This window comes from Trachypithecus francoisi, unplaced genomic scaffold (genome assembly GCF_009764315.1).
Source record: "Trachypithecus francoisi isolate TF-2019V2 unplaced genomic scaffold, Tfra_2.0 Lachesis_group4, whole genome shotgun sequence".
Classification (NCBI taxonomy): Eukaryota; Metazoa; Chordata; class Mammalia; order Primates; family Cercopithecidae; genus Trachypithecus; species Trachypithecus francoisi.
The window spans coordinates 91,263,919-91,336,007 of record NW_022681469.1 but is presented as its reverse complement, the minus strand read 5'-3'; positions in this window follow the sequence as shown (position 1 = coordinate 91,336,007).

Below are 72,089 nucleotides of genomic sequence, written 5' to 3'. Positions count from 1 at the left end.
ACTAGACCCAGATCCATCAAAGGAATGATTATGGCAGGTACAGACTTACAAAATATATCTGTGAAATTAATTAGGCTTGGAAGTCAAAATTACTCCTTGATCTATGGTTTGTTAAATGAATGTTGTGTTGGCAAGCATGAAAACATTAATCTCCATGTACATCTTCATCACAGCTCCTGAATGACTGGACACAGTGTCAATCAACAGTAACATTTTAAAAGAAATCTTTTTCTTTTTCTGAGTAGTAGGTCTCAACAGTGGGTTTTAAATGTTCAGTAAATCATATTATAACCAGATGTGTTTTCATCTAGGCTTTGTTGTTTATTTACAGATCACAGGCACAGTAGATTTAGCATAATTCTTAAGGATTCTAGGATTTGAGGAATGACAAATGAACATTGACTTTGACTTAATTCACCAGTTGCATTAGCTCCTAACAAGAGAGTCAGCCTGTTATCTGAAGCTTTGAAGCCAGGCATTTACTTCTCTTCTCTAACTATGAAAATCATAGATGGTATCTTCTTCAAGTAGAAGGCTATTTTACCTACATTGAAAATCTGTTTAGTCTACCTTCATCAATTATTTTAACTAGATCTTCTTGGATAACTTGCTATAGCTTCTCCATTAGCACTTGCTGCTTCACCTTGTACTTTGGTTTTGGTAACAACTTCTTTCCTTAAACCTCAAGAACCAACCTCAGCTAGCTTCAAGCTTTTCTTCTACAGCTTCCCGTACCTCTCTCAGCCTTTATTAAATCAAAGAGAGGTTGGGTCTTTCTCTGGATTAGGTTTTGGCATAAGGGGATGTTGTGGCTCGTTTGATCTTCTATTCAGGCCACTAAAACTTTCTCCATATCAGCTGCTTCTCCAAAACAGCAGTAAGTCTGCTTTTCTTTCTTATAGATTAACACTCTTAATTTTCTTCAAGAACTTTTCCTTTGCATTTACAACTTGGCTATATGGTGGAAGAGGCTTAGTTTTTGGCCTGTCTCAGGTTTTGACATGCCTTCCTCACTAAGTTTAATTATTTCTACCTTTTCACTGAAAGTAATGAGAGATGTACAGTTCTTCCTTTCACTTAAACACTTAGAAGCCATTGTAGTTTTAATATTTGGCTTAATTTCAGTGTTGTCATGTTTCAGGGAATAGGAAGGCCTGAGGAAAGAGTTAGAGAGATGGTGAAATGACTGGGTAGTGGAACAGTCAGAACACACACCAAAATTATCTATTATAGTTTGCTGTCTTAGGTGGGTACAGTTCATGGTTCCTCAAAATAGTTCTACTGGTAACATCAAAGACCCTGATCAGAGATCACCATAACATATACATAATGAAAAGTTTGAAATACTGCGAGAATTTCCAAGATGTAAAACAGAGTCACAAAGTGAGCACATGCTTTTGGAACAATGGTGTATGCAAACTGTCCAGGCCTCAATCAAAAAAGTGTACCAGGCTCTTAACACTTTTTCTAAGACCTAACAGAAGTGACAAATCAGTATGCCATGTCTAAATTATCTGCTCAGAATTTCACACAGACCAAGTGGAAACCTTTCAACATTGTACTTCAGAAAATTGAAACCAGCTTGATAAATTTGTTTATTTTCCTCCAAGAGTGCCCTGGTTTTCGTAACACAGACAGTTTGTAAGTATCCTAATGAATGGTAACTACCCATCTGATTCTCAATCTTCATACTCACTCTGCCAAGAAATTTGTTTTGTGACTCTTCAACATTTGCTTTTCTACCACCTGAAGCAAGCCATGGGACCTGATTTAAAGTTCGTTCATGCCATTTTTTTTCCAAATTAACTTCTTTTCATAACTGAAAATGACCTCAAAGAATGATTAATACCCTGTGGGGGTCCATGACATAAATCCGATCCAGTGTGCCTGATGCAAGCTCTCTCAGAAGGAATGTTACAGCTATATTGCTGTGGAAACCTGGTGACACTGTGCAGACCACCAGAAATAAAATCTTCAAAAGGCATAACTACTTAACTTGGACTCAAATTTATGTTTACTTGACTTGTTACCAACAAAATGCAGCGAACTGTTTTCCCTAGAAATTGCATAATGTGTTGCAAAACTACCAAGAAGAATAACAGAACAATGAATGATAGGTCATTTTTATTTCTTGGGTCTCTTTATGTTTTTCCCTATCTTAGGGAAAGGTAGTATATTAAGGGTAATGAACGATGGAGGAAAGTAGGTATCAAAAATCTCTTAAGCGTGTGTCTACACAAGGTCCTGGACCAAAATTGGAACAAAATGTTTTGTTCAAAACATTTGTAAGGGCAATCTTTAATATAGTTGAAAGAATTCTTTTATAGGAACCTTGTATATATAAATCAACTAATATTAAATCAATTCAGTACTTCTGTCTGACAGACTAAATAATGAATTAGGAAACATTCATGGTTATGGTGACACAGGGAGCTTATCATAGTGGTTAAGAAAGTGAGTTCTGGAGTTTAGTCATAGAGATCAAAACCCTGCGTGACCATGGGAAAGTTAATCTCCTATGCCTCAGTTTCTTCAATTGTAAAATGAAGATAATAATAGTAGCTACCTAATAGGGTTATAATAAAAATTAAATGACTTATTTTTTTAAAAAGGCTTGGAATTTGCTAGCAAATGCTCGATAAGAATTATTTTAGATTCATATAAATGATTGTATCAACATAAAATATTAACTGAATGTAAATATAGTCATGTGGTGCTGAATTTACATAGCTAATGTCACAGTTGACTGTTCAAAAACACAATCTTACTAATGTGACATGGTATATGCATATACAGGATTAAACTTACAGCCAATGAAGCTGCAAGAAATATAATAGGGTTTACATTAGGCTCTTTGAGAAAAGATTTTAGTTATAATCTAATATGATTTTCCAGGAAAGGAAACCAAGATCTACAGAAATTAACTGGCTTTCCCAAAGGAACAGAAATTAGTGGAAAAACTGAGCCTTGAATGAAGATCTGCTGATTTTGTGTACATATAGAAAACTTGCAGACAATTTACATTTTAGGGACAGTGTGTTTTAGACATTGCATTATAAAAAGATAATTGTATGTTAACATAGAACAAATTCTATATGGTCTTTGGATTCTTATCAAACACTCACCATTAAATAATTTAGCTATGACTGACATATGAATTATTTAGTAATCACAATGTTACAATATGTATGATTTGTATGATTATTTAAAACAAAAAGACTTTGGCATATCCATTCTGTAAATACTGCTAGTATTAAGGTATGGTATAAAACACAGACAGCATTTTAAAAACCATGAAGAAGGGAACCAAATATTTTCATTTTTCATAATGCTATTGACATGTTTTTTCATGTAATTCTCATAATTTTATTAGTAGTTATTATTGAACTTATTTTATAAATAACCTGAGGACCAAGGTTATTTGGGTAGCTTTATACAGGCTCACACTATTAGTGAGTGGTCCAAATGAATTCAAAGCCAGATCTCTAGCACCAAATCCAACACACCTCCAGTATACTGGATGAATTTATTCTGCACATATTTACTCACTCTCTCCTTTGCCTTCTGAGAATATAAAGGTCTCTTGGAGATTACTTGTTTGCATGGCCCACATTTTTTTTTAATGTTAAATGAAGTTTGATGATTTTCTGTTTTGCTCAAATTTCTTTACACAAGTCAAGGTGTTCAAAATCCTACTTATTTGAAGGGTAATCTAAGGCTATCAGTATGAGCATTACCTAGGAGGTTAAAAACGCAGATTCCTAGCTCTTCACTCAGATCTACTGAACTGGAATCTGCATTGTAACAACCTCCCAGGTATTTTATGTGCACATCAAACACTGAGAAGCACCAGTCCAAATTACTATACACTTGTTTAAATGCTGTTCAACCATTAGTGGTGTTAATAATGGCAGTTGCAGTGCTCATGTTTCACAAATTAAACAGTTTGTGGGAAAAAAAAAATTTTAAATCAAAAGTTAAAACAATATTTATGTCCTTTATATATTTTTTCTCTTCAGTTTACCATAAGCTCTGCACAGCAATTAAAAAGTGTGAACTAAGGAAGTCAGAGGATTTCATATGCCTTGAAAACAATTAAAGGGATTACTGGATCATTGGACCTTTTACAAGGACTCTCAAAATATCTTCTGGAGAATTAGGAAGATAGGAATAATGGAGCATTGAATCACCATCCATCACCTTAATTGCTAACATTTATAAAATCTCTAAAGTTGAGAGGAAATTTCATATACATGATTATCAATGTTTCCGGCAGTGGGGGAAAATCATATAACTGAATAATCCAGAAATTAAGGTATATGACTTTAAGTGCAATGTAATTAGAAAAGTTTCTCTTAAAATTTGCTACTTGCACAAAGGACTTTACATGTCATATAGTTTGTTTGTAGGTCTCAAGTGTCAAAAACAAAATGTTTTAAAAAATAAATTACATTCCAAAAAGATCACTCTGATAGCTAAGTTGAGATAGAGTCTAATAGTGTAAAGACAGAAATAGGGGACCTGCTGGGAAAATATGGCAATAATCAAAATTGTAGGTCAGATCGAATTGGCAGTAGAAGATGTGAGACAAGAATAGATTCTGAAACTCTTTTGAATATAAAGAGAACCTGCTGATGGATCAGAGGCGGAACGTGAAAGAAAAAGGGGAACAGAAGTTGGTCTCAAATCTTTTAGCCTGAGAAACTGGTAAGGAGTTGCCAGCAAATAAGATGTGGACGCTCTACTTGGAACATGTTTTTTCAGGAAATATTATTAATATGAAGAAAAAATACTAGGAATAGGTGATGGGGAGATAAAAAATTTGCAATATGAAGGAAAGGTGTAACAAAAGCATGGTACTACAGTAAGGGAGTGAGCTTGCTTGAGAACATTGTGATTGTATACTAATTTGAGGTTTTGGTCATGAAGCTATAGTAATACCAACTTTTCAGGATATGTGATCATTTTCATCATTACCCAGCTGTACACATTCAGTAAGGCAGAAGACAGAATTTGGTTTATCCTGGATTTCATTGTTGACAGTGTGACAAAGGAAGAAAAAGAGAGTGAGTTAAGGAAATTCACCAAGGAAAGTCTATAATGTTGAGCTACGGAATTTAAGTAATGTAAAGGGGAGATAAGAATTAGCCTGGCATGGTGGCAGGTGCCTGTAGTCCTAGCTACTTGGGAGGCTGAGGCAGGAGAATCACTTGAACCTGGGAGACCGAGGTTGCAGTGAGCCGAGATTGCACCACTGCACTCCAGCCCAAGCGACAGAGCAAGACTCTGTCTCAAAAAGAAGTAGTGGGTTGTGGGGGTGGGGAGAGGGGAAGTAAGGAGACACTAAAATACCAACAACATATAACATTTGTAGGATTCAATGATCTTACTGCCTGTAAGCCTATTTCTAAAGACTAACATTGACAAATGTGCCCACAAAGAAAAATATTTATGACATTGCTGGTAATAGCAGTGCCTGAATTGTTCAGTCTAGATATTATTATAGAGTGTAAGAGCATATATATTTTCAAAGTTCAAGCTCATTTTCATTTATTCTTTGTGACTAGTGGACTTAATAAAAACTTCTGACAGGAACAGATTTTCATCAACTATAAATAGAACATAATTCTTGAATTTGTGAGTGGTTCTTTGCTGCTATTAATTAGTCCTTTCTTTTTCACATGTAGACTTAATTTAGTGATTAATTGAAATGTGTTAGGACATTTGTGTTGTCTTAGCAGCTCTGTAGGATTTATGTACTGCTTCTGGACAGTGATATAAAATGTGGATTTAATCAGAATGCTTTATACCCTATCTCCAAGAAATTCTGTAGAAAATTAAGCTTTCCTAGTTCTAGTGCTTGTTTGATAGAAAGAATTAAACTTTTTAAAACCATATGGCTCCATCATTTTTTTATACAAGGCCTTTCTCTATGTGGGTTACCTAAATGACATAGCTGAATCTAATGAGCCAAATTTATCAGAGACCTATAGGTCTCATAACCTCAAGATCAGATAGAAAGCATGATCAGTGAGTGATATTAAGGATACACTTCCTATAATTGTTAAGACTTTATCATAACCAGATTATGAATATCTAGATACCAGTTCAATTCTCTCATGGGAATTTTAGTGCTTATTCATTAATTTGAGGAACAGATTGCCATCTTACATCTGGTAATGCTATGGGCTAAATTAGTTGTGTCAAATTTCTCACCTTCTTATCTGGTTCTAAGCCTGTAATGACAGGAGTTTTCCTCTGTTCAAAAAAGACATATCATCTAGTCTAAGTATCATAAAACACATAGTATCATTAAACATCTCCGCCTAATCTGAAGCTATTTTACTGGTTCTTTATCTGGGAAGCAGTTAACTAACACCACCCACAGGGAACAAGTATATTTAATGCAGAAGGGATGACGTTTGGGTTTGTCTGATATTTTCACATGAGTAACTTCAGGTGATAGGCCTCCAAAAACGGCTGTCTAAGGAAGTTAAGCCATTCTCCACCACAAAAAGTTAGAATAAAATGTCACAAAATAGAAACAAATAGATAAATACGTATTTCTGGGTACTGCAAAATGATCAAAGGCATACAACAAAATAAGATACGTGTTTACTCTTTAAAAACTGCTATTGCCAGTGTCATGTCTCATGCCTGTAATCTCAGCACTTTGGGAGGCTGAGGCGGGTGGGTCACTTGAGGTCAGGAGTTCAAGAGCAGCCTGGCCAACATGGTGAAACCCTGTCTCTACTAAAAATACAAAAAATTTAGCTGGGTGTGGTGGCAGGCATGTATAATCCCAGCTACTCAGGAGGCTGAGGCATAAGAATCACTTGAACCCAGGAGGTCAAAGTTGCAGTGAGCCGATATCACACTACTGCACTCCAGCCTGGAGGATAGAGTGAGACTATCAAAAAAAAAAAAAAAAAAAAAAAAAAAAAAAAAAACCAGACAAACAAAACTGCTACTACATTGGAGGTAACCAGTGGAACATCTGTGGGCCTCTTACTCAGGGATGCTCAAAATACCACCGATCTCCACCCACTACTACCACCCAAGCTCAGACAGTAAAAACTGTAGCTTTATAAGTGGTGAGTTATGGTTTACACAGTTCAAGATTGATGGCACAAAGGTTTACTGGCCACGCTGGTAGACTCATTCAAGAAGAGAATATAGGAGGCAAAAATTGGCAACTATAATGGCCAGGTATTATGTGGGGTGGGAGGCAGAACATTAGAAATTTAAGGGAGAAATCTTGAAACTGAGAGAGTTATAGAAGGCATCAAATAACAAACTCTCCACATGTTTGGTGGACTGCCAAACTATGCCTTAAGTGGGAGACGTGTGACTGACCAATGAAAAGCAGAAGAGATTCTTGAGACATGAGTAAAATCCAAGTCACTTGTGACTTTGAATATATTTCTCTACCTATGCAGCCCAGTGAGCAAGAGTGGAAGCCTTACAAGTTTGAGGTGATTCAGCATAGTTTCTGCCCAAATCACTGGTTAAATGTGAAAATATTCAATCCTCTAGGAATCAAGCTAAAAACGTGTTGAGTGGAGATATATGCAGCTATACACAAGAGGAAACACGGATTTCCCAGGATGAATCTAATCAATTAACAGAAACAAAAAACTTTAACACGTAATTACAGTAAGGTTATAGAATAAAAGGTTAATATACAAAATCAATTGCTTTCTTATATATTAACAATGAACAATTATAATTTATAATTAAAACATAGTATCATTTATATTAGTGCCAAGAAAAGAGAGTGAGAAAGAAATAATTATGTACACATCATACAAATTATATACGGGATATATGGGAGAAAAACTAGAAAATGGAATACAGAATCAAAATCTAAATAAATAAGGACAGTCTATGTTCATGGAAAGAAAGATTCATGAAAATGTCATTTCTTCCCCAAATAAATTAAAAACCATCACAATCCCAGTCAAAATTCCTGCAAGTTATTTTGTAGATATTAATAAACTTAATCTAGGGTTTATATGGAAAGGCAAAAGATCCAAAACAGCTAACACAATACCAAAGAAAAACAAGGTCAAAAGACTGACACTAACAACTTCAAGGTTCACCATAAAGCTATGATATTCACAACAGTGTGGTATGGTGAAAGAATGGACAAATAGATCAATCTAATAGAGAGCCCAGAAACAGACCCGCCAAAATATAGTCAACTGATCTTTGACAAAGGAGTAATGGCAATTCCAAAAGACAATGGATAGTCTTTTCAACAAATGGTGCTGAAACAATTGGACATCCATAGACAAAACAGAACTAAACAAAATGAAAAATAACCAGATAGGCATCTTATGTCTTTTGCAAAAATTAACTCAAATGGATCTTAAACCTAAGTACAAAATGCAAACTTATTATATTTGTGGAAGATAAAATGGGGTAAAATTCATGCAACCAGATTTGGTGATGAGTTTGTAGATACCACACGAAAAGCACTAGTCATGGAAGAAGAAATTGATAATTTAGATGTTATTAAAATTAAAAACTCCTGCTCATTAAGATAATAAGGAAATAAGTCACAGACTGGGAGAAATCATTTATAAAATATATCGGATAAGGAATTTGTATACAAATATATACAAAGGACTCAAAAACTCAACAAAAAACACACAACACAATTAAGAATGGGCAAAAGATCTGAATACAACTCAGTAAAGAAAATTATACAGATGACATATAAGCATAGGAAAAGATACCTCATATGAAGTATCTTTAAGAAATTATAAACAAAACAATAATGACACACCTATTAGAGTTGCTAAAACTACAAACAACCAAACAAACAAACATGATACCAAATGCCAGTGAGAATGCTGAGCAATAAGAACACTCAATCATGGCTGGCAACAATGCAAGCAGCTCAACTATTTTGGAAGACAGTTTGGTAGTTTCTTTTAAAGTTAAAAGTAGTTTTACCATATGATCCAGCCACCATATTCCTAGGTATTTACTCAGTTTTGAAAATTTATGTCCACACAAAAACCTGCACATAAATGTTTAGAGCAGTCTTATTCATAAAGGCCAAAAACGTAAAGCAACCAAGATGTTCTACAATAGAGGATGAAAAGACAAACTGTAGTGCATTTATGGAATGAAATATTGAGCAATAAAAAGAAACCTGCTAGTGTTCAATAGCACTATTGGGTGACTATAATTAATAATTTATTGTTTATTTTCATATAGCGAGAAGAGTGGATTTTGAATATTTTCATTAAAAAGGATAAATGCTTGAGTTGCTGGATATGGTAATTACACTGGTTTAATCATTGTACATTGTATACATGTAACAAAATGTTATACTCTACCCCATAAATATGTAAAATTATGTTTCCATTAAAAATAAAAGCAACACAAAACACATGTGTTATAAACCATGAAAAGACATGAAAACAATTTAGATGCATATTGCAAAGTGAAAGAAGCCTGTCTGAAAAGGCTCCATGCTATATGATTTCAATTATATGAAATTTTTGAAAAGGCAAAACTAAAGAAATCATTTTCACTTACAGTATTTAATGGATCACTTTTAAAATTTTGTGATTTTTAATGACTCAGTTTTACAGATCTTTTCAGATCAGTGGCAGTCAGCAGAGAGGGAGGAGAAGGATAAGTAGATGAAGTACATGGTACTTTTTAGGATGGTGAAACTATCCTATATAAAACTGTAATGGTTAATATATATCATTATACATTTGCCTAGCCTTGTAGAATTTCACAGCACAAAGCATGACCTTAATATAAACTATGAATTTTAGCTAATAATAGTATATCAGCATTGGTTCATTAATTATAACAAATGTACCATCCTACCGCAAGATGTCAGTAACATGGGAAACTGTGACAGTCATGGTAGAGAATGGGGTTTGAAAGTATGCAACTCTTTGTAATATCTGCTTAATTATTTTGTAAATCTAAGACTACACTAAAAATGGTCTATTTATTATTTTAAAAATCAACAACCCGAAGAAAAACAGAACAAAATCTAGTCACTGTCACATATTACTTACCATGCTAATTGCAAACAAAAAATGGCAGACATGCAAATATGCAAAAATATGTGATGCATACTTAAGAAAAAAAATCAGAAGAAATTGACTTTGAGTGGGCATGGATATTAGATATAGCAGACAAAGACTTTAAAGTAGGACTGATAAGTATGTTCAAATAATTAAAGAAAGAATATCTAAAATATTAAAGGGAAATATCTTAACAATGAGACAACAAACAGAGGATCTCTACTGAGGAATATAAAGTATAAAAAAGAACCTAGTAGAAAATTTAGAGCTGGAAAGCATAATAAATTAAATTTAAAAATTACTCTATGAACTCAATAGATTTGAAATAACAGAAGAATCATAACTTTGAAAATAAACCAATAGAAATTATTTTATCCAATAAAATAGAAAAGGTTAAAAAATAAACATTATTTCAGAGATCTCTGGGATAGTATCAATCACCCTAACATATGTGTAACTGGAATTCCAGGAAAAGCGGTTGAGAAAGAGAGAGGCAGAAAAATTATTTTGAAAGAAATGGCCAGAACTTTACCAAATTTGGTCAAAAACATTAACTAATAGATCCAAGGATGTCAACAAACCCCAAGTAGGATAATACAAAGAGAAGTGTACCTAGAAATATTATAATAAAATTCCTAAAAGACAAAAGTTAAAAGAAAACAAAACAAAAATTTTAAAAGTATCAAGACAGCTACAATTCATCATGTACAGAAGGACAAAAATGAGGTTAAAGGCAGACGTGTCAGAACAATGGAATCCAGGAGATAGTAACATATTAAAAGTCCTGAAGTAAAAGAAAATGTCAACTAAATATTTTATGTCAAAATTATTCATCACAAAATAAAGACATTTCCAGGTTTAGAAAAACAAAATAAAAACAGAATCTGTTGCCATAGACCTTCCTTACAAGAAATAATTTTAAAATTCCATCAGATGGAAAGGAAGGGACATCAAATGGTAACTAGAAACCACAGGACAAAATGATGAATACATAGATAAAAGATTTTGGGTAGGTGTACCTAGGTATTTTTTTTTTCTCCTTAATTTAAACATATTATAATTAAAATCCAAAAAAACCCACTCAATTGTTGTTTCTATAATGCGTACAAACAAGATATATATGTCAATAATGATAGAAAGAGAAAAAAAATGGAGCTATACAGAGACAAGTTGCTATATTTTATTGGAAATGAAATCAGTGCTAACTTGAAGATTGTATTAAGTTACAGATGCATATTTTAACTCCTAGAGTAATCAAACACTGAAAGTTATACAGCTAAGTGTCAAAAGAGTTAAAATGGCAAACTAAATATTTGTTTACCAAAAAATAAGCTACTAGAGGATGAATAGAGAAACCAAAATAGTTAAATAGAATAAAGCAAAATGTCCAACCTAAATCCAACCTTACATATTATTATATTAAACATGAACTGAATAAATATTTCAAGCAAAGGCAGAGAATATCAGACTGTATAGAAAAAAAAAATTCAACTAGATGTTTTCAACGAGAGATATACTTTAAATACAAAGTCACAAATTGATAGTACAACATGTAAAAAGATGTTCCATGCAAAAAAATTATAGTTTAGCTGGAGTGGCTATATTACTATTAGAGAAAAGAAGCTTCAATTTTAAGTAATAATAATAAATATTACCACTAATAAAAATTACTAATTATGCTACCACTTGGATAGTGGAATAGATGCTTTTCTAAAGAAGGTATACAAATAGCAAATAAGTACATGAAAAAATGCTAACTTTTGCTAGTTATTAGAAAAATGCAAACCAATTGCATAATAAGATGCTGCTACACATACAATAGAATAGTTGAATTAAAAAAAAAAAACACTGACAATACCAAGTATTGATAAGCATATGAAGCAACCAGAATTCTCAGACATTGTTGGTGGGAATTTAAAATTTGACAGCCACATTGGAAAACAGATTGGCATGTTTTTACAAACAGACATAATTTAGCAGTTTCATTCATAGGTATTTACCCAAGAAAAATGAAAACCTATCATCACACTAACACTTGCATAGAAATATTTATAGGAGCACTGTTTATAACAATGAAATAAACCAAATGTCCTCTAGCAGAATTTCTTCTTCCTTGGGGAGCCTCATTGATTTGTCTTAAGGCCTTCAACTGAGTATGAGTCTCATCCAGTTTATGGTGGGTAATTGGCTTTACTCAAAGTCTATTGATTTAATAGTCAATCACATCTAAAAAGTGTATCCACAGCAACATCTAGACTGGTATTTGATCAAATACCTGGACACCATAACCTAGTTGACACATAAAATTAACCATCACAGTATACTACACACATAGCACCACATCTATCAGTCAATCCTTCCTCCTTTCAAAAACCACCTCATTAAGCTCTTGAGATCCTTGAACCCACCACTTTTTATTCCCTTTCCATATTTTCCTTGTTGAGTTTTCTAAGATGAGTCCTCGTTTTCTTCCATGTCTAACAAACTCCTTTCCAATTCTGGGTCGTTTTTACTTCATATTTTCTCTGTTTCCAGTGTATGGCTGGTAATGAGTAAAAATTGTTTCCTTGTATCAGATAAAACTTCATGCTATCAGTTCTCTGGGAAATTCTTTGGGAAGCTTCTTATTCATTTCTCATACATTCCCTGTTTTCTACAGCAATGTGACAGAAATCTTCATAAACCAAATCTCTGGTATCATCACTTTCTTTATCCCTCTTTGAGGTGTATGATTTGCCATCATCTCTTGATCAAAATCGTTAAGATACACTAATTAATATTTGGACTCCTCCTGACTCTAGCATTCAACTTCTTACATGGCCATTACTCAACTTCAAATTCTAGCCACATATTTCACGGTAACATAAATCTGATTCTTCATAAACACTGGATCATCAACAGTTCCTCAAATAATGATCTTGCCTTATGCTTCAGAACTAGTGGAATGCCCTTCACTCAAATGTTTATTGAACACTTTCTAAACCCATGAATGAGTAAATGCATAAACTCCTGAATTCATGCTTCTTTCTCAATCTTTTAAATTCGAATCTATCCCTTAAGGATTACCTCAAGTGCCATTTTATGTTGTATATCTGGCCTGATCAGACTGCCTGAATCTCAATAAAACCTTTGTCTGCCTGTCTATAGCACTGAATTACTGAATTTTTTTGTATCACTCATCTGGTACACAATATATCCTACCATTTAGAAATATGCTCATGCTAATCTCCATTAGAAAGTAAGCTATTTGTCTTGTTTATGCAAGAATTGCCTCACAGTTGTACTAACTGAAATTCCTTTAGTGTAGTGTTTCACATAGTATCATTGCGAAACAACAGGTCTCAGCACAATAAATAAATGGGTGGAGGGATAAAATATTAACTGAAAAATAAATGTTACCAGTAGATTCCTGATAATATACCATGGATTTATCTTTAGTTAGTTAGTGCTTTTTATTTTATTAAATACCGTAAAATATTCTCTAAAAATAAAGAGCTACATTTTAGTACAAGCTGTTAATATTCTATCAGAGAAATTTAGAATTAAACACAAAGAAAAATACATTTATTTTAAATAGTGAAAGAAAAAGCATAAATTTTATTGAAAGAGAGATAAAAAGTTAAGATCTAGTTGACTTACCCTTACTTTAAAAAAATATGTAAAGGGACAAGGGGGGAAAACAGAAGTAGTCTTTTAAAACAATGCTGCTGACTCAACCCTCCAAATAAAAACATCAATGATACTGGTATGACAAAATAGAGTCTAGCCTAACAGAATTCTAAAGGTATAAATGAAGTTGACCTTTAAAAGAAAACAAGTAAAATAAGAAGAAAGTCAAAGAATCTTAACAAGCACCAAGTATCTTCTTTTAAATCGTGACAAATATGTTCCCAAGAGATGATTCATCAACATGAGACTACCAACAGAAGTTCCCAGCCAGTACCTAATGTTCTGGATAAACCCACAGGATTACACTGAGAAGAAGTGAGTAGAAGGAATTTACTGCCTATGGTTTCTTCTCCCCCAACCTGGCCCAAAATAGTAGTTTCACATAATTTTAGAGGAACCTTAATATTCTCTTTAAGTTAAATTTTAAATTCATAAAGCTTCCTGTCATATTTCTTTAGAATTTCATACAATTCTTCTATTAATCTATTCACAAGTGAAATATCACAATGTCACTTTTAATTTTACATTTCCCATCAGGTAATAAACAAGTTGAGGACATTGAACAGTCTCCTTTTTTTTTTTTTGCCTAGTTATGAAATTAAAGTACAGGGTATTTGGGAACTCTGTTCTTGGAAACAGCTAGCCTTTTGTGCCAGGGGGCATATTCCCAATTATTTCATAGAATAATTTGACACCACTTTTAGCCAGGGATAATTTCTTATAGTTGTGATTTGATCAGATGATAATTCACTGAATTAGCCTAATTAGACTTATCTCACTTTGGTCTCTGGCCTTGAACAGAGGTGATTAGAGTAATACACATTCGCTTATGATTTTTTTAACCCACCAAGTTAAAAATCGTTTTAAAATAATCTGTTAGCCAGATTATTTTTCTTATTTGGTAACCAGACAGAAACATTTAAAAACAATCTGTTAACCAGAAAAAAACTTCTTTTTGGGTTACAAATACAGTTTACATTGATGAGCAATGGAGATTAAAATGTGACTGGAGATTGTTGAAATGTTGACTGCAATTTAATTTTGATAATTAAATCTCAAGCCATGGATGACTTTTTTATATTCAGGAAATATTAAAAAAAAAAAAGAGCTTGGATGATCTTGTTGTGCCAAAAAGTAAGCAAGCAGTGGAAGCAGAATAAAACAAAACAAAATGATGCAGGTGAGGTATGTCAAATACACATAGGAGACAACTAAAAGAGATCCTAATGGCCAAAGCTGACACAATTTGAAGAGCAGAATAGACAACGTTATATTAGGTCACAAAATAAATATCCATGAGCCTATAGTGGTAGAATAAAAATAATCAAATAAATAAATGGAAGAGAATAAACAAATTTTGTCTGCAGAAAAATTCTAAATAATTGTAATATCTCTAATAAAGCAGATAAACCCCCACTCAAAGATGTGGAACGTAACTTCCTACACCTCCAGTCTTTATGTATAGGCTGTATACAGAGTGAGTTTTTTCCACAGTTCAATATGAAAAGAGAGGAAAGAAGAATTAACTTTACAATGGACAATTTTAACATGGTCTGCCTCGTCTAGCAACTGCATGTCAAGCTTATTTCTGTGGTCTTCCTCCCGCAAATCCACAGCCCCAGTGGAATCATTAAAAAAAAAAAAAAAAAAAAAAATCAACAAATTGAGGGACATTCTTACCAGTCTCCTGGTAAAATGTCTTACCAGTACTCCTCAAAACTGTCAAGTCATCAACAATAAGGAAAGTCCGAGAAAAAATCAGAGCCAAGAGGAGCCGACGGAGACATGAAAACTAAATATAATGTAGTATCCAGAATGGTATCTTGGAAGAGAAGAAGGACATTAACTAAAATCTAAGAAAATCTGAAAGAGGAACAACTTTTAGTTAATAATTTGCCTTATTATTGATTATTTGTGACAAACGTATGAAACAATGTAAGATGTTAAAAACAGGAGAAATTGAGCGTAGGGTACAAGGAACCTCTATACTATCCTTGAAACTTTTCTATAAATCTGTAAGCATTCTGAAATAAAAAAGTGTGTTTCTTTTTAAAAGCAAAATGTCATGTTTAATTTTAAATACATCCTGAATGGGATACTTATATGCTGCAGCACAGTCATCAAATATAATACATTTTGAAAGAAGATTCCACATACTTTTCAGATGCAACAGCCTTAACCATAGGGTGGATAAAGAATAATGATGGGACAGATATCTCCAGAAGGTTGTTAACACTGCAAAACATTTCCTCAAGAAATCTGCAGTTTGATCATTCACAGCTCAGTAGCAACTTCACATCTTATAATAATACAGGCTGCCTATTAATTTAGTAATAAAAGCAAATCTCCTGCAAATCTTAATCTTGGACCATCTTTTCATTATCACCGTGCCTTCTCAGTAAATGGGCTATTTAGTTATTTGCCCACTCCCTTGTGTCTTCAACAAAGTTGAATACAAATCCAGTCACCAATTCTATTAGCATGACAGGATCAGAATCAGCGTTTCAACATTTATTTGTACGATCAAAGCCTTAAATTGGAAGAACTGCAGGTTCCATATGAAACTAATATCCCCTTGAAGGAGCTGCTGGAAAGATCTGATCCAATTATAACAGAAGTCAAATCCCCAGGTTTTCACAGTAGCTAGATTGTCATTCAAATAGAGGAGCCAAATACAACCCTCTTGCCTTGGCAACACCATCACTTGGATGCCTGTCATTCGCTTTGAGACAGCATGGACTATTGAACTTCTTGAAGATTTCGGGACTGCACTTACAAAATAGTTTTAGTAGCACTTATGAGTATTGGGACTACAAAAATGATTCTGTATTTAAAACTGGAAAGCAATTTTATTTAACCGTGAACAATGCATATTCCAGATGTTTTTTATAATGTAGAATAAGTCATACAAACATAAAGGCAGTCTATATATTTACCAGTCTTATTCATTATTATTTTGAATGCAATAGGAAATGAAAAATCATTACTCATCACAGACCAGCCAGTCATTTGCATTGATGGGAGGAATGAGAGAATGCTTTTCTGGAGAGCAGATTGTGTGTCATCAGCTGGAGTGAGCAGGGGAAATGTGTGTATACACGCACACCCCTCCCCCCATATATACACACACATTTTATATAAATTCTGTAAAGTTTTCTCAGTTGATGAGACTATGCACAAAACAAAGTGAAAAGTAATTGTTGGTTTCAAACCATTTAGAAACATTGTGGGAAGATTCGGATATTGCATTTAGACATAGGTGCACCGTTTTCCAGTTTCAGTTCTTTCATCGTCCTAATTTTTATTTGTAGAAATAGACTTTTCCCTCTGGGTTCTCATCTGTGACCAAAACTAATTGTTACTTTTCTATCTTTGTATGTAAATTATGTGCCCCACTTTCTCTACTTTTTTTATTGTTATTATATTTTAAGTTCTGGGGTACATGTGCAGAACGTGTAGGTTTGTTACATAGGTATGCAGGTACCACGGTGGTTTGCTGCACCCATCAACCCGTCATCTACATTATGTATTTCTTCTAATGCTATCCCTCCCCGAGTCCCCCATCTCCTGACAGGCCCCAGTGTGTGATGCCCCCCCGCCACCCCATGTGTCCATGTGTTCTCATTGTTCAACTCCCACTTATGAGTGAGAACATGTGGTGTTTGGTTTTCTGTTCTTGTGTTAGTTTGCTGAGAATGTGTTAGTTCTTCTGTTAGTTTGCTGGTCTTGAACTCTTGACCTCAGGTGATCTGCCCACCTCAGGCTCCCAAAGTGCTGGGATTACAGGTGTGAGCCACTGCACCCTGCAGTATGTTTAGTTTTTAATAACGGCCATTCTAATTGGTGTGAGATGGCATCTCATTGTGATTTTGATTTGCATTTCTCTGATGATTAATGATGATGAACTTTTTTTATTTTTAACATTTTTTGGCCACCTGTATGTCTTCTTTAAAGAAGTGTCTGTTCATGTCTTTTGCCCATTTTTTAATGTGTTTCTTTGGGGTTTTTGCTAGTTAAGTTCCTTATAGATTTTGGATATTAGGTCTTTGATGCATAGCTTGTGAATATTTTCTCCCATTTTATACATTTTCTGTTTATTGATAATTTCTTTTGCTGTTTAGAAGCTCTTTAGTTTAATTACATCCCACTTGTCAATTTTGGCTTTAAGGACTTAGTCAGGAATGGCATTTCCTAGGTTTTCTTCCAGGACTTCTATAGTTTGAGGTCTTACATTTAAATCTTTAATCCACCGTGAGTTAATTTTGCATATGGTAAGAGGTAGGGGTCAAGTTTTATTCTTCTGCACATAGATAGCCAGTTATCACAGCACTATTTGTTGAATAGGGAATCCTTTCCTTATTGCTTGTTTTTGCTCAGCTTTGTTGTAGATCAGTTGTTTTTAGTTATGTGGCTCTGTTTCTGTGTTCTTTATCCTGTTCCATTGCTTTGTGTGTCTGTTTTTACACCAGGACTATATGGTTTTGGTTAATGTAGCCTCATAGGATAGTTTGAAGTTGGGTAGTGTGTTGCCTTCAGCTTTGCTCTTTTTGCTTAGTATTGTTTTAACTATTTGGGCTCTTTTTTGGTTCCATATGAATTTTAGAATGGTTGTTTCTAGTAATGTAAAAAATCACACTAGTAGTTTGGTAGGAATCGAGTTGAATATATAAATTGCTTTGGGCAGTATGGCCATTTTAATAATGCTGATTCTTCCAATCCATGAGCATGGAATAGTCTTCCATTTATTTGTGTCATCTCTGTTTTCCTTCAGCAGTGTTCTGTAGTTCTCCTTGTAGGGATCTTTCATTCTCTTGGTTAGCTGTATTCCTAGGTATTTTGTGTGTGTATAAGGGAGGTAATTGTAAATGGGATTTCATTCTTGAGTTGACCCTCAACCTGAACACTATTGGTATATACAAGTGCTACTGATTTTTGTACACTGAATTTGTATCCTGAAACTTTACTGAAGTAATTTATCTGTTCTAGAAGCCTTCTGGAGTCTTTAGGGATTTCTAGGTATAGAATCATATCATCATTGAAGAGAGCTAGTTTGACTTACTTTCCTATTTGAATGTCTTTTGTCATTAATTTTTAAATTTAGGTTCTGAAATACGGTTATTTTAAGTAAAAGTCTCTGATTTATATAGTTTTAAGTCCCTAAATTATTAATCCTTGGATTTACAAATGATTATAGAACAGAATGTTTTCCAGATATACAACATTCATTCCTCAGTTAATTTCTCATTACTTCAAGGAGCATGAATTGCCTATTCTATTTAAGGCACTGTAAGATACAAAAGATTAATAAAATTCAGACTCATTCCTTAAGTAGCTGAGAATCTGCTGGAAGAGTCAGAAAAAAAAAAATCAAATAAACAAAAACCAGTGTGATAAACAGCAATGTGCTAGTAACATTAAATGCTCTACTCTCTATGAGAAGGCAGAATCCCTGGTTTGTGGTGTTTGCCAATTTCCATGGTATAAATATTCTCACTGTGGTCAATTTCAAGACATGAGTGTGATATCACTGAATGTGGAGTTGAGAAGAGATGCATATAATTGGCTCTTACCAGCTGGTTCCAGCACACCACTGAATTAGAAAAGAGAAATGTCTTAACACCACAGGTACACAGCAAAGGTGGTCAAAAGACAGACATTTGACTATATGTGTTAGGTCAGGAAAAGATGGCAGAATAGGTACTACTGGAGTTGATATTTAAAGGACAAGTAGGCATCAGTCAAGTGGGCAAAGCAGAGGAGAGTATTTCAGGCACAGGAAATAGCATGTGCAAAGCAAGGAGGCATGGCTTCTTTTAGAACAGAAACCAGCAAAGATTTTCTTTAAGGGCCAGAGAGTAGAATAGTAGGCTTTGAGAGCCAAGAGGAAAATTCTGGATATTATGTAGGGACTCATACAACTATAAAATATTACCATTTGAAAACCGTAACAAACAGTTTGAGGGCTATAAAAAACAGGCAGCTGACTAGATTTGGCCCACGGATTGTAGCTTGCCTGACCTCTGTTCTAGAAGAAGATACAGACTACAGGCAAATCACACTAAAGTCTCCCTTCTGCAGAGTGGGTGTGTTTTTCTCATTCTCTTAAGATATAACAGAGCCAACAAGTCCACTCACAGACTTCTGGAAATAGCATTTTATTTGGCTTGACCTCACACTTCCTGATCCAGCAGAACTAAGGAGTGTTAGTGAGCAACATCAAGTGAATAAAATTCCCCTCATTCATGTTATGTACCAAAATACACATTGCTGCACATTGGATGCGATGATATCCCCACCAAGTCAGGGAGGAAAATGGAGTTCAGAAATTATCCCAATGCCAATGCTTACAGACATACTTAAGCCATCATTCTTACATAAAGTGCAATAATAGGAATACTCAGATTCTTCAACAGGATTAACTTAGCATAAAAACAGGTAAGTGGTACAATATTGGAACAGAGACATTCATTGACATTCATCTTTCTGTGACAGTCTCAGAAGATAATATTTTCCTGGTATTAGCTTTTAAAAAAATACACAAAAGCTTTATATGTATTACATTCTTAAAGGATCTCTGATTGCCTCTCTTTATAACAAAAGCATCTTGTGGTGCCAGGACGTAAGGATGTACTCAGAAAAGGATAGGCTTATGTCAAAATGTCACAGGAGCCAAGCTAAAAATATTCCCCAGTGGCCAAAACTGGAAATAACTGGGCAAAAGTAAGTGAAATATTACTGGATTATAACTATTATATAAAATAAATACCTCACATACATAAATATCCAAAGCTAATCATAATTCAACCAACAGACAAACGAAATAGAAGAGATAGTTCATTCTTACAGAAGAATTCCAATTATAACTGTAGAAAGGATAAGGCCATCGTAATGATCACCATTAGAAAACGATGACAATTATTGCAAGCAATTTCTACCAATGGATGCTAAAATTAGTGAGCAAAAGCTTGAGGAAAAACGGTATTTGCGTAGTCTCAAGGTATTATCTCAAAGTATAACCTTTGAAATTTAGAAATACCTACCACTAAGATATTTCTAAATTGCGAGGGAGACACCCGCAGACAGCTTCATAACCAAGTTATGAAGATTAACATTGCTAGAAGTAAGTCATATCAATATTTTGTACCCCTTCATATGATATTCTGAGATTACATTACTTCTGTTACACTTAACAAAATTTACAACTTCAATCTAATTTATTAGTAAAAACTCAAAGCCAAACTGAGAAACATTCTACCTGACCAGTACTCTTCAAATTTGTCAAGCTCATGAAACATAAAGAATAAATGATGAGCTGACACAGATTGAAAAAGATTTAGGAAATAAACATGACAATTAAGTACAATATGGCACCCAGGATTGGATCTTGAAATAAAAGGAGGACACTAGTAAAACGAACAAAAAAACAACCACCACCACAACAAAACTGGCCTATACTATAAAGTCTGCAGTTTGGTTAATGTATTTTATCAATGCTAATTTCTTGGTTTTGTTAATTTGCTATGGGTAATCAAGATATTAATGCAGGGAAGTTGGGTGAAGGGTATACTAAAATTCTCTGTACTACTGTTGCAACTGTTCTATAAGTAAAAAAAAAAAAAGATATCAAAATCAAAGTTTAAAAAAATAGGGAAAGGATGAATTAACATTTTTCATTTATAGAATATTTTCCTTTACTGGACCCTATCTGGGTTTTCGCCATTTGTTTTACTTCCTACAGGTGAGTAAGGGCCATAGCTTAATTACACAGGACGGTATACTGGACTTGAATCCCTTCTCCTACATGCTTAAGGTGGACAGTAGAGCCCTTAATGTGCACAACTGTACATCTAGCCTGACTACTTTTATAAAATCCCAGGAATTATTCAGGAAATGAAATATCATTTTTATCTCCATTTTACATTCAGTGTTATTGAGGCACTAAAATATAAACTCCATGAGCACAAATTTTTGTCTTTTTTGTTTACTGTCATGTCTTTAGCATCTAACATATTCCATAGCATATGGTATGCATTCAATAAATATTTTGAAAGAAATGAATGGAGGAATCTTAAAATGATTAAGCAACTTACCCACACAGCTGGAAAACAGAAAGTTGGGTTTTTAACCTAGAAACGTCTGATATCAGAAGACAAACTCTTATCCACTGTACTAGACAACATAGGTTTTAAGATCATGAAAGAGTAGGAATAGATGCAATACATTTTTGTGGTGACTGCTCATTTATACTAGTCAATTCATAAAAGACATGAGAACCAGGAAATCTAAGGAGACTGTTAGTCTGACTTCTGCAAAACTTGTTTTTTCTCCATTTGCTCAAGCAATTAAAAAATGGACAAGATATTTCTTAGCAAACCATGACTGCAAGTTAAGAATGATACAAAAATACATTCCTAGAAATGGCATACAAAGTACCACAGCGGTATGGCTACCACTTTGAACAGTAGGAGGACATTGCTGATGGTTTGGCTAAGTTTAATTCACCTTCCATGGAGTAGTTTGCGGAATTTTCCCCAAGTATTTGGCTGAGTTTATTTGAATTTCTCTCAAAGGTTAAACTTGAATAATATTTTCATTTCTTTACCACAGAACGTGACAATTAATTTAAATCACATCTCATATTTTAACATTGTAGCACCTTTGGGACTAGACATTTTATTCCTGTGTTACTTTGGAAAAGAGTCTATTGCAAATTGAAGGCCTGGGTAATGTAGTTGAAAGACCTCTGGATTGAAAGTCAGAACAGAGTTCTAGGTCTGGCTCTACTATTAACTAGTTGTGTGACTTCTAGCAAGCAATTCAAAACATATCTGAGACTCAGTTTCTGCATCTCGAAAAAGGGAAAATTATTTCTTGGCCATTTTACACAAATGTGTTTTTAAAATTAAATGATAAAATAGGCCAGGCACAATGGCTCATGCCTGTAAGCCCAGCACCTTGGGAGGCCAAGGCAGGCTGATTGCTTGAGGCCAGGAGTTTGAGAAAGGCCTGGCCAATATAATGAAACCCCATCTCTACTAAAAATACAAAAATTAGGTGAAGGTGGTAGCGCATGCCTGTAGTCCCAGCTACTCAGGAGGCTAAGATGGGAGAATTACCTGAACCTGTGAGTCAGAGGTTACAGTGAGCCAAGATCGTGTCACTGCACTCGAGTCTGGGCAACAAAGCGAGACTATGTCTCAAAAAAATAAAAAATAAAAAAATAAAGATAAAATATATGTGGCTACGTTTTACAAATTCTAAAGCATTATATCCAAGGCTGTTTTTTTTTTTTTTTCAAAAGAACTCAGAAAAGTAGCATATTCATAAAATGAACTGTTAAGTCACTTTATAAAACATCTTTTATGTTTTTAACCTATGATTGATTTGCTTTATATAGGTTTTCTAGTTTTTTCTACTCTAATTCATTCTTTCTATGTTAAATTTTTATCATCATTAGTGCTTACAATATATGAATTTTCCAAAATTTTATATAATCCTGTAGTCCACAACTTTCTCAATAACTTTTACTTAGAAATCCTAGGACAATATTTTTAACTGGAAGCCCCTTTTTTTTTTTTTTTTTTTAAGAATATGGTCTTTTAAGTTTACATGAAAGGCTATCTCTTAACAAATAAAGGACCTACTTAAAGATTAACCTCCAGATAATGATTTAACTATTTTAGCCATCCCTCAAATTTATTGAACAGTAAGAACACAATTATGAACATCTATTAATTAGATAAGAGAGAGAGAGAATAAAACAAAACCAAAACTGGTATGATTTATATCAGTCATTCATCTGAATTGATTCAACCTTTAAAAAGTGGTCAATTGGTAACTATAGTCACCATGTTGCACATTAGCCCTCCAGAAGTTATTCATCTTGCATAAATGAAACTTCGTACCCTTTGACCAGCATCTTCCCATTTTCCCCAGCCCACAGACCTTGGTAACTACCATTCATCTCTGTGCTGCATTGTATACGTGAAGTTTACTAGAAGGATAGATCTTAAATATTTTTACCAAATAGCTTAAAAGTGGTGATCATTTCACAGCCTATAGGTATATCTAAATATCAAGTTATTATATATGTTATATGTCATTTAATGATATATATATCATTTAAATATATATTATATTTATATATCGTTTACATATATATTTATATTCATATATCATTTAACATATATATGTGATTACATGATATATACCATTTAAATGATATATAATATCTCTTAAATATATATCATTTCTATTTGTTCATTACACCTCAATGAAGGTGAAAAATATGATCTATTAGTAAGTATTATAAAGATAAGACTATATTGGATGTCACGAATTCAAACACCATTGGGGACAGGCAATGTGAATGAGTCAAGCAGGCAGAACAGGGAACTACAGTGAGGACTGGGCACTCAGTGGCAAAAGGGGGCCACTTAGTTCTAACTGATTGCTGCCTCTGCATAATGCATGCAAAACTCAGCCTTTAAAGATATGTGATCCTTCAAAATAAATTGAGAATCTGATTTTCAGTGAAATTTTCAATCTTTAAAAGTTACAAATGAGCCAAATTTTTATATAATTGTATGGAACAAATAAAATGGTCCTCAGAGGCCACTAGTTTGGTAATTCAGTTAATTTTTTCATCACTATCAATCCATTGCCTAAGGTTATGAATAAGTTCTTTAGATAGACATGTGTCTCCATTTAAGAACCTCCGCTATAAAAGCAATAATATTGGAATCCAGCATCATTGGTATTAAAAAAGGAGTTTTTACCAAGTGACTCACCTTAGGAAAGTAAATAAGTAGTATGCTATTGAGAGGTGAAGCCAGCTGGACTTCCTGGGTCGAGTGGGGACTTGGAGGACTTTTCTGTTTAGCTAGAGGACTGTAAATGCACCAATCAGCACTCTGTGTCTAGCTAAAGGATTGTAAGTGCACCAATCAGCACTCTGTAAAAACACATCAATCAGCACTCTGTGTCTAGCTAAAGGACTGTAAATGCACCAATCAGCGCTCTGTAAAAATGCACCAATCAAAGCTCTGTGTCTAGCTAAAGGATTGTAAACGCACCAATCAGCACTCTGTAAAATGGACTAATCAATGCTCTGTAAAATTGACCAATCAGCAGGACATGGGTGGGGACAAATAAGGGAATAAAAGCTGGCCACTCCAGCCAGCAGCGGCAACCTGCTTGGGTCCCCTTCCATGCTGTGGAAGCTTTGTTCTTTCATTCTTCACAATAAATCTTGCTGCTGCTCACTCTTTGGGTCCACACCACATTTAAGAACTGTAATACTCACTGCGAGGGTCTGCAGCTTCATTCCTGAAGTCAGCAAGACCACGAACCCACCAGAAGGAACAAACAATTCCGGATGTGCCACCTTTAAGAGTTGTAACACTCACTGCAAAGGTCTGCAGCTTCACTCCTAAAGTCAGTGAGAGCACAAACTCACTGGAAGGAAGAAACTCCGGACACATCTGAAGGAACAAACTCCAGAAACACCATCTTTAAGAACTGTAACACTCATTGCAAGGGTCTGCAGTTTCATTCTTGAAGTCAGCAAGACCAAGAACCCACCAGAAGGAATCAATTCCAGACATACCATTTTGCTAAATTTAAAATACAATTAAGCACAGCAATGCAACAATAATACACAATCTTTCTATCTCAGAGGTCTCCAACCCCCTGGCCATAGACCAGTGCCAGTGACCTGTTAGGAAAGGCCACACAGCAGGTGGTGAGCAGTGGTGAACCAGCAAAACTTCATCTGTATTTATTTACAGCCACTCCCCATCATGCACATTACTGTCTGAGCTCTGCCTCCTGTCAGATCAGCAAAGGCATTAGATTCTTTTGGGAGGGTGAACCCTATTGTGAATTGCATATGCGAGGGATCTAGGTTATATACTCCTTATGAGAATCTAATGCCTGAAGATCTGCCACTGTCTCCCTTCACTCCCAGATAGGACTGCCTAGTTGCAGGAGAACAAGCTCAGGCTCCCACTGATTCCACATTACAGTGAGTTGTATAATTATTTCATTATTTATTAAAATGTAATAATAGATTCATGGGGAAGATGGCCGAATAGGAACAGCTCTGGTCTGCAGCTCCCAGTGAGATCAACACAGAAGGAAGGTGATTTCTGCATTTCCAACTGAGATCCCTGGCTCATCTCATTGGGACTGCTTAGACAGTGGGTGCAGCCCACAGAGTGGGGTGTTGCCTCACCCGGAGAAGTGCAAGGGGTCGGGGAAATCCCTCCACTAGACAAGGGAAGCCATGAGGGATTGTGCTGTGAGGAATTGTGCATTCTGGCCCAGATACTACACTTTTCCCATGGTCTTCACAACTCACAGACCAGGAGATTCCCTCAGGTACCTACACCACTGGGGCCCTGGGTTTCAAGCACAAAACTGGGTGGCCATTTGAGCAGACACCGAGCTAGCTACAGGAGTTTTTTTTTTTTTTTTTTTTTCATACCCCAGTGGTATTTGGAATGCCAGAGAGACAGAACTGTTTACTCCCCTGGACATGGGGCACTGAAGTCAGGGAGCCAAGCAGTCTAGCTCAGCAGATCCTGCCCCCAGAGAGTCCAGCAAGCTAAGATCCACTGGCTTTAAGTTCTAGCTGCCAGCACAGCAGTCCAAAGTCGATCTGGGATGCTCAAGCTTGGTGGGTGGAGAGGCGTCCACTATTATTACTGAGGCTTGAGTAGGTGGTTTTCTCCTCACACTGTAAACAAAGCCACTGGGAAGTTTGAACTGGGCAGAGCCCACCTCAGCTAGGCAAAGCTTCTGTAGCCAGACTGCCTCTCTAGATTCCTCTGCTCTTCGCAGGGCATCTCTGAAAGATAGCAGCCTCAGTCAGGGGTTTATAGATAAACCCCCATATCCCTGGGACAGAGCACCTGGGGAAAGGGGCAGCTGTGGGGGCAGCCTCAGCAGACTTAAACATTCCTGCCTGATGGCTCTGAAGACAGCAGCAGACCTCCCACAGCACTCAAGCTCTGCTAAGAGACAAACTACCTCCTTAAGTGGGTCCCTAACCCCCGTGCCTCCTGACGGGGAAACACCTCCCAGCAGAGTCGACAGACACCTCATACAGGAGAGCTCTGGCCGGCATCTGGCAGGTGCCCCTCTAGGATGAAGCATCCAGAGGAAGGAGCAGGGAGCAATCTTTACTGTTCTGCAGCCTCCGCTGGTGATACCCAGGCAAACAGGGTGTGGAGTGGACCTCCAACTCCAACAGACCTGCAGCCAAGGGGCCTATTAGAAGGAAAACGAACAAAAAGGTATAGCATTAACATCAACAAAAATGAAATCCACACAAAAACCCCATCCAAAGGTTACCAACAACAAAGATCAAAGGTATATAAATCCACGAAGATGAGAAAAAAACAGTGCAAAAAAAAAAAACTGAAAATTCCAAAAACCAGAACGTCACTTCTCCTCCAAAGAATCACAACTCCTCACCAGCAAGGGACCAAAACTGGATGGAGAATGAGTTTGACAAATTGGCAGAAGTAGACTTCAGAAGGTGGGTAATAACAAACTTCTCTGAGTTAAAGGAGTATGTCCTAACCCAATGCAAGGAAGCTAAGAACCTTGATAAAAGGTTAGTGGAATTGCTAACTGGAATAACCAGTTTTGAGAAGAACATAAATGACCTGATGGAGCTGAAATGTACAGCATGAGAACTTAATGAAGCATACATAAGTATCAATAGCCAAATCAATCAAGTGGAAAAAAGGATATCAGAGATTGAAGGTGAACTCAATAAAAGAGAGCATGAAGACAAAATTAGAGAAAAAAGAATGAAAAGGAATGAACAAAGCCTCCAAGAAATATGAGATTATGTGAAAAGACCAAACCTATATTTGATTGGTATACCTCACACTGATGGGGAGGATGGAACCAAGTTGGAAAACACTCTTTAGGTTATTATCCAGGAGAATTTCCCCAACCTAGCAAGGCAGGCCAACATTCAAATTCAGGAAATACAGAGAACACCACAAAGATACTCCTTGAGAAGAGCAACCCCAAGACACATAATTGTCAGATTCACCAAGGTTGAAATGAAGGAAAAAATGTTAAGGGCAACCAGAGAGAAAGGTTGGGTTACCCACAAAGGGAAGCTCATCAGACTAATAGAGGATCTCTCTGCAGAAACCCTACAAGCCAGAAGACAGCGGGGGCCAATATTCAATAATCTTAAAGAAAATGATTTTCAACCCAGAATTTCATATCCAGCCAAACTAAACTTCATAAGTGAAGGAGAAATGAAATCCTTTACAGACAAGCATATGCTGAGAGATTTTTTTCACCACCAGGCCTGCCTTACAAGAGCTCCTGAAGGAAGTACTAAATATGGAATGGAAAAACTGGTACCAGTCACCGCAAAAACATACCAAACTGTAAATACCATAGACACTATGAAGAAAATGTGTCAACTAATGGGCAAAATAACCAGCTAGCATCATAATAACAGGATCAAATTCACACATAACAATATTAACCTTAAATGTAAGTGGGCTAAATGCCCCCAATTAAAAGACACACACTGGCAAACTGGATAAAGAGTCAAGACCCATTGGTGTGCTGTATTCAGAAGACCCATCACATGTGCAAAGACACACGTAGGCTCAAAATAAAGGGATGGAGAAATATTTACCAAGAAAATAGAAAACAAAAAAAAGCAGGGGTTTCAATCCTAGTTTCTGATAAAACAGACATTAAACCAACAAAGATCAAAAAGACAAAGAAGGGTATTACATGATGGCAAAGGGATCTATGCAACAAGAAGAACTAACTATCCTAAATGAATATGCACCCAATACAGGAGCACCCATATTCATAAAGCAAAAGACCTACAAAGAGACTTACACTCCTACACAATAACAGTGAGAGACTTTAACACTCCACTGTCAATATTAGAAAGATCAATGAGACAGAAAGTTAACAAGGATATTCAGGACTTGAACTTAGCTCTGGACCAAGCAGTACTAATAGACATCTATAGAACTCTCCACTCCAAATCAACAGAATATACATTCTTCTCAGCACCACATAACACTTATTCTAAAATTGACCACATAATTGGAAGTAAAACACTCCTCAGTGATTTGTTTTTCTAAGACCACCAGAGCAAGCACAAAAGAACCAGCGAGTAGGCAAGGGTAGGAGCAAAACTGCAAATTTATTTTTGGTCACCTAGCTTCAGGGAAGAAGGTGGGTAGGGAGAGGTCTGTCGGCCTCCGGCAAAGAAGGCCAAGAGAGTCACCCGGTGGAGCTCTCGGACGGAGTTCCTAATGCAGTCCCGACAGGAATGGGGGCTGGGAAGTCCACGCCGCGCGTCTGCCGAGAGCGGCTTTTCTAGGAGTGGGAGGGCAATAGGCAGGGCACGGGTGTGTCGGGGGGGCGTTCCGTAGGTGCGACCAGGTAAATCTTGGTCTCTTCGAATTGACGTCACCTGGCGCATGCCCGGTTGGTCTGCACCTTCCTGGGCGCCGGCTGCATTTTCGCGCGTGCGGGAAAAGTTGGTGATGGAGAACCCGGAAGTGCGCCATCTTGCCTCCGTTCGTCCAAACACACAGCAAATGCAAAAGAATGGAGATAATAACAAACAGTCTCTCAGACCACAGTGCAATCAAATTAGAACTCAGGATTAAGAAACTTACTCAAGCGAGCAAGATGGCTGAATAGAAACAGCTCCAGCCTCCAGCTCCCAGCGCAAGTGACACAGAAGACGGGTGATTTCTGCATTTTCAACTGAGGTACCGGGTTCATCTCACTGGGGAGCACTGGACAATCAGTGCTGGTCAGCTGGTGCAGCCCGACCAGCGAGAGCTGAAGCAGGGCGAGGCATCCCCTCACCATGGAAGCGCAAGGGGGAAGGGAATCCCTTTAGACACTGAGACACACAACACCTGGAAAATCGGGTAACTCCCACCCTAATACTGCGCTTTACCAAGAGTCTTAGCAAAGGGCACACCAGGAGATTATACCCCACACCTGGCCGGCAGGGTCCCACGCCCACGGAGCCTCCCTCATTGCTAGCACAACAGTCTGAGATCTAACTGCAAAGTAGCAGCCAGGCTGGGGGAGGGGCGCCCGCCATTGCTGAGACTTAAGTAGGTAAACAAAGCCTCCGGGAAGTTCAAACTGGGTGGAGCCCACCACAGCTCAAAGAGTCCTGCCTGTCTCTGTAGACTCCACCTCTCGGGACAGGGCATAGCAGAAAAAAAAAAAAAAAAAAAAAGGCAGCAGAAACCTCTGCAGATGTTAATGACCCTGTCTGACAGCTTTGAAGAGAACAGTGGATCTCCCAGCACGGAGGCTGAGATCTGAGAATGGACAGTCTGCCTGCTCAAGTGGGTCCCTGACCCCTGAGTAGCCTAACTAGGAGACATCCCCCACTAGGTGCAGACTGACACCTCACACCTCACACGGTGGGGTACACCCCTGAGATGAAGCTACCAGAGCAAGAATCAGACAGCAGCACTCGCTGTTCAGAAATATTCTATCTTCTGTAGCCTCTGCAGCTGACAACCAGGCAAACAGGGTCTGGAGTGGACCTCAAGCAATCTCCAACAGACCTACAACTGAGGGTCCTGACTGTTAGAAGGAAAACTAACAAACAGAAAGGACACCCACACCAAAAATCCATCAGTACGTCACCAGCATCAAAGACCAAAGGCAGATAAAACCACAAAGATGGGGAAAAAGCAGGGCAGAAAAGCTGGAAATTCCAAAAGTTCAAAAAATCAGAGTGCATCTCCCCCTCCAAAAGACCGCAGCTCATCGCCAGCAATGGATCAAAGCTGGATGGAGAATGACTTTGATGAGTTGAGAGAAGAAGGCTTCAGTCCATCAAAGTTCTCAGAGCTAAAGGAGGAACTACGCACCCAGCACAAAGACACTAAAAATCTTGAAAAAAGAATGGAAGAATGGATAACTAGAATAATCAATGCAGAGAAGGCCATAAACGAACTGACGGAGATAAAAACCATGACACGAGAAATACGTGACAAATGTACAAGCTTCAGTAACTGACTCGATCAACTGGAAGAAAGAGTATCAAAGATTAAAAATCAAATGAATGAAATGAAGCGAGAAGAGAAGTCTAGAGAAAAAAAGGAAAAAGAAATGAACAAAGCTTCCAAGAAATATGGGATTATGTGAAAAGACCAAATCTACATCTGATTGGTGTGCCTGAAAGTGAGGGGGAAAATGGAACCAAGTTGGAAAACACTCTTCAGGATATCATCCAGGAGAACTTCCCCAACCTAGTAAGGCAGGCCAACATTCAAATTCAGGAAATACAAAGAATGCCACAAAGATACTCGTCGAGAAGAGCGACTCCAAGACACATAATTGCCAGATTCACCAAAGTTGAAATGAAGGAAAAAATCTTAAGGGCAGCCAGAGAGAAAGGTTGGGTTACCCACAAAGGGAAGCCCATCAGACTAACAGCAGATCTCTCAGCAGAAACTCTACAAGCCAGAAGAGAGTGGGGGCCAATATTCAGCATTCTTAAAGAAAAGAATTTTCATCCCAGAATTTCATATCCAGCCAAACTAAGTTGCATCCGTGAAGGAGAAATAAAATCCTTTACAGATAAGCAAATGCTTAGAGATTTTGTCACCACCAGGCCTGCCCTACAAGAGATCCTGAAGGAAGCAATAAACATGGAAAGCAACAACCAGTATCAGCCATTGCAAAAACATGCCAAAATGTAAAGACCATCGATGCTAGGAAGAAACTGCATCAACTAAAGAGCAAAATAACCAGCTAATATCACGACGACAGGATCAAGTTCACACATAACAATATTAACCTTAAATGTAAATGGACTAAATGGTCCAATTAAAAGACACAGTGTGGCATATTGGATAAACAGTCAAGACCTATTAGTTTGCTGTATTCAGGAGACCCATCTCACATGCAGAGACACACACAGTCTCAAAATAAAGGGATGAAGGAAGATCTACTAAGTAAATGGAGAACAAAAATAAGCAGGGGTTGCAATCCTAGTTTCTGATAAAACAGACTTTAAACTATCAAACATCAAAAGAGACAAAGAAGGCCATTACATAATGGTAAAGGTAAAGGGATCAATTCAACAGGAAGAGCTAACTATCCTAAATATATATGTGCCCAATACAGGAGCACCCAGATTCATAAAGCAAGTCCTTAGAGACTTACAAAGAGACTTAGACTCCCATACAATAATAATGGGAGACTTCAACACCCGACTGACAACATTAAACAGATCAACGAGACGGAAAGCTAACAAGGATATCCAGGAATTGAACTCAACTCTACACCAAGTGTACCTAATAGACATCTACAGAACTCTTCACCCCAAATCAACAGAATATACATTCTTCTCAACAAGACATCACACTTATTCCAAAATTGACCACATAGTTGGAAGTAAAGCACACTTCAGCAAATGTACAAGAACAGAAATGATAACAAACTGTCTCTCAGACCACAATGCAATTGAACTTGAACTCAGTACTAAGAAAATCAATCAAAACCGCTCAACTACATGGAAACTGAACAACCTGCTCCTGAACGACTACTGGGTACATAACGAAATGAAGGCAGAAATAGATGTTCTTTGAAACCAACGAGAACAAAGATACAACATACCAGAATCTCTGGGACACATTTAAAGCAGTGTGTAGAGAGAAATTTATAGCACTAAATGCCCACAAGAGAAAGCTGCAAAGATCTAAAATCGACGCCCTAACATCACAATTAAAAGAACTAGAGAAGCAAGAGCAAACACATTCAAAAGTTAGCAGAAGGCAAAAAATAACTAAGATCAGAGCAGAACTGAAGGAGACAGAGACTCAAAAAACCCTCCAAAAAAACAACGAATCCAGGACCTGGTTTTTTGAAAACATCAACAAAATTGACAGACTGCTAGCAAGATTAATAAAGAAGAAAAGAGAGAAGAATCAAATAGACGCAATAAAAAATGATAAAGGGGATATCACCACCGATCCCACAGAAATACAAACTACCATCAGAGAATACTATAAATACCTCTACGCAAATAAACTAGAAAACCTAGAAGAAATGAATAATTTCCTGGACACTTACACTCTCCCAAGACTAAACCAGGAAGAAGTTGAATCCCTGAAGAGACTAATAGCAGGCTCTGAAATTGAGGCAATAATTAATAGCCTAACAACCAAAAAAAGTCCAGGACCAGACAGATTCACAGCCGAATTCTTCCAGAGGTATAAGGAGGAGCTGGTACCATTCCTTCTGAAACTATTTCAAACAATAGAAAAAGAAGGAATCCTCCCTAACTCATTTTAACAGGCCACCATCATCCTGATACCAAAGCCTGGCACAGACACAACAAAAAAAGAGGATTTTAGACCAATATCCCTGATGAACATTGATGCAAATATCCTCAATACAATACTGGCAAACCGAATCCAGCAGCACGTCAAAAAGCTTATCCACCATGATCAAGTGGGCTTCATCCCTGGGATGCAAGGCTGGTTCAACATACACAAATCAATAAACGTAATCCAGCATATAAACAGAACTAAAGACAAAAACCACATGATTATCTCAATAGATGCAGAAAAGGCCTTTGACAAAATTCAACAGCCCTTCATGCTAAAAACGCTCAATAAATTCGGTATTGATGGAACATATCTCAAAATAATAAGAGCTATTTATGACAAACCCACAGCCAATAGCATACTGAATGGGCAAAAACTGGAAGCATTCTCTTTGAAAACTGGCACAAGACAGGGATGCCCTCTCTCACCATCCTATTCAACATAGTGTTGGAAGTTCTGGCCAGGGCAATCAGGCAAGAGAAAGAAATAAAGGGTATCCGGTTAGGAAAAGAAGAAGTCAAATTGTCCCTGTTTGCAGATGACATGATTGTATATTTAGAAAACCCCATCATCTCAGCCCAAAATCTCCTTAAGCTGATAAGCAACTTCAGCAAAGTCTCAGGATACAAAATCAATATGCAAAAATCACAAGCATTCTTATATACCAGTAACAAACAAAGAGAGAGCCAAATCATGAATGAACTTCCATTCACAATGGCTTCAAAGAGAATAAAATACTTAGGAATCCAACTAACAAGGGATGTAAATGACCTCTTCAAGGAGAACTACAAACCACTGCTCAGTGAAATAAAAGAGGACACAAACAAATGGAAGAACACACCATGTTCATGGATAGAAAGAATCACTATTGTGAAAATGGCCACACTGCCCAAGGTAATCTATAGATTCAATGCCATCCCCATTAAGCTACCAATGACTTTCTTCACAGAATTGGAAAAAACTGCTTTAAAGTTTATATGGAACCAAAAAAGACCCCACATTGCCAAGACAATGCTAAGTCAAAAGAACAAAGCTGGAGGCATCATGCTACCTGACTTCAAACTGTATTACAAGGCTACAGTAACCAAAACCGCAATGGTACTGGTACCAAAACAGAGATATAGACGAATGGAACACAACAGAGCCCTCAGAAATAATACCACACATCTACAGCCATCTGATCTTTGACAAACCTGAGAAAAACAAGAAATGGGGAAATTTAATAAATGGTGCTGGGAAAATTGGCTAGCCATAAGTAGAAAGCTGAAACTGGATCCTTTCATTACTCCTTATACGAAATTAATTCAAGATGGATTAGAGACTTAAATGTTAGACCTTATACCATAAAAACCCTAGAAGAAAACCTAGGTAATACCATTCAGGACATAGGTATGGGCAAGGACTTCACGTCTAAAACACCAAAAGCAATGGCAACAGAAGCCATAATTGACAAACAGAATCTAATGAAACTAAAGAGCTTCTGCACAGCAAAAGAAACTACCATCAGAGTGAACAGGCAACCTACAAAATGGGAGAAAATTTTGCAATCTACTCATCTGACAAAGGGCTAATATCCAGAACCTACAAATAACTCAAACAAATTTACAGGAAAAAACAAACAACCCCATCAAAAAGTGGGCAAAGGATATGAATAGACATTTCTCAAAAGAAGACGTGCATAGAGCCAACAGGCACATGAAAAAATGCTCATTATCACTGGCGATAAGAGAAATGCAAATAAAAACCACAATGAGGTACCATCTCACACCAGTTAGAATGGCAATCATTAAAAAGTCAGGAAACAACAGGTGCTGGAGAGGATGTGGAGAAATAGGAACACTTTTACACTGTTGGTGGACTCTAAACTAGTTCAACCATTGTGGAAAACAGTTTGGCAATTCCTCAAGGATCTAGAACTAGAAATACCATATAAGCCAGCCATCCCATTACTGGGTATATACCCAAAGGATTTATAAATGATGCTGCTATAAAGACAAGTATGTTTATTGCGGCACTATTCACAATAGCAAAGACTTGGAATCAACCTAAATGTCCATCAGTGACAGACTGGATTAAGAAAATGTGGCACATATATACCATGGAATACTATGCAGCCATAAAAAGGATGAGTTCGTGTCCTTTGTAGGGACATGGATGCAGCTGGAAACCATCATTCTCAGCAAACTATCGCAAGAACAGAAAATCAAACACCACATGTTCTCACTCATAGGTGGGAATTGAACAATGAGATCACTCGGACTCTGGAAGGGGAACATCACACACTGGGGCCTATTATGGGGAAGGGGTAAGGGGAAGGGATGGCATTGGGAGTTATACCTGATGTAAAGGATGAGTTGATGGATGCTGATGAGTTGATGGGTGCAGCACACCATCATGGCACAAGTATACATATGTAACAAACCTGCACATTGTGCACATGTACCCTAGAACTTAAAGTATAATTAAAAAAAAAAAAAGAAACTCACTCAAAACTTCACAACTACATGGAAACTGGACAACCTGCTCCTGAATGAGTACTGGGAAAATAATGAAAGTAAGGCAGAAATAATTAAGTTCTTTGAAACCAATGAGAACAAAGGCACAATGTACCAGAATCTCTGGGAAACAGCTAAAGCAGTGTTTTAGAGTGCAAGTTATAGCACTAAATGCCCACAGGAGAAAGTGGGAAAGATAAAAAATCGACACCCTAACATCACAATTAAAAGAATTAGAGAAGCAAGGGCAAACCAATTCAAAAGCTAGCAGAAGATGAGAAATAACTATGATCAGAGCAGAACTGAAGGAGGTAGAGACATGAAAACCCTTCAAAAAAACAATGAATCCAGGAGCTGCTGTTTTGAAAAGATTAACAAAATAGATAGACGGCTAGCGAGACTAATAAAGAAAAAAAGAGAGAAAAATCAAATAGACACAATAAAAAATGATAAAAGGGATACCACCACTGATCCCACAGAAATACAAACCACCATCAGATAATACTATAAACTCCTCTATGCAAATAAACTAGAAAATCTAGAAGAAATTGATAAATTACTGGACACACATATCCTCCCAAGTCTAAACCAGGAAGAAGTAGAATCCCTGAATAGACCAATAATAAGTTCTGAAATTGAGGCCATAATAAATAGCCTAACAACCAAAAAAAGCCCAAGGCTGGATGGATTCACAGCTGAATTCTACCAGAGGTACAAAGAGGAGCTGGTACCATTCCTTCTGAAACTATTCCAAATAATAGAAAAAGAGGGACTCCTCCCTAACTCATTTTACGAGGCCAGCATCATCCTGATACCAAAACCTTGCAGAGATACAACAAAAAAAGAACATTTTAGATCAATATCCCTGATGAACATCGATGCAAAAATCCTTAGTAAAATATTGGCAAACCAAATCCACCAGCACATCAAAAAGCTTATCCACCATGATCAAGTGGGCTTCATCCCTGGGATGCAAGGCTGATTCAGCATACAAAAATCAATAAATATAATCGATCACATAAACAGAACCAATGCCAAATACCACATGATTATCTCAATAGATGCAGAAAAGGCCTATGACAAAATTCAACACCCTTCATTCTAAAAACTCTCAATAAACTAGGTACTGATGGAACGTATCTCAAAATAATAGAAGCTATTTATTACAAACCCACAGCCAATATCATACTGAATCGGAAAAAGCTGGAAGCATTCCCTTTGAAAACCAACACAAGACAAGGATGTCCTAGCTCACCACTGCTATTCAACACAGTATTGGAATTTCTGTCCAGGGCAATCAGGCAAGAGAAAGAAATAAATGGTATTCACATAGGAAGAGCAGAAGGCAAATTGTCTCTGTTTGCAGATGACATAACTGTATATTTAGGAAATCCCGTCATCTCAGCCCCAAATCTCCTTAAGCTGATAAGCAACTTCAGCAAAGTTTCAGGATGTAAAATCAATATGCAAAAATCACAAGCATTTCTATACACCAACAATAGAGAGCCAAATCATAAGTGAACTCCCATTCACAATTGCTTCAAAGAGAATAAAATACCTGGGAGTACAACATACAAGGGATGTGAAGGACCTCTTCAAGGAGAACTACAAACCACTGCTCAAGGAAATAAGAGAGGACACAAATAAATGGAAAAACATTCCATGATCATGGATAGGAAGAATCAATATTGTGAAAATGGCCACAGTCACCAAAGTAATTTATAGATTCAATGCTATTCCCATCAAGCTACCATTTACTTTCTTCACAGAATTAGAAAACAACTACCTTAAGTTTCATATGGAACCAAAAAACTGCCTGTATAGCCAAGACAATCCTAAGCCAAAAGAACAAAGCTGGAGGCGTCATGCTACCTGACTTCAAACTATACTACAAGGCTACAGTAACCAAAACAGCATGGTACTGGAACCAAAACAGAGATATAGACCAATGGAACAGAACAGAGGCCTCAGACATAACCACACATATCTACAACCATCTGATCTTTGACAAACCTGACAAAAAGAAGCAATGGGGAAAGGATTCACTATTTAACAATTGGTGTTGGGAAAACTGGCTAGCCATATGCAGAAAACTGAAACTGGACCCCTTCCTTACACCTTATACAAAAATTCACTCAAGATGGATTAAAGACTTAAACATAAGACCTAAACCACAAAAACCCTAGAAGAAAACCTAGGCAATACCATTCAGGACATAGCCACGTGCAAAGACTTCGTGGCTAAAACACCAAAAGCAATGGCAGAAAAGCCAAAAATGACAAATGGGATCTAATTAAACTAAAGAGCTTCTGCACAGCAAAAGAAACTATCATCAGAGTAAATAGGCAACCTATAGAATTGGAGAAAATTTTTGCAATCTATCCATCTGACAAAGGGCTAATATCCAGAATCTACAAAGAACTTAAATAAATTTACAAGAAAAAAACAACCCCATCAAAAAGTGGGCAAAGGATATGAACAGATACTTTTCAAAAGAAGACATTTATGCAGCCAACAAACATACGAAAAAATGCTCATCATCACTGGTCATTAGAGAAATGCAAATCAAAACCACAATGTGATACCATCTCACGTCAGTTAGAATGTCGATCATTAAAAAGTCAGGAAACAATAGATGCTGGAGAGGATGTGGAGAAACAGGAACGCTTTTACACTGTTGATGGAAGTGTAAATTAGTTCAACCATTGTAGAAGACAGTGTGGCAATTCCTCAAGGAGCTAGAACCAGAAATACCATTTGGCCCAGCAATCCCATTACTGAGTATATACCCAAAGGATTATAAATCATTCTATGATAAAGACACACGCACACATATGTTTATTGAAGCACTATTCACAATAGCAAACACTTGGAACCAAACCAAATGCCCATCAATGATAGACTGGATAAAGAAAATGTGGCACATATACACCATGGAATAACTATGCAGCCATAAAAAAAGGATGAGTTGGCTAGGCGCGGTGGCTCAAGCCTGTAATCCCAGCACTTTGGGAGGCCGAGAAGGGCGGATCACGAGGTCAGAAGATCGAGACCATCCTGGCTAACCCGATGAAACCCCGTCTCTACTGAAAAATACAAAAAAACTAGCCGGGCGAGGTGGCGGGCGCCTGTAGTCCCAGCTACTCAGGAGGCTGAGGCAGGAGAACGGCGTAAACCCAGGAGGCGGAGCTTGCAGTAAGCTGAGATCCGGCCACTGAACTCCAGCCTGGGCGACAGAGCGAGACTCCCTCTCAAGAAAAAAAAAAAGGATGAGTTCATGTCCTTTGCAGGGACACGGATGAAGCTGGAAGCCATCATTCTCAGCAAACTAACACAGGAACAGAAAACCAAACACCGCATGTTCTCACTCATAAGTGAGAGTTAAACAATGAGAACACATGGACACAGGGAGGGGAACATCACACACCAAGGCCTGTCAGGGGCTGGGGGGCTAGGGGAAGGATAGCATCAGGAGAAATACCTAATGTAGATGACGGGTTGATGGGTGCAGCAAACCACCACGGCATGTGTATACCTATGTAACAAACCTGCACATTTTGCACCTGTATCCCAGAATTTAAAGTATAATTTTAAAAAAGAAAAAATAGTAGTAATAATAATAGAAATAAAGTACAAAATAAGTGTAATACACTTGAACCATCCTGAAACCATCACCCCCCTACCTCCAAAACCTGGTCTGTGAAAATAATTGTCTTCCATGAAACTTGTCCCCGGTGCCAAAAATGTTGAGGATCACTGTTCTACATTATAGACCCCCCCACACACCTTCCATTCTCTACACCCAGAGGCTCCTAGAATTTAATTCTACTAGCTGAACAGTAAATTGAAGGTAAGAGAATAAACCTCACACTGGTAAATCTCTATGACATTCTACCCACTGCAAAAGTTTCTCAATTCTCATTGATTCATACAACTAGTTTTGACTGAAAATAAAAGATAAATAGCTGTGTCTTTTGACTCCTGTTTAACACACCTTCAATATAGTACCTGTCCATCCAATAGAGAGAACTGTAATGGTGATTATCTAAGCCAAGTGACACTGACACTTCCCACACATTTTCACCCCAATTTCTGAGAGCTCTCCCAAGATTTCCACTCTCAAAAATATGGCACCTCTTTCAAACCTCTCATTTTAAGTCTCCTCCCACCCCCACCTTTACACCGTCTTGGGGACTTCATTAAATTTTCCTTCGCCAGGCACTTACCAAATGCATTATCCCAGTCCTCCGAGAAATGAAAAGTGAAAAGTGGCTCTTTTCAAAACTAGGTAGAAACTTGTCTTACTATTTTTCTGAAGCTTGCTTTTATGTTCCAAATGATCTGGGTTTGGCAAAATCCTTTTTCTTAAGTAATAGACAAAAGCATAATATTCCAAAAGGGAAATGGCAAACCTAAACAATCTAGGATACCATGAAGATTAAACACTGGACCCTTTTTGTTCAGCCCAAATAATCTTCCCCAAAATGGAGACCCTCTTGCACTTCTTCGATAGCTAGTAGAATAGGATATGCATTGTTGTCACTTAAATTGGTGTTTTATTTTATTCCTTCTCTTCTTATATAGACTTATAGATGACAAATAAAAATCTTCAGTTATGTCTAGAGCCCAAGGCTCTTAGAGTAGAACTTAAACCCAGAGTGAAGAAGTCAAATAATGTTTTCAGCCTTGTGGTTAGATACCACTATTATCCTCATTTTAGAGAAAGTAACTGAGACACAGCATGGCTAACTAATTTGAACAAAATTCCACAATTTTAAATTTTGAATCAGGAATTAAAATCTTGGTTCTCTTTTTCCAGAGCCCTTGACCTTGACCCTGTGCTATGTGACTTCTCCACTACTCTATTTTTATATCCTTTTATAAAATATCTGATTCTGGGAATGTTTCCATTTTGAATTTGAAACAAGCCATTGTTATTGGTCTGAGACCAAAAGTCTCTATAATTTTACATTGCATATATAGCTCTCTAGTTCTGATCTTACGATTGAGAACCTTAGATTTTGATGTTCATTACAGTGATGAGCATTTAAAAAAATCCTTTCAGACAGATTCTTAAGAACAAAGCTCCTATTAAAAGATTCTTTATTCTAAAATAAATATCAGAAGCAAAAATTCATAGTGAAATTATTAGAATACTTCATAAAGAAAAAGAAGAAAAAGACACTGAGGGAAGAGAGAGCACTCAAAAATACCCTGAGCCATTTTAGTGAGTTTTCTAAACATATTGTACCAACCTTAGTCATCCACCCTCTCCAGCCTCAGGCTGGGGCAACTTCTGAGGATCGTGGAACCTGTCCCGTTACTCCTACGAGCTCCTGTTCTCTGCCAAGGGGACCCTGGTAACTTAATGGAGAGAAAGCATCCTCACTGGGGATATGTCTCATGTCGCTGTAACATCAAAGAAGGTCTTCTCAGACACTATCAAAGTTTGTTTTCCTGCTGTATTTTTAGTAACAGTCAATATATAGAATCTGAACATTTAGGCCTATTGGGGCTTCATGGCCTGTCATCATAACTAGTAATGACAACAGATCTGTATCCCTGCTCTTCCAGGTTGAGACTTGCCCATCTCATATTCCTGTGATGTTGTTCAGTCTTGGTCCTCTCTATGAAAAGAAGGTCCCTGAGAAACACTAAAAGTTGTACCTTAAAACCTTTCAAGATGCTTTCATGTTTCTCTTCCCCTTTCTGGCAACTTCTTTCACCTTTGAAGGATCCCCGAGATTCAGAATTTCTTTGAAAAGCAGGAATTTCTTGAAAGTAAGGTTCAACTCAAGATGAAGAAGTGAAAATAAGTACTGTCAAAAGCGATTATCAAGGGTTTCACACCCAGAACATAAAGTAAGCAGGTACCAATGCCTACAGATGCTGATGCATTTATAGCATTTACAGTAGACTGTTAATGAGGTCATCCAGAGTCAAAGAGCAAAATCTTGCCGTTAATACCTTGGGGTCCTTAAGCAAGCCCTCAGCCATAACCGAGAGTACCATGTCTTCTCAGGTACATATGTTCCATGTATCTCCATGGCCCTTAACCAAGCAGCTTCAACAAGTCCATTCTATAACACTGTTCCCTGAGCAGGAGAGAGCATTCTGAACCAGTCCTTTTGCATAAGTTTCTCTCTGCACATCAGCAGAAAAATACTACTGCTTTGAGCTGCTCTGTTCTTATGGAGGGCACAGCTTCCTCTGGTTCTCTATGTTATTTGTGCCCAAACACAACCCAGCAAATGACACTACAGGACTTTGCTCCTGTCTTAGTTCAGAATGGGCATGCCCTTGGGCCAAGATGAGATCAGAGGTACATTTTCAGGTCTAGAGTCTGTGATGGCCTCTCACACCTCTGAATGTGCCTTGCTTATTCTGTCCTTCCTTTTTCAAACACCATGAACCTCCCTCTTTCCAAGCACCAGCTCCAGGCCCATTCATGTGGTCTCTTTGAGAGGATGCTGTGCCCACCCCTACTCTCCTGCCTCTGCCAGTGATACATGTCAAGGACTTCCAGGTACCTGGATGGGCTCTCTGGACCTTAAGTTCCTCATATTCATCTTGATAGCCATATCATGTTTCTCTCTCACCAGATCCCCACCTCCAGCAGCCATGGTCAACCTCCTGGGACTCTTTCCCAGAAGTAGATTCCCCACAGAAATGGTCCTAAATTGATGTGAGAGACAATAGAAAGAAGCAGTTCTATATCCTCATGACTCCTTCTCATTTATGCTTTCCTCAACAGCATACGAAGCTTACTGTAATGAAGGGAAAAAAAGAACAAAGTCAGTTAACCAGGCAGATGACCCCCACCTTTTTCTGTTTTGTGCCTGGGGCTGGGCCCCATAAAGAAAGAAGGGAGGGGAGGCTGTGGTAGATACAAGATGCAAACCCCTGATGTAAATGTATAGTTATATAATACTTCAAGGAAAAAAATGAGTTTCTGTTACTTTCATTTACTATAAATTTGTATCATACAATAAACCTTATCTAATCAAATTCATGTTAAGAATGATTGGTTTCTGCATATTAATTGCTGTCACAAAAACAGTATTTCTAACACAGTTAAGAAATTTTGGAATCAAATTCCCAGTGTAATTGTCTTTACCTGATGAGTTGATTTACAAACTCTTTATAAACCATTCTATGCTAAAGTTAAGGCAAGCCCTTGTTGAAAGTATCACAAACTATCAATCTGTAAGATTTTACTGTGTTCCTAAATCCTATTTCCCATCTCTAAGTATTTTCCCTTATGAAACTGAACAGTTTGATGGCCTCTCTAATACTAACCTGTGACATTTTCTGAAAAAAAAAATACTCCTCATTCCATTTTTACTGCCTTAAGGAGATGCAGTCCAATTTCACTTTTTACCTTCCTAACAATACACAGAGAAATCTTAAAAGTTCTATCAAGAAAATGTTTACTGTGTATTTCCAATTCAAATGGAAACAGCTTTCACTTTTGATCTTGTAGGAAAACCTAGCTAAGTGATGAAGTACAATACTTTCTTTGTGTTACACTAGGCTGCATGACTGTTACAGAATACGTTTGAGCATTGAGCTAAGAGACCAGAAGAGGCTTTCCAGCCACATGTTTAAAAGAACAGGCAGCAAAAAACGGCTTAAGTCAATTATAATCTTCCTTTCAGAACCATCTTGTGGGACGGATACTACTATTATCCAGATACTTGTATCTAACAGTCAGCCAATTCTCCTCTTAGCTGGCTATGTTTTTGAAATCCACTTACTCTTGAGACTGACCATAAAATCAACACACTGACAAAGCAACAGTTTTAAATTCCAAACATGCACAAAACCCAGAACCGTAATTACCTCAACTCTAAGCCCAGTGGGAAAGTGAAGCATGTCGCCTCCTGTGTTTTATTCAGTGCTAGGGACCTTGTCAGTACTTCACGAATGCCAAATAAATCCTCAGAACAACAGTCCTCCAATCTAAGGGCCAATGAGACAGGGAGAGATTTATCCTGAAAGGCAATGCACATGCTAGACGCCATGCTCACTTTGTGATAAGTTTTGCCATTTTAGGCAGGGGCCACTCGGAGAAGGAAATTAGGACCACTACCCCATGTGAACATGGTCCTCCGAAGAGTGGCTGGTTCATACAAGCTGCAGGCATGGGGTACTTATTCTAAGCACAAACCAAGATACAGCTCACTGAAATCTCAATTGGTTAGATAATTGAAGTCTTATACATTTAAAGCCCAGTACTAAGGAGAATATTGAAGAGAAGTTAGTTTTTAATAACCCTCTACCACCTCAGAAAGAAGAACTTCTTTAACATTGAGTCAAATAGATAGATTGTTTTTAATAGGTCTTTATACTAGAGATACTCAATATTAGTATTATTAGTATTATTATCAAGACACAGGGATCCACTCTGTTACTCAGGCTGGAGTGGAGTGGGGTGATCTTAGCTCACAGAGACATTATTTTGAATGTTCTGAAGCATATTGGACGTTATTGAGAATAAAAATCCTGTCAAATCCATAGAGCAATAACCAAACAAGCCAGTGAGACTTTTTTATAACCGAATAATGTCAGGTAAGTGATTACTCACAGAGATGTATTTTATGAATTTTTTTCAACAAGTAAGTATCAATTTCCTACCATTCACTGAGCACTATGCTAAAGGCACCGTGTATCCTATGGGAAACAAAAGAGAAAAAATGGATCCTATTCCTGGCGGAGTTTTCAGGGTCGTAGGGAAGGAAGACATTATCAAACAAAATGTCAGGGAATTATTCATTAACAAATGATTCCTCAAGGTCCTAAAAAGCCTATGTGTTAAAAAGTTGTCTAATGGGCCAGATGTGCTTTCCTGGGTATTATTATAATCGATCAGGGATAGAGAGGAGGCACAAATTTCTTATAGTGCTGAATTATCTCTGCCACTAGAAAACCCTGTTCAGACACATGGTGACTTGGTCCCAGAAGTAAAGGCATAGTCTCCTTCTCATCAGCCTCTTAATTAAAACTTAGCACCCAGTGGAAACTCTGCTGATGTAAGTTACTAAGGTGAAAAACACATGGCAGTTATGGCAGCATGAACTACAGACACTGGCCTCCAGGGCAGGCTTTAATTGTGAACAAGAGGCTGGATTTTAGTTATAAGAACACTTTATCTCTGCCACAGGACCAAAGGTACAGAAAGCAACTACCAACTGTCTCCTAACAGTCTGTCCAGAAAGCATGCTTATAAACTGAGCACTGATCTTCTGATTATGGATCTACTTGCAGAAGTACATTTTCAAATGGATTCATTGTAACAGGTGCAGTTTTTAGTGATCTCAGTTAAAAGACAGGTATGAATTTGAGTAGCTCTGAGACATACGCTACTAATCTGAGGTGACATCTACATTTTCTCTACGGCAGTTTCCATAAAAGGAAAAGACGCATTCTTTACTCACTACAATTCTGTAGCCATGTATGAATTTGAATCATAATTTTCTCATTATATACCCATTTTGAGACAGGACAATAAAAAACAATTGTGTTCAAAAGTACTGGAGTTCATAATACTGGAATTTTAGTTAATTATATTTAAAACTGCAATTTCAGTTAATAATGTGCAACTTTTTGGTGTAGTCATGTATATGGATGTTTACGTGTGGGTGTATGTGGGTATATATCAATAGATATTAAGTTGGTATATGGTGAGAAAAATCAATTGTCTCATAGTTTTGTATAATAAATTCTGTGATAACTGCTCCTATCATTAAACAACTAGAGGAATGTGCTACATAATAAACTGAGTGTTATCGTTTTCTACAGTCACTCACACAGAGGTTTTTGATTCATTGCAGATTCTGAATTATTGAGAAAAAATGGCAGTTAACTAACCATAACACCTATGCAGGAACACCTGGGGGGAAGGAAGGGGATTATGAAATTAGCACTTTGCAACTGAGTTAAACATATCATTTTACTTCAATAGAATTAACTACCATAAGCCAAACTCAGGCTATAATGAATTAACTTCTTTTATATGCAAACATGTATTTATTTGATTTATTAATTCATTAATGCACTCTTTTATTGATTTTGTTCCTAAACAAGGTCTACTGCCAAAAACTGAGTCACAAGTGGGTCTTTCCAACATAGTTTTAAAATAAACTACAACATGCAATAGCGCCTTCTTTCTGCAGTTGTAAAATGGTTTTCCATTGTATTCTAGTCAGTTGATGTAATACTGTAACTAGTTTTACCCTTCACCTCCAGGGGAATATTCAGTTCTTGAAAGAAAATAATGTCTTATAACATTTAATGTACAGATGAAATGATATGTACTTGAAAATATTTTCTGTGCCTTGATCTTAAACCACCATAACTTACCAGAACAAATAGCAGGTTATGAATTACTTAATACAATTTCTCACATTTATGAGAAATTCTGCTATAGATTCAGCAACTGTAATGTGGACCCATGTATGCATCCAGTTCTCTATGTATTCATTCAACAGATATTTATGGAGAGTATACCACCTATATTAACACCATGACAGTTTCTGGGGGATGTAGAGCCGTGCTAAGGCAGGCCTGATGTAGGTACCTACATACATTTTTCATTTCTCTCCAGAGAAAATTTGAGTCACTATCATTATCTCAGCTCTGTAGTTAAGTGGTTAAAATTGGAAGATTAGGCATGTACAGCCCTCCTCAATGTGGAAAATAGAAAGGAAGAGCAATTTCCAGAATTTGTTTCTATCATCCTGTAGGGTGGAAAAATGACAGATTGTATAATAAGTGTAAATTAAGTAACTTTAATTGAACAATCATTGAAATAACATTTTAATCAAGCCATTATTTTATATGTGTGCATACACACATACACACACACATACACACACACATATATTTCAAAATTCTTCCTAAATGAGCCAAGTTACAGAACCCTCACCACAATCTGGTTTTAGAACATTCCCATGGCCCCAAAAAGATCCTTGTGCCTGTTTACGGTTAATTATTGTTCCCACCCACAGCTCCAGGCAATCACTAACTTACTTTCTGTTTCTCTAAATTTGACTTTACTAGACGTTTCATATAAATGGAATAATACTACAATATGTGGTCTCTCTGTGTCTCATCGAGTCATTCTTTCAAAACATAGCTTTTAAGTTCTTATTATTTAACCATTTGCTCATGCACCTTATAACTCTAGGAACTCATTAGGCATAATTGGAAAGCTCAGAGCCTCAAGTACACGTTAAGAAACAAAACAATCCAGGTAGATCTTTTGTTTGGATGGCCAATTGATGGAAACTAGATATAGACACAGTTGTTACTGTTGTGTATATTTATAAGGTGATTCAGTGTCTCAGCAATTTTCTTAGTGATGAGCAATGAATTATATACTTTACGACCAAAGTCATTGTTGACTGCAGTCCCAGAGTCTCATTAGGTCATACGTCTAAATATAATTTAAGAAGGAAAATCTGAAAATCTTGATTTTTTAATGAAATTTAGTGCATGGTTTTACATATCAATAATATGCTGATAGATACATTTTATTCCAAACCAATATAGTTCTAAGTATGATGATCAGAGAAAAATGATGGTATCAGGAAAATAGATTCATCAATTGTACACAATATTTTTTCAAACTAGTTTTATTTTGCCTGTATCTTTTTTGGGGGTGATATACAATTTATTTTAAATTTTTTTACTATTTTTTTTCCAACTTTTATTTTAGGCTTGGGGGGGTACATGTACAGGTTTATTACAAAGGTAAATTGTGTGTCACTGGGGCTTGGTGTACAAATGATTTCATCACCCAGATAGTGAGTACAGTATCTGGTAGGTAGTTTTTAGATCCTCATCCTCCTCGCTCCCTTCACCCCCAAGTAAGTCCCGAAGTGTATTGTTCTCCTCTTTGTGTTCATACGTACTCAATGGTTAGCTCCCAATTATAAGTGAGAACACGTGATATTTGGTCTTCTGTTCCTGCATTAATTTGCTTAGGATAATGGCCTATAACTGCATCTATGTTGCTGCTAAGGAGATGATTTCATTCTTTTTGATGGCTGCATAATATTCCATTGTATATTCATGGTGTATATGTACCACATTTTTTTTATCCAGTCCACAATTCATGGGCATCTAGGTTGATTCCATGTCTTTGCTATTGTGAAAAGTGCTGCAATGAACATATGTGTGCATGTTTCTTTATGGCTGAATGATTCGTATTCCTTTAGGTATACACCCAGTAATGGAATTACTGGGTCTAATGGTAGTTCTGTTTTAAGTTCCTTGAGAAATCTCTAAACTTTTTTCCACAGTGGCTAAAACTAATTTACATTCTCACCAGTGCTGTATAAATGTTCCCTTTTCTCTGCAGCCTCACCAATGTCTGTTATTATTTGACATTTTAATAACAGCCATTCTGACTGGTATGATATGGTGGTTTTGACTTGCATTTTTGCAATGATTAGTGATGTTCAGTATTTTTTCATGTGCTTGTTGGCCATGTGTATGTCTTCCTTTGAGAAGTTTCTGTTTGTGTCCTTTGCCCATTTTTTAATGGAGTTGTTTTTTACTTGTTGCTTTGTTTAAGTTCCTTATAGATTCTGGATATTAGATCTTTGTCAGATGCACGGTTTGCAAATATTTTCTCCCATTTTATAGCTTGTCTATTTACTACATTGATAATTTTTTGTTTTTACTTTTATTTATTTTTATTTTTTGCTATGCAGAAGCTCTTTAATTAGCTATGTGCTAGTCTGTTTTCATACTGTAACAAAGATACTACTGGAGACTGGGTAATTTATAAACAAAGAAGGTTTAATTGACTCACAGTTCCAAATGCCTAGGGAGGCCTCAGGAAACTTACAATTATGGTCAAAGAGGAAGCAGGCGCCTTCTTCACAAGGCATCATGTGAGAGAGAAAGAGACAGAGCGAGCGAGCATGTGAAGAAAGAACAGTCAAAAACTTATAAAACCATCAGCTCTCAAGAGAACTCACTCACTATTATGAGAACAGCATGGGGGAAACTGCCCCCATAATCCAATCACCTCCCACCAGGTCCCTCCCTCAACATGTGGGGATTATGAGGATTACAGTTCAAGATGAGATTTGGGTAGAGACACAGAGCCAAAACATATCATTATACCCCTGGCTGCTCCCAAATCTCATGTTTTTACATTTCAAAACCAATCATGCCTCCCCAGTACTTCCCCAAAATCTTAACTCATTTCAGCATTAACTCAAAAGTTCAAGTTCAAAGTCTCGTCTGAGACAAGTCCCTCCACCTATAAGCCTGTAAAATCAAAAGTAAGTTAGTTACTTCCAAGATACAATGGGGGTACAGGCATAGGATACATTCATCCATTCCAAATGGGAGAAATTGGCCAAAACAAAGGGGCTACAGGCCTCATCCAAGTGTCCCACTTGTCAATTTTTGTTTTTGTTGCAATTGCCAATGGAATAGGTTAGGGGATCAGAAATAAAGCCACACACCTACAGTTACATGAGAAGATCACATCTGCTCTTCTACAAGTTGACAATAACAAGCAATAGGGAAAGTACTCCCTATCAACAAATGGTGCTAGAATAATTGGCTAGCCATATGCAGAACTCGACCCCTTCCTTTCACTACATATAAAAATCAACTCAAGATAAAAGAAAACAAATGAAAATCCTGAAACTATAAAAAATCTAAAAGGAAAATCTAGGAAATACCATTTTGGACATACACCTTGGCAAAGATTTCATGACAAAGCCCCCATCTTTGATGTAAATCATTGAACACACTAATGGAAGCAAGAGAAAACAAAGCTTTTTTTCTCTTTTACCTTTTCTTGTAAGAAAGTAATTAAAACTCTATGAGGTTTTTATTGGTAATATAGCCTGAAGAGTAGCAAGAGAGATTAGTGTAACTACATGATTTTTAACCATGTAAATCACTAGATATGGAAAGCTAGTATAAATAAGGAATTAAGTGCCATTAAAATAAAAATTTGAAATTAATAAAAAGACTACTAGAGGAAACAAAACAGGCTCTACACACTTAATACTATAAGAAAAGCTTGGAGAAGTTTCTTTCAGAGCAATTACTGCTTTTGAAGAAGTTGGGAGAGATTAATGAGTTGGACAAATTTGTGACTACTAATGGTATCTGTAGCAGTGAACATTACAATGAGGAAAAGGAAATCACAAATTAATTGATTGTGTCCAAATGACCAGAGAAGTCATTTATTGCAAAAACCATAGAAAAACACATGCAAAAACTCTACTAAAGTTCTCAGCAGACGTAGTTTTGTAATATATCAGAGTAAATTCCTCAGGGTAGTTTTAGTTAAAAACTAAAAACAAAACAAAACACTTTTGACCTAATTCAGTTCTTACAGATGACTTTTAATTCAGATACAGTTTCCCTAGGTACTTCCAGTAGGAGAGGTTGTCTTTATCACTAACTGCTGCTGGATACTGCTGACGTCACCCTAGGATGCAGCTGACCACAGTGCTTCTCTAGTTCTTAGGGGATCTTAATAATTCACTTCTACACTTTCAAATATCCTAGAAGAAGTATTTATCCAAGTTGGGAAACTAGAGAACTTCTCTGATTGATCTGATTTACAAAGCCAAATTCATTCTATGTAAACATATATACATTTTCACAAAAGCATATGCCCTCCAGTTTAGAGGGCATATGGGCAGTTTGAAACAGCCCATTTCAGTTGATCTCTTTTGTTTGGTAAAGAAATGAAGTACAGTACACTTCAAAGAATGATATATTCACATCTTACCCTTATACATTCTCTATCTCATCCTCAAACACATGATGAAAAACCATTATTTGAAGCCTCCCCATTCTTCTATACAGAAAATATAAGAAAGTGAAATATTAGAGTTCCTAAGGAGAAGAACAAAATGACATTCAATCATTATTCAATTTGTTTGTCTATGTGGTTATGCATGAATACATAGAAAAAAAATATTCAACCAAATGTTGATTCCATAAAGAAAGTCAAACTTAATCCTTTATTCCCCCAGGAGTGGCTAAATTTCTCAAGTTGTTCCTCCAAACTAGTGATACAATGCAGCTGGGAAAGCAAGAGCAAATCCCAGGCTTGCTCCCAAAACTGCAGATATCTGGTAACCTTAAATTTAGAAATAACACTACATCAAAACTTATCAGCAAACAAGAAGCTCATTTAAATGTCGCAGACTTTGAAGTTTCTATCTCTCAAGTCTAACTCCCAAAAGGTAGATGCTAATTTGGAAGGGTTGTGAAATTACTCTGAAAAAAATAAACAAAAACACAACCAGCTGTGGTCTTTCACAACCATCCTCTCAGCTGACTTACCCACCATTTCAAACATCAGACTTTTCACAAGCTTTGGTCCATATTCTATAAGCCATTTTATGAAAATGTATTTTTACAAAACATTTTCTAGCTTCCATCACAAATGTGTGGAAATAGGTACAGTTGAATCAGTCTGTAAAACCCCCTGCAGTTACTAACAATTCTCACAGCACATCAACCTTTCCCAGTGACTGGTAGGGTTTGCCTCATTTAGCTTTGATATTTTTTCCTCTGTGTATCATCAAAAATGTTTAGAAATAAAGGCATACGTACAAAATACTGGGGAGCTGGACAGAGACTATTTTTCTGAATAGTATTTTCATTGGGGTTTTGTTTACAATTCACAAATAATAGGTTAAAAATTACTATGTTTCATTTTTTAATAATTAAAAATAATGGTAATATAATCAAATCGGAGAAAAAGTTTGGAAAGGAGAAAAGGAAAAATATCCATAAAACACTGCCCCAAAATAGCAGCTACCATGATTTTGGAGTATTATTCCCTATCTTTTTCAGATGCATATTTTTAAATACTGTATAGTGTACACAAAATTTTTATCTTTTTTTTTTTGTTCCCTAACATTAGTTCGTAAGCCATTTTCCATGTCAATATATAATAATAACCATCACTTTAATGGCTGAATAATATACATGTGGTTGAGGTACCATAATTTAAACAGCCACTTGGTAGGCCAGGAGCGATGGCTCATGCCTGTAATCCCAGCACTTGGGGAGGCCAATGTCAGATCACCTGAGGTCAGGAGTTCAAGACCAGCCTGGCCAAGATGAAGAAACCCCGTCTCTACTAAATATACAGAAAATTAGCAAGGCGTGGTGGCAAGTGCCTGTAATCCTAGCTACTGGGGAGGCTGAGCAGGAGAATCGCTTGAACTTGGGAGGCAGAGGTTGCAGTGAGCCAAGATCACATCACTGCACTCCAGCCTGGGTGACAGAGTAAGACTGTCTCAAAACAAACAAACAAACAAACAAATGAAAATGCTGAATGCTTTCATGTTTTCAATTTTTGGCAGTTATAGATATCACTAAACAACAGGATTACTTTCTGAGAAATGCACTGTTAGATGATCTTGTCATTGTGCAAACATCATAGTGTACTTACACAAACCTAGATGGGAGAGCCTACTACACCGAGAATATAGGGTATAGCCTATTGTTCCTAGGGTACAAACCTGTGCAGCCCATTACTGTACTGAATATACATGCAATTTTAAACCAATGGTAAGTATTTTTGTATCTAAACATAGAAAAGTCTACAGTAAAAATACTATATAATTTTACATTTAAAATTCCATCTACTTTATGCCATCTTGAGTTAATTTTTATATATGGTATAAGGAATTGGTCCAGTTTTAATTTCTGCATATGGCTACCCAGTTTGAATAGGGAGTTTCAGTGTTCGATATTCAGTGTTCCCCATTGCTTGTTTTTGTCAGGTTTCTCAAAAATAAGACTGCACATGGTCTTATTTCTGGGTTCTCTATTCTGTTTCATTGGTCTATGCATCTGTTTTTGTACCAGTACCATCCTATTTTGGGCACTGTAGCCCTGTAGTATAGTTTGAAGTCGGGTAGCGTGATGCCTCTAGCTTTATTCTTTTTGCTTAGGATTGCCTTGGCTATTCAGGTTCTTCCTGGTTTCATATGAATTTTAAAATGTGTTTTTCTAGTTGTAGGCTGTTATCCTTAGCAAACTATCACAGGAACTGAAAACCAAATACTGCATGTTCTCATTTATAAATGGGAGCTAAATGATGAGAACACATGGACACATAGAGGGGAACAACACACACTGGGGCCTTTCAGAGGGTGGAGGGTGGAAATAGGGAAAGGATCAGGAAAAATTATTAATGGGTACTAGGCTTAATACTTGAGTGATGAAATAATCTTACAATAAACCCTTATGACACAAGTTTACCTGTGTAACAAACTGCACATGTATTGTTCAACTTAAAAGTTTTTAAAAAGCCATATAATAATCTTACAGGACAACCATAATATATGTAGTCATTCATTGACTGAAACATCATTATGCACAGAATAACCACAGTGCTTTTCAAAAAGTCTGTTATTTTCTTGTGATAGATAGCCAGATACAGGACTAATGGATTATGGTATTGGTTGTATAGATACATTGTAAAATTAGTTCCTCAAATATCATGCTCCTTGTTGATACCAATGAAGAGTATATGAAGTCACCAACTTTAGTTGCATTTTGTTATTTATCTATTTCTGTAATTTCACACTTTGTAAATTACTAATGAGACAGAATTTAAATTTTTCTTCATTATTTCCCATTTTGTGAATAGACCAGAACCCTTTTCTTTGTTATTTTATGAACGCAATGCAAAACAGTTTATTATTCTGTTTTACTTTGGTTAAGTTACTAGATGATTGAGTATCGTATGACAATAATAGAGACTGTTTCTGGATTACACATTAAAATAATTCGTCCTTTTTTCTTTTATACCAGCTCATGATCTTTTTGTAAGTAACCCCTTAATTTGAGGCTCACAAAAAATATTAGCTGAAAAAGAATAACAAAACAAAATAAAAGACATTGGTTTAAAATCCCAGGATCATGCCATGGATATACTGTGGACCACGTAGACACTCTACAAATGAACTACACTAGGGGCAAAAAAAATCCTCATTAAGTTAAGGTCATCACAATACTGATATCTGAAAGACGGAGTGTGTTCAAATTGAAGAAGTTTATATTCAAATGATTAACTAATATTTGCCTCTCTATCTGTATTTCAGTTATACATAAGGTTCAGTTTGAAATCAAGGTATAAAACATTGGCTTATTTGAACACAAATAATAACCCAGTGCTTTTGGATAAATGTCATTATCATAACCACATAGTGAATCATCACATCCCATAGAAATTCATAAGAAAGAAATCATAGAATTTCCATAGTGTGACAAAAGTTCAAGCGAAACGTTAAAAGGTATTGTATAACCTTCTTCATAAATTTTAATTTGCTCATTATTCTCTTTGAAAAAATATACATAATCTATAATAAATGAAGTAACGAGGTTATTAGACTTTGGCCTAAGAAACTGGAGCCAAAATATAATATCGTGTATTCAGAGTGGCCTCTTTTCCAAACCTGAAATGCTAAACAAGTCTAAAAAAAATCCAGCCTAAATGAGCAGTTGGTAAAGCAATCAGCCTTTCACACTGGAACAAGCAACAAACATATGCAATGACCTTAGCGTTTCTCTTTTGATTTATAGCATCTTGGAAAGCAGCTTAACAAAATGGCATAGAACTTCCAGAGCAGTTGCAGTCAATTTATTGTCTAAGTTGTTAAAGATGTTAATTAGATTAGGAATTTGCTGAGGCCTTTTATTCCTTGTAGAAAGAAGAGTGTTTCTAGTGTTTCTCTTTGAAATTCAGCTTTGTGGCATAAAAATACAGGAAAGAAGAAATCCTACACTCAAGGAAATTGTAGGGTCCCATTGAATTCCATAAAATTGTAAAAATTCCAATAATAACATTTATAAAAGAGCCAAGAAAGTACCAGACCTGTTTTTAAAAATAATAGACTTCAGTGATTCCTGCATTGTCTGATGTATTTAAGACAAAAAGTGGGCACATCATGGATGGTATATCTAGGAGGCCTGGGCTTATGGAATGGAAATTATATCAGGGAGCAAATCCAAGCATGCACTGAGGCAAAACAAAGAGTTTCTAGAAAAACAACAGGCAGGGCTTTTAGTCCAGTGCAATCAACATCACTCTGTATGTCATTTTAGCACTCTGGATAAATGTTTTAATAGTGAGTTGTTGCATAGGCATTGGAAAAGTCATTAGATACTTTGCTTTTAACACAAGTCCTCTGCAATAGTCCATTGTGGGAACATGTTTCACCTTAAACAAAAGAAAACATAGAACAGTCCAGTAAATTACCTATTCATCTAAAAAAAGTATAGAAAATTTTCTCAGAAATGTAACTGCAAGCGTTAAAAAACAAGACTGCTATCCAATTAATGGAGTAAGTAGAATATTAGGATAATTATTCCAGTACTCTAGTAATATTGGCAAGGATTAAGTTGTAATGATTGATCCATGGTTGAAGGCAATTTTTCTAAAATTCTTTTAGATAAATTTTGAAACAGAAACGTACGTATGCTTACAAATACAGGGTAGTTATTCACAATAGCAATCAGGAAGAAAATGCATAAAGTAATAGCAAAGTTAAGTATTTTAAGCATTATGATCTAGGCAAGGTCAGCTTAGGAAAGAAAAGCTGCTGCATGGTCCAAGGAACCTGAATAGGCTGGATACTTAGTCAAATACTTGAGTCCTTCACATAAAGTCCTTTTATTCTAACTTCAACAGTAACTAATATTTCAGGGAAAGGGCTTCGGACTTTGTGAACGAGCTTTTAGCATGCCTAGCAGACAGGCTTGGGTCATTTAAGATGATGAGGGTGAGCACCCTGCACTGCGTGATCTTCAATTTTCCATCCTCCTCCACTCCAAGACCGATCAGGGGAAGAGGCAGGGGTAAAGCTGAGAATCAAGTCAGTTACCAAGAGGTTCTGAGGACTGGGAAAGGCCTAAAGCTACCTTCAGCCATGACTCTTTTAAAATAGTCAGAATCTATTTAAATAACTCCACAGTGGTTGCCCCTTTTAAATAAAGCTAAAAAGCTAAAACGTTTTTCCAGTAATTCCACCCCATGGATGGTGTTATGGACAAAATTTGTGTCTCCCAAATTCATATGTTAAAGCTCGCCGGGCGCGGTGGCTCAAGCCTGTAATCCCAGCACTTTGGGAGGCCGAGACGGGCGGATCACGAGGTCAGAAGATCGAGACCATCCTGGCTAATACGGTGAAACCCTGTCTCTACTTAAAAATACAAAAAACTAGCCGGGCGACGAGGCGGGCGCCTGTAGTCCCAGCTACTCAGGAGGCTGAGGCAGGAGAATGGCGTAAACCCGGGAGGCGGAGCTTGCAGTGAGCTGAGATCCGGCCACTGCACTCCAGCCTGGGTGGCAGAGCAAGACTCCGTCTCAAAAAAAAAAAAAAAAAAAAAAAAAGCTCTAACACCAGTGTGATTCTATTTGGAAATGGGGCCTCAAAGGAAGTAATCAAGATTCAATCAGGTCATAAGAGTGGGGCTTTGATCTGATATGATTAGTGACCTTATAAGAAAAGACAACTAGGCTGGGCGCAGTGGCTCACACCTGTAATCCCAGCACTTTGGGAAACCAAGGCTGGTGGATCACCTGAGATAACGAGTTCAAGACAAGCCTGACCAACATGGTGAAACCCCAGGGGTCTCTACCAAAAATACAAAAATTAGCCTGCATGGTGGCACATGCCTGTAACCCCAGCTACTCAGGAGGCTGTCAGGAGAATCACTTGAACCCAGGAGGTGGAGGTTGCAGTGAGCTGAGACCGCACCATTGCACCAGCCTGGGCAACAAAAGCAAAACTCCATCTCAAAAAAAAAGAAAAAAAGCAAAGAAAGACAAGACAAGACAACTAAGGGATCCCCTCTATGTGCATGAATGGAGGAAGGGATCCAAGGACAGAGTGAGATGGCAGCTGTCTACAAGCCAGAAAGAGAGCCCTTGCCAGAAACTGAATTAGCTGGCACCTTGATCATGGACTTCTATAGCCTCCAGAATTGTGAGAAAAATGCATGCCTGTTGTTTAAGCTATCCAGTCTGTGGTATTTTGTTACAGCATCTCGAGCAGACTAATACAGATGGCATGAATGCATGGCACTGGAAAAATGTAAGAATATTTTTATAGTTTCCTTAAACATTGTGATACTTATTTGGGGGAACTGCTAGTGAAAATGACAATTTCTTTACGTCTAGTTGTTACTTGGTATATTGGGCATATCTCAGAACAACTACAATTTTAGACTTAAATTTATGGTGCCATTCATTCTCGTAAAAAGTTCTCATCTTTGTGGTATTCCTTTCTGCTTCTTCATTTCCAGTTGTTTGACCTCTAGAACTCAGAAAATCTCCAACTTCTTTACTATTGCCTTGAGTTACTATGCAATAAGACAAAATATTAAATAGATCTTATTTTCATGCTTGCTGGTAATCTGTAAATATACCTAAAAGGCATCAAAAGATTAACACTGCATTATTTTCTATGACTACTCCAACAATTTACCTCTATAAGATATATTTGGGAGAGTGCAATACTTACAGTGCAATTTTGTAATCTTTCTTATTTCAGTATAAATTAATATAATCCACAATTTAACATCCATATATATGAACTACACTAGGGACACTACACTATATATGGATGTTAAACTGTCTGTGAAATATTTTTTAGATATAAACTAAAAAGCTCAGATTAAGAGGTAAACACAGCTTCAAATATATGAGGTGTTACACTTGAAAAAAATGCATATTTAGGAAGTATTTTCTTTTTATTTATTTAAGCATAAATTTCTAAATTAGAAATTAAAGGTAGTCAAGATGCTGGAAACAAATTAATTTTGCATCTACACTTTTAAAATTGCATAAGAAATTAAGTAGAGATATTTCTGATTCCATTATCAGTGGTAAATTTACAAGGAAACTTGTCAGAAAATGGATAGGCTGGTGAGGGAGATGTGATTATGCATATTATTCTTTTAGATTTTTAATGAAAGAAAAATCTTCTTATATGAGAATGACTGATTATTATCAAAAAGGAAAAACATCTGAGTCATAAATTTGTCTGTCTGTTTACTCACAATCATGAACCACTGTAACTTGTTTGGGTTGTAATGGTTGGAGTACTTTTCATATTTCCCAACTGGATTTTATGTTCCCTGAGGGCAGAAATCACAAATGTATGGTTCTCAGTTTTAGCCAGTTATTGTTTTGCTCAGCTCCTCCTTTTCTTTTTTTTTGGTTAATTCCCTTTGCATTTTCCCCTAGAACTATGCCATTACTTCTTAAATCTTAAATTTTCTATTTGTGCTTGCCTACCTTCACTCTCAGCAAGTATCTTGTTTCCTACTTCACAGAAGAAAAAAAAAAGTAGAGGCCATGAGGCAAGAACTCCCTAAACTTCGTTCTTCTAGTCTTTACTACAAATATTAATGAAAAAAAAAAGATGAAATTAAATGTCCTTCGAGAATACTAATAATCACAATAGTTCAGAATAGGTGTTTGTAAAGAAAACAAACGCTTGAAAGACTACCAAAATGAGAACAAATTACATAAAGAAATAGAAAACAATAAAAGATGAAATAATACAAGACACATCATAAAAGTCCAGGTTACAAAATATAGAGATTCTGAAAAACAATGCAAATAGCTTAGAAACAGCAATCCACTGTATGGGCACAAAGAACTTTCTTAATCACAAAAAAAAAAGCTGATTTGGGAGCCCTAGAGATTGCCAAAATGTTCAAACAAAAACCAGTGTATTAAGTTCAATTGCATACACACATACACAAATGCCCCAGAAAATTATTAAATTTCAAGATTAAAGAATTTTTCTAGCATCCAGAAGGAAGAAAAGAGGTTACTTTCAAAGAAGTAAAATCTAATCAGTCTCACATTTCTTCTTTATGACAATAAACATTTCATAATGCAATGAAAAATTGTCTTCAAAGATTTGACAGGGGAGAGAATTATGCCCTGACAATTTTATTATAAAACATCCTCAGATTTACAAGGTTTTGGAAAATGAAACAACACAATACTTTTTTCTTCCAAAGATTTCTATGTGGGCAGATGACTCAAACAAGAACAAGCCCAAGAACTGAAGAGTCACAGTGGAAACAGACTGACAGTGAATATGAAAGCGAGCTAAAGATCACAAATAAGGTGAAGGGAGAAAATAAACACTCACTTGAGTCAGAAACATTCCAGTTTTACAAAACACCACATGGAATTTATCCAGTTTCTTAAGCTCACACTATTAATAAAAGATGGAGCTAGTATTTATATCCAGATCTTTCAGCTTCCAGAAGGCAAAGGAAATGAAATTACTATTTTTGAGAAGGGGTTTGAACCAATTCCTAAATATCTGTCACCATGCCATCAAAACAGTACAAATGAGAAAACAGAAATGTTGATAGTAATTTAGTATACATATAGATGTATAATTTAGTATGTGTATATATATATGTTGCATGTATATATATATACACACACACATATACAAAGGATTTGCAGTGCTAGGTTGAATAAATGAAGATAAGCAAAAGAAAAAAAAATGCAGGCCAAGAAAAGTTATAATTGTTGCTTACAAAATGGGCTTTAAATTATTTTTGTTTGTAATTATATAATTGGGCAATATGTACATTTGCACATATGCTATCATTAAAAGAATTAAAATCACAATAAATTTCTGACAAATCAATGCAAAAGATAAAGCAGTCCGTATAACAAAAAAAGAAAACGAGAAAAAAATGGCAGCCTGAATAACCTATTTATGACTGAATTTATTGTATTCTTGTATCGTTATATTACTTGATGTCTCATTTAGAAGTCTGAGCTCTCCTATCTCTTTGGTTGTTCTTTCTCAGCTTCCTTTGCCAGTTTTGCTTCTTATACCCAATTAAATGTTGAATGTTTTAGTCCATACAGGCTGCTATAACAAAATATCATAGTCTGGGTGGCTTATAAACAGAAATTTATTTGTCATAGTTCTAGAAGCTGAGAAGTCCATGATTAAGGCAGGGTTTGATGTTTGGAGAAAGCCCACTTTCTGGTTTCTAAATAGCACTTTCTTGCTACGCTCTCCCATGATGGAAGAGGCTAGCTAGATCTGTGGTGTCTCTTTCTTAAGGGTGCTAATTCTATTCATAACAGCTCTATCCTCATGATCTAATTACCACCCCAAAGTCCCACCTCCTAATACCATCACCTTGAGAGTTAGGATTTCAACATACAAATTTTGGAGAAAACAAACATTCTCACCATAGCATTGGAGAACATCAAGGCTTGGCCCAAGGCCCTTTTACCTCCTTGACAGTCTTATCTCTAAAATTATTACTCTTTTCCACCTACTGTATCTGTCAATGAGCACCACTTTTATATCTCCTAATATAAATTTATCTACTCAAAGTTTATTTTTTAAGATTTTCCAGCCCTCTCAAACTCAGGACGATAAAAACTGAACATCTTCTATCCTTACCTCCCCAAATCAGGATTCTCATCCAATGTTTCTAACCTCATTAAAACTCATCACCATAACCCCTCAGCTACTCAAGTCATAACTTAAGAATGATCCTGGGCTTCTATCTCTTCTCCGACGCAGTCCCTTTACCCTGTCTATTCCAATTAGTCTTACTGATTCTATTTCCTATAAATCTGGGTGTATCCAGTTAACCCCAAATTGCTAAAACTATTTTAGTGCAGGTCATGATTGTCAGTCATTCCAGGTCATCTAAAACCTTTCTAGCTGGTCTCTCTTTGCCCATCCTTATTTCCTTCCAAACCATTGTCTATTCAAGTTGAATTTTTATAAAGGCTAGTATCAGAATGTCATCCTTTTCTTTAAAATTCTCTTTGTACTTTTTAAAACAGGATCACTATGTGTCGCCATTTATCCTCATGTCCAGGCATAATTATTAATAGTGCTTCCTGTCTTTCTCAAAAGTATCCCAGCTTATGTGAGAAATAATATAGTCACTGTTCTTCTGAGGGCTTTCCTGACCTGCACAGCTTCTCTAACTTCCTCTTCAGACTCACATCATCTACTTCCCACCTTGCCATCTATACTTTCAACGTGGCAAACTCTCTCCTTTTCTCCCCTACCCATCTTTTCTTTCCTTTTGGCTCTAGCCAGTTACCCATGAACAGATAAGAAACAAAACCAAAACCAAAAATTTAATCTTGTTTTTTACTCGGTGACTCATATCCTCCATATTTTAGAAAAAAAAAAAAAGTACTTGCTTTAATTTTCCCCTAGTCCCTAGACTTAGAATTTCCTGCTATGTCTTTCATAACACATAACAATTTGTTATGATTTTTTTCTATAATCCTCGGTGGAATACAAAAGATATCAAGACTGGGTCATCTTTTTTATCATTTTATCCTCAGTTCTCAGTCACCGACAGTTAATAAATATTCCTAGAAGTCATAAAAATGTTAGTACATTCTTGAAAGTCATAAAATAATTGAAAGTATATCAGTCATAACAACTTAGACCATCTTTCAAAACTCTTCCTCATACATAAGTAATTTTTTCCCATTGGCTTAGAGCATTTTAACTAAGAAGTCTATATCATTTTAAGGAGAAGAATATTTCTTTAAATAAAAGGCAACATATTACGTGCTTGGAGAATGCCAAAAGTTTTGCTTCTCTCCTATTGGTTATATTTTTACAGTTAAATATCTTCTAACGTAAATTGCCTTTGTAGCCGATCTCTAAATCTTGAAAGGCTTTAAAAGAAGCCCTCCTATTTTCCTTCTTAGAAAATTGCAGCTGCATAGTGTTGGCAACCAGGCACACTACATTCTTCATCTCTTCCCATTTTCTCTCAAGCAGCTGTGGGTATTTTCTCACAGGACTTCCTTTCATTCCCTTCTCCTTTCATGCTCACCCTTCTGAAATTCTGTTCTTGGTAACAATCACAGGCTGCAAGTACTTTGTGGAGATATGTGTACTTGTCCATTGGCAAGGCTTCCGAAGCACATGAGGACCTGCCAAATGTGTAGATTGGGAGGCTAATTACAGCCAGTGGGTAGCTATGAAACCCTTTCTTCCTCTGTGTCTCAATTCAGTCTCTCGTCTGGTTCAGATTTCAGTGTGATATTTCACCCTCCTGCCCCTTCATTCTGTGGCTGGAGTGTTAAGTGTTGATGAGATAATTCTTGGATCAAATCCAAGGAGTGCTTTAAAAATTTAATGTATGTGGGTAATGAATAATGATCTCACACTGTGTATGACCCAGAGTACTTGAGTGTGTCGTGTTACTAAATTACCCTTAGGTAACCATGACTGTGTCTGGGTGGTCAGTAGTAGCGAAGGAAGGTGAAGGGTGTCTCTGAGTGTGTGTGCTGGAGGTAGATGAGGGCAGAAGGGAGGTGGTCTGCCGCATCACTCCCAACATATTCGTACTCTTAATTGGCCTGTCACTCACACAATTTTTATATATCTATATGAAAGCATTTGATTTTATATGTATGTGTTTTACTGTTTCTGAAACTACTATAATTTCTATTAAAAGTCTGAAATAGGTTTAATACTTGTGCAGCTTTCAAAACAAAAAGGTTTATAAAATATCTAATATTTTTCAAGCTTATCCAAATATATGCAATGTTCATTTGAAAAGGAATTTCATTAATAATTCATTATTTTCTTGAATGGAATGCACATATAAGATGAACTCTTTATGGGAAAACAATACTGAAAAGCAGAGTTAATATGATAGAAAGCTTCTATAACAATAACTGAAGATTTTTCCACCTTCTAAATGGTTCTACAAGTCTGAGGGATTAGGAGAGGCCTGCAGAAAAAAATGTAAATGGAAACTTTTTATAGTTTTACAGTGTATACGGAAGTCTCAAAATATAAATCACTGAGTCTAATCCCTTGTCTTTGAGTTTGGGTACACTCCTACATGAAAATTAAAATAGTGAATCTACCCAAGGAAACATTTATGCCTAATACACAGATAGAACATAAACCTAAGAATATATTTAATGTACAACAATCATTAATTAGCTTAACACACTTGTATTGCCTACTCTGACGTAGGAAGTCTTAACAATAATGAATAGGAGACAGTTCTTGTCTGAAAGAGCTCACCTTCTATTGAGGGAGACAGACATAAATAGTGATATGCCAGTAGGGCATATGTAGCATTGAGCATAAATTCTGAGAATAATAGGAAGACAGAGGAGATACAACAAAACCAGTCTGGGTGTTCAGGGAAGGTTTCCTGTTGGAGGAAACACATGCATGGGCAAAGACTTAGAGATGTAAACAACACATGGCACACAAGCAATTAGTAGTGATGGGCTGAAGAAAGTAAAAGATAACAGAGGATCTTTCATGACATGAATTAAGGCTAGGACTTGATTCTGTACTGATTGAGTACCACTGATAGATTTTAAGCAGAAGGAGGCAGACTGTGAGGTCATGTTACAGTCTATCAGCCACCCAAGTAGCACTGAATTAAGAGATTACTATAATGATCCAGGTGATAGATGATAAGGGCTAGAACGAGGATGATAGCAAGGATGTAGAAGATAGAGAAGACTGAATAAAGACTTCAGGGAAAGAATAGGTAGGACTTGGAATTGGCCATGAGGCTGAGAATGATGGGGAAGTAAGGATGACTCCAAGTTGGCGATGTGATGGATAGTAAAACTATGAATTGGGACAGAAGATACCAAAATAAGAGTATACATATTAAGAAGGAGTTACTGAATTCAGGCGTATTCATGTTGAGTTTCAGGTGTTTATGAAATTGTCCAGTTAAGAATATAACAAAAATGCTGAGTGAAACTATCCAATAAGTAGTTAAATTAGTCCATCTGATACAGGCGAGAGTGTTGGGAGTCGTGGGCCTATGAGTGACTTCCAAAACTTAAATTATATAGGATCACTAGAAACAGAATTCTGAACTTCAACACATAAGAAACAGATGGGAGAAAAAGAAGCTGAGATTAACATGAAAAGAAAACCATATTGCCACTTTTCTGGGACTACTTCATAAATATATGGATAAATATGAAGTCAATTACCCAACTTTATACTTTATTTAAAGTATGTTTAATCCACGTGTCTCAATTCTAAAATGTGTAACACAATTAGCAAGTTACTGGCTTTATAAAGGATTTTATGCTCATGTGGAAGTCTGAACTGAGAACACTTTTGATAGAATTACTTGCTGATATCATTTAAGAGACTGATACTTCACATTCAAGCAAGTCTGAGTGCATGGATCTAACAGTTCCTGGCTTTAGAAAGAGTTCTCTATGTGTGTAAAAACCTAATAACTAATTTGTTTTCCATTAAAAGTTGTGCTTTCTTCTCTTGACAGAAAAGTCCAAAATGAGGTTTAGAAGACTACTGCTGTGCGAAGAAGCCACGTTATCACTAAAATAGATGGAGCAAAAGAATTTAACAATGCTTCCACAGCTGAGTATTTAATCCCAGAGAGAGATGATGGCTCTGATTATAAAGAGATAATGACTCAGAATGTATGAGAAGGGAATTTGAATTTCTAAGAAAAAATGTTTGAGAATGAGAAAACTGCAAATTCTGTGAGAAACAATGTTTTAAGTGCCTTCTAACAAGGTGTTTCTTAAGACGAGACAGAAAGGACATACTTCCTCCTTATCTAGGAATAGATGTTACTCACTTGTAAGATTGATATATTAATTAAATTTGAGCATGCTAGGTAGATGAAAGGCCAGGAAGATACCTCACAGATAGCCATAAATCATCACTAGAGTCTGAGCTCTGAGGTTAGAAATTTTGTCTGTTTTGTTCTCTAATATATCCCAAGCACTTAAAACAGTATGATACCTACCACACACTCAACGAATTTTTATTGACTAAACGGTGAGTTTAACAAAGTCTAAAGTCTTAATTTTATCAGCACATGTAGAGTATATCCATGTCTTAGGGGTTTACTTAAATTAACTTCAGCAATTCAAGAGAGAGTAGTATCAAAGATGAATGATCATTTATTAATTTGGAAGAGAAAAATCATCATAGGAATAATCAAATGTACAACATTAACATAAATAACTTTGTTATCTAGCTAAGTGCAAAGCTAAGTCATACCCAGAAAGAAATTTTAAAATTTACAATGAGAAATATAACTTTCCTAGGAATCACAATGTGAATGTGTGTCTGAAGAGCAAATTAAACCCCTGTAAAAATCACATGGGAACCAACATTAAATGAAAATAAATAATACTTCAAATAAAAAACTTTAGGCCAGGCGCGGTGGCTCACGCCTATAATCCCAGCACTTTGGGAGGCCAAGGCGGGCAGATCAGGAGGTCAGGAGATCGAGACCATCCCAGCTAACACAATGAAACCCCGTCTCTACTAAAAATATAAAAAATTAGCCGGGCGTGGTGGCAGGCACCTGTAGTCCCAGCTACTGGGGAGGCTGAGGCAGAAGAATGGTGTGAACCTGGGAGGCAGAGCTTGTAGTGAGCCGAAATTGTGCCACTGTACTCCAGCCTGGGCGACAGAGCAATACTCCATCCCCCCACACCAAAAAAAAGGAAAACATTTTAAAAGTAAAATCTTAGTGGAACCTGGTAAGAAAGCTGTTGTAGTCTTCTCAAAATAGGACAGAATACTAAAGTTCAGTGTCTATAATCTCCATTCTGCAACACATATGTAGGCTTTGCCAAGGATACAGAATGCAGAAAGTACATTTACAAACGTTTCCCTCCACGACCACGGACGTCTTTGAAGAACAGACATCAGTCTATATGCCTATTCCTTTTAAATTCCTAGCTGAAAAATCTCCACCCACTGTACCGCCCTCTAATACATCTCTTCTTTGTTTAGATAACTTAGTATATTAAATTATGCAAAAGCAAACTATTAATCTTTTTCTAATTTTTACTTTGCACATTCTACTCTGATTAATCACGTGTTGATCTTACATTTTAACCTTCAAAAACAATTCCTATTATTCCCAATTATAAAGTTTGGTGGAATACTTCACTAACAAAAATAATTTATTATATGTGTACATATGATCATATTTTAGTTAGTTCTTTGGTATCCATACAAGGTAGGTATTGCACAGTCTGATATGTAAAATTCTAAGTAGTTACAAAGCAACAGAAGCATTAGGTGGCCACACAAAGTCAACAACTTCTGAGCAATGGAAAAAGGTTTTTATTGAAGTACTCAACTTACATATTTTATTTCTGCAAAAAAATCAAAATGGTGCATTTTACTAGTCTCAGGACTGCTATTCAGTGCAAAGAGGGAGTTCAGAGAGGAAACACTATTGCACAGCATGTACTTGAGAATCTTGTAGTTGTTGGATGGCTGGGCATTTATTTGCAAAGGCAGATTGAGAACAATATCAACAACGAAAGCAATAGACAAAGATATGAATTGATGTATGTCTTAACCTGACTGATTGTACAGGGTAACTGACTTCTCTGCAGTTAATTAAAAAATAAAATTATTTCAATTCTGAAATGCAGAACAAATAATTGAATTGTACAAAATGAAGATGATGAAAGGAAAAACAGAATCTATGGCAAAAAGGTAGAAAACTTTCCTTCAGTCAAATCAAATTAAGGGGTTCAACAAGAGAGAAAGATGATTATTGAATTTTTTAATTTTTTAATATATTGTTATAAACTTTATAAGGTTTCTTCCACATTCCAACTATTAAAAACTGTAACATCAATCAAAATATCCAGAAATCTCATGCATAAAAAGACAAGATAATTTGACTAGTTCATTTCCTTTCAAAAATTCAAAATATTACATGTGAGTGAAATAACACAACATAAGAATTATGTAACTAACTGTGGGGTAATGTTTTTCCTCATTGCTAGGCCTTGATCTGGGCTATGTGGACACAAGGCAGAATAATTATGTAAATACCACCACAAAGTCCATGCTATATTTCTCAGCATTGTACTTTACTTGTAGATGAAGCTTTGGAAACTTGAGTTTAAGAAATTGAAAATGCAAAATGAAAGATGATACAGCAGCTCGGCTGCTGACTTTGAAGCTAAAGAAAGGGGCTGTGAACCAAGGAATGCAGGCAACATTTAGAGGCTGGAAAAAGGTAAGCAGATAGTCTTTCTTAGTGCATCCAGAAGAAATGCAGACCTGCCCACACCTTGATTTTGATCCAGTGAAACTCATTGCAGAATTATGACCTCCAGAACTATAAGATAATTTGTGTTGTTTTAAGCCACTATCTTTGTGATGATTTGTTACGGCTACAATAAAAAACTAATAATCTATCATTTTATTTGCAAACATCTTTTGCAGTTTGACATTTTTATTTTACTAATTATGCCATTTTTCTATGATAAAGTTTTAAAATTTTTATATAATCCAATAGATCACTGTTATCCCATACACTAATAGAGTTTGAATGATATGAAAGTTTTCCCCGTGCTCATAATATGGGGGAATTCACACATAATTTCATTTTCTAGTGCTTGTATGGTTCTCTTATTAAGTTTAAACTACTGATCCATGCCACATTTATCTTGGTATATGGTATAAAGAATGAATCCAGTATTTTCTTTGTCTATAAGGCTATTCCTTTTTTGTATTTAATAATTTTTTCTTCTCTTTGATTTGTTTTGCTACCTATAGCATATTCAAAATTTCCATAGATAATTGGTTCTGTTTCTGGATTTTATATTTTTTGTTCCATTAGTCTGCTTAGCATCAGCCAATATCGAATAGTTTTATATAGGTTTTTACAAAATCGATTTTTTAATGCCTGTATGGCCAGATCCATTCATAACCCTTTTATATTAGTGCTTTCTTAGCTATTTATATTCTTTCAAACAAATTTCATAGTCAACACTTCCATTTAAAAAATGGATAATATTTCTATTGGGATTGCATTTTATTTGTAAATTAGCTTGGGGAGAACTGACAATTTTTTGATGCTAGATATTACTATCCAAGAACATGGTGCATTTTTCCATTTCTCCAAGCCTACCTCATAATTTTCAGGAATGTGACTTAGTTTCTTGACAGATATACTGGATTTTCCTTAAGTTTACATGTAGATTTTCTTCTTATTATGGCAAATCAAACTTTGAATTTCATATTTTCTATCTTGTATTTGTATTGTAATTTGTATGCTTTCATATATAATTTTCTAAACTGCTACTTTATTGTTTTTATTTTTCCATTAGTCCCTTTGGGGTTTCCAGGCATATATTCATGTATCTGTAAATGGAAGAAATTAGAACTATTTTAGAAACTACTAATTGCTTTATCTAATGGACAAATACTTCCAACAGTATGCTAAATAGTACAGACGAATGAACATTCTTGTCTTTTTCTTTAGTGTGGAAATATCTATTGATTCCATGTCAAGTAAGAAACTACCTTTGGGGCTGAGATTATGTTTATATTCCAAACTACCTGCTCTAGCCATCTATCTCCAGCTATTTATGTTTACCTATCTAGTCATATAAGAAATGATATACCCCAATTCCTGTCTTATGGAGTGCTTTTAAGATGACTGGGTGCTGAATGTTGTCAAATGTACCTTCTTCAAATACGAAGATGAACATGTGATTCCGAATTTCTCAAATAAATCTTATTTGGTCATGATGTACTACTTTTTGGATTTGCTAATAGACTATATATTAATATTTAAGTGTTTTACATTTATATGCACAAGTGACATTGCCTGATAGGTTTTTTTCATTAGCGAGTTTGGATTAATGTATTTACTTCATGAAATTAGCTGGAAAGTATTTCTGCTTTTCCTATTCTCTGCAATCGTTTGAGCAGCAGTGGAATTATTTAATCTTGTAAGGTTTTATAGAATACTCCAGTAAAGTCACATGACTCTGGTACTTCTATGTGGAATAACTCTAAATACATTCTCTATTTATTCTATTGCCACTGATATGTTTTAGACTGGTTATCCCTATTCAGATCAATCTTGGTATATGTGAAATATACATTTAATCTAGGTTTTCAAATAGAGTTATATAATGTCTCTTAAGACTTGTTTAAATTAACTCTTTTGATGACTATGTCCCGCTTTGTGATTGCTAATTTTGTGTATCTGTTTTTTGGGTTTTATTTTCCTTTTATTTGTTCGAAGTTTAGCTAGTGGTTTTTCAATTTTGTTGCTTTTCTAGTTTAGTGATTTTCCATTTCCTAACTTATTACTGTTTTTTACCTTTATTAAACTGTCTTCTACTTTTCTTTGCTTTAGTCACTGTTTTTCTAGATTTTGAGTTGAGGATTTAACTTACTTTATAGTTTTTATTGGTGCAATTATTTGATTTAAAAATTTACTAATTTTTTAGCTGTATCCCCAAAATTCTGATGTCATATTGTTCTCACCTTCGTTTCCAAATATCCTTCATTTTTTTACTTTGAAATTGCCCTTCTGTCATTGACAATGTGTTTCTTTCTTCATCTAGGTAGAGAAAATTTTAATATTTTGTTAGTAATTTTTAGATTTATGGTCTTATAGTAAGTGACTCCCTTTGGGTTGTTTCTGTTTTAATTGGTTGAGGTTTTCTGTGAAAGGAAGATATATTATTTATTAACAGAGTTCAGTATTTGTATTTCTCTTAGAAGTATTTTATTGATTTTATTTTGTCATCATCTTGTAGGGTTTTTTGTCCATTTTACCCGTCTTTGAAGGAGTTAGTTAAAATCTCCCTTTATTGGTGTGTCTTTCTAGGTGCATCTTCTGTTGCTTCTGCTTTAAGAAGTTTGCCTAGAATATTATTACATAATTTTTTTAAAAATTTTTATTTGCACCCCAGACATTAAAAAGTATTTTTCTTATGTCTTTTAAACCATTTTGGACTGGATTCTACCCAATTTGATATCAATTTCATGAGCCTTGTTTTCATTTCAATTACAATTGCCTTTCATGTATTATTGTCCTCTCATTTTAATTCTTTGTAATCTCTGTTTTTGTGTTTCTCTCATACAAGCATATTTAAGCAGTTAATTAGTTAAATGCTAATTTTTGGACAATCTAAAAATCTCTTTTAATCGATTTAGATTTTTGAGATTCCATTAAAACTTACTGGTATGATTGATGCTTTATTATTAATTCTCTCACATTCTGATATATTTGAGTATGTCTCTATACATATAGCCTTTCCCTGTGTGCTCTTTCATGTTTGCTTCTGTTTTTCTTCTTTTTACTCCTTCTTGCCATCACCCTCCTTTCTCCTTTTGTTTTACTCTTCCTTTCCCCCTTCTTTCTTCTTGTTAATATCATTATATAATAACCATTTTTAGGCTACCATCTATTTATCCCATTCTATGGGCAAAATTGTCATTAATAACTTCTTCTACTCCTTTTACTTTTTCTACCCCAGCATCCTATGTTAAGTATATTCTTTTACTACCAGTAATACTGATTAGTGATTAGAAAGTCTATTTAAATTTTCTTGTTTTTTTTCTCCTCACCTTCTATTTTTGATAGTTATATTATAGCTATGTAATTAAAGCAAACCACCATTACATACCATGACATACTATCTTCCTTATAACCATCATGTAGCATTGACTGACAGAATAATATAGATTTAACATTTATAACTATCTTTATTTTGATATCTCTCCAGGCTTTTTTGTTGTATAGAGTTTACTATTATTATATTTTCCAGGAAATACTCATAGGAGCAATAATTTCTGAATATTTAAATATTCACAAAAATGGAATGATTTATTTGTTTGCTATTGAGTGGTTTTACTTCTGTAAATATTTTGATTATTAATCTTTTACCAGATGTGTGGTTTGCAAATATTTTCTTCCACTCCATAGGTTGTCTCTTCTGAGTCTTAATATGTATTGCACATATTGTGAAACCATTCCAAACTCGCACTCTAAGCAGAATCAGATTACTCTACACAGCAGAATAGAGAACTTTTCATAGGTTCAGGCCACAAATAGTATTTCTAATTACAAAAAGCCACTGCTTCTGTATTGCAATAGAAAATAACAGGTTGGCCGCATAGACTATCAGGTATGTCTGCTTTACCTTGATAATTGAAACCCTGCCGTCAAGCAAAACTATATCCTTTGGTGTTACACTGGTTTGGGATCTGTTCAATTAAAATTTGTATATTTAATTCCCTTAACATACACCTTCAATATCATGAAGGCAACACAGGTGTAACTTCGGAAGTTTGATTGATATTTGTAGCTCACCTTTCAAAGCTCAGTTAAAGCATTTCAAATTAGACATTTTTTTTGCACTCCTGACTGCCTCTTCCAGTCTGAAGAACAGTGTGCATAGGAGTTAGAATGATTTTTACAAAGGACCCCAGTGCTGTTGTGGATTGGGGAAGAAAGTGAACAGTAGAGAAACAAAACCAAAGCAATGATTTGTTACCATTTAAAAATGCTGCTGGATTTGCCATCAGAGTGGCAGTGCAGCTTCATATATGCAAACACAAGCCTCTTTTAAGAAGAATCTTTGTGTCTGAACAGAAAGTATTTTGTCTTCGCAGGCAGGAAAATTAATGCAGGGCTTACCCAGAGATACGTTTTTCACCATGTGGCCAGGACAATAAACATGGGGCTTTTGATCTGTGTGGCAATAGTGGCTGAGCTGGAGATCTAAAAGGAGAAAAACGGGAAACAAATCTGCCAGGGGTGAGTGTGTGCCCTTGGGGTACTTTTGTATGTCTAAAGTTCACCAAGGAAAGCAAGAGAGATTTCAAATAAACATGTCTAAAGGGGTCATAAAAAACTTAACCAGTGTGATTGCTTAAATCCCAATGTCAAAACACAGAAATGCATGGCCTACATCACATGAAACTTCTTTGGCCCCAGATTTATAAATTAAACCTCTTTCAAACTCCTATTTTTACAAACGTAAATTTATAAATGCCTTTCCTCCTTACCACCATCTTCGAACTATGAATAACAGCAAAATTTTCTGTTACTGCAGGTGAAATAGTTTTGTAACTAACATGGGGGCAACAAGGATACTCACAATGAATCTTTTCTAATTTTCACGAGGACCCAATTTTACATCATTGTCATAATATCAGTGTCCTTTTAACTTGTTCTTTAAAAGGTTATCCAAGAAATCACTGCAATTTATTATGTTACATGCTACCTTTATTTTCAAATCAAAACGCCAAAGTGAAGCACAGTGTATTTCAGCACTGTTGAAATAGAGTGCTGTTATTAGAAAATATGAGTGGGTTGAAGTGGGACTCCCTGTGAAGTTAACTTGGCAGAGTTAGAGTTCCTGGCTCAATCTAATATTAAAAGTGAGTCATCAGTTTACCCTCACAGCAGGGTCTTCACTTTGTACTTTTCAATCTGAGCGACTCAACAGCAGGGCCAAAGACTCAAGGTTAGTTTCTACAATTAGTAATCAAGTGAAGAAAATCCCTTGTTTGAGTTTTTATTCATAAATTCCTAAATATTACTGTCTAATAAATAATATGACAAATAAGAATCTACCTCATAGAAACTTAGCTTGCATATTCAGTGAGACTTATCTGTAG